The sequence below is a fragment of the Choloepus didactylus genome, chromosome 2, assembly GCF_015220235.1.
Source record: "Choloepus didactylus isolate mChoDid1 chromosome 2, mChoDid1.pri, whole genome shotgun sequence".
Classification (NCBI taxonomy): domain Eukaryota; kingdom Metazoa; phylum Chordata; class Mammalia; order Pilosa; family Megalonychidae; genus Choloepus; species Choloepus didactylus.
The window spans coordinates 208,833,422-208,904,741 of record NC_051308.1 but is presented as its reverse complement, the minus strand read 5'-3'; the positions used below and the strand labels follow the sequence as shown (position 1 = coordinate 208,904,741).

At 48.0% G+C, this 71,320-nt stretch overlaps 1 protein-coding gene across 2 annotated transcripts; it reads right to left on the bottom strand.

The window, feature by feature from the left end:
* Window positions 1-24,835: 24,835 nt before the first annotated feature.
* Window positions 24,836-67,103, bottom strand: RIMS3 (regulating synaptic membrane exocytosis 3). 2 transcript variants are annotated; one of them, XM_037827563.1, is made up of 10 exons: window positions 66,941-67,103; window positions 66,172-66,293; window positions 47,499-47,678; window positions 42,835-43,082; window positions 37,070-37,211; window positions 35,141-35,253; window positions 32,862-32,963; window positions 32,391-32,530; window positions 30,631-30,872; window positions 24,836-26,744 (listed from the first exon to the last, which is right to left on the bottom strand). In XM_037827563.1, exons 4-9 carry the CDS (start codon window positions 43,049-43,051, stop codon window positions 30,660-30,662), a joined length of 927 nt encoding a protein of 308 aa, XP_037683491.1. In that variant the 5' UTR covers window positions 43,052-43,082; window positions 47,499-47,678; window positions 66,172-66,293; window positions 66,941-67,103; the 3' UTR covers window positions 24,836-26,744; window positions 30,631-30,659. The 2 variants fall into 2 exon arrangements, with proteins under 2 accessions (XP_037683491.1, XP_037683490.1); XM_037827562.1 differs by lacking the exons at window positions 24,836-26,744; window positions 66,172-66,293 and having other exon boundaries at window positions 29,069-30,872.
* Window positions 67,104-71,320: the final 4,217 nt, after the last annotated feature.

Below are 71,320 nucleotides of genomic sequence, written 5' to 3'. Positions count from 1 at the left end.
CATTAACTCTTAAAATTGATTTCCTTTAGCTTAAATACAGCAAAATGAACAATACAGCTTATGTCATATGATAAGGGGATAAAACAGAGAAGAAAGTAAAGATATTTGCTTTACAGACAAATACAAACATATTCATAACAAAACAAGGAGGAAATATTCATGCCATCATAGTCCTTGTTGCTGTAACTGTTCATGTGGCTGTAGTTCATATTTATCACTACCTTCTTCCACTACCTATTCCATGTTCCCTTTACCCTCAGCAAGCACTTCAGCTGGCCATGGTTCTTTGCCTGGTGGGGTGACCCAAACCTTCATTTCTGAACTTTCTTGGCCATCAGTAGTCCTGCCTGGATTGAGTTGTTGCAGTTTTCCATTGACTTTAATCACAGGGCATGGTAGTACTAAGAGACGCCCTAGGGGATCTCCTGTATTCCAGGAAAACTCTTCTTTACTTCCATTGTGTAGTTGCAGTGCTATTTCCCCTTGATAGTCAGGATCAATCACCCCAGCCAGTACAGTAATCCCCTTCTTTGCCTGTTGATTCAGAGGCATAAGAAGCCCAAAGTGTCCAGGAGGCAATCTTAACTTCCAGTTCAATGGGATTATTGTTGTGTTTCCTCTTTTTGGAACAAAGACCGTAGGCCAGCAGAGCTTAAGCTTGCAGGGACAGGAAGCAAAAATTTACCTAGTGGATCACTGGGAGTGATAGTGAGTGGTGCCCTCCTGTTTCTACCCCTTGATTCCTGGACCCATGAATCCTGGCTATCGGAGAAACAGCACCATAGAGTGCATGCTGATTCAGAGCATATACAGCCTCCTGGGGAACACTGCCCCGGCCCTGCAAGGTATTGCCACCTAGTTGGTGCTGTAATTGAGTCTTCAACAGTCCATCCCACCATTCTATCAACCCAGTTGCCTGATCATGTCATTTTGGGGTCCAGGGGGTGGAATGTGCCAGTTTAGATGTATTATGTCCCCCCAAAATGCCATTATTTTTGATGTGTCTTGTGTGGGCAGGAAACTTATTAGTGTTGATTAGATTATAATTCTTTGATTGAGTGTTTCCATGGAGATGTGACCCTAACTGTAGGTGATAACTCTGATTGGATAATTTCCATGGAGGTGTGGCCCCGCCCATTCAGCTTGGGCCTTGATTAGTTTACTAGAGCAACATATAAGCTCAGACAGAAGAAGTGAGCTTGCTACAGCCAAGAGGGACACTTTGAAGAGTGCACAGGAGCTGAGAGAGGAACTGCAGCTTACAGAGACATTTTGGAAATGGCCTTTGAATACAGACTTTTCTCCGGAGAAGCTAAGAGAGGACAAACGCCCCAAGAGCAAATGAGAATGATATTTTGAAGAGGAGCTGTGGCCTAAGAACATCTAGGGTAATCAACTCCTCCAGTGTGCCTGCAACATTCCTAGATTTAGCGTTGGAAAGTCACACATTCAGGGGACCCTAGTCCCAGGTAAAACAGGACAGTTGGTGTTCTAGTTTGCTAATGCTGCTGGAATGCAAAACACCGGAGAGGGATTTGCCTTTAAAAAATGGGGGGTTATTTGGTTACACAGTTACAGTCGTAAGGCCATAAAGTGTCCAAGGTAACACATCAGCAATTGGGTGACTTCATTGGAGGATGGCCAACGGTATCCGGAAAACCGCTGTTAATTGGGAAGACACGTGGCTAGCATCTGCTCCAGAGTTCTAGCTTCAGAATGGCTTTCTCCCAGGATGTTCCTCTCTGTGCTTCAGTTCCTCAAAAATGTCACTCTTAGTTGCTCCTGGGGTATTTGTCCTCTCTTAGCTTCTCCGGAGCAAGAGTCTGCTTTCAACGGCCGTCTTCAAACTGTCTCTCACCTGCAGTTACTCTTTCTTTCAGCTTCTGTGCACTCTTCAAAGTGCCCCTCTTGGCTGTAGCAAGCTCGCTCCTTCTGTCTGAGTTTATATAGTGCTCCAGTAAACTAATCAAGGCCCATGCTGAATGCACGGAGCCACACTTCCATGGAAATAATCCAATGAAAGATCTCACCCACAGTTGAGTGATCACATCTCCATGGAAACATCCAATCAGAAGTCTCCAACCCAATCAACACCAATACATTTCCTGCCCACACAAGACTGCATCAAAGATAATGGCATTTTGGGGGAAATAATACATCCAAACCAGCACAATTGGTCACCCTAAGAATACTACTCACTCCTTCCACAGCATTGCTAGTGAAAACAAGGCTTTTCTAGAGCATAAGGCTATCTTTACGGGCATCAATCCTAAAAATTTTTAGTAATGCCTAGTTCCTCCACGATTTCTATATAAAAGGCCAGAACTCCAGAAGTATAAGGGTGTCAATTTTAAGAACACTTGGGAGTACTCAAGCAAACCAATGAGCAACATATAAAAGTTCACCCTCAACATCTGTTTTCAGACAAATCCTCTGAAGTGGAAGTGGTATGATAATTTAACCAGAGGTTCTTCTGGTTTTGTCCAGTCATTTAGTATTTTACTTTACCTTTGAGATTTTCAGAGCTAAATGAATAGTCCAGTTTTGTATGCCTTTTCACATTCTTTTTTTTTTCGGTGAAAATACTATATGCCAACTGCTTCCCATATCCTTGCTTCATATTGAAAAGATCGCCAACTGGAGATATTTCCCTCAGATTATAAAAGCTCAGAATTATGTAAATTTTAACTGTGCTCCATGAGAAAGTCTGGCCTTGAGAAAAGATGGCAAAATGAATATTCTGATATGAACATTTTATATTGTCTACAATGCTGTGATCTAGTTCGACAACTGCAAAACTGCTTCCATCTCTAGCTTTTCTTTTTCTCACCCTTTTGTATAAAATAATATTATAGCTTCACTGTCAAAAATAAAAAGATACAAATATTTTTGCCTTAAAAGTTAGGGTAAAAAAGCAAAAATAAAACCTGAGGTAAAGTTGGTTATTTTGAGTTCTGCATTTTGCCAAAATTCATGAATGTTACCTATTTGATCCAAATGATAATTAGTTCTCCTGATTTAAATGGCTCTATATATTATTTACATAAATCAACAAACGACTACATTATTAATGTAGGTACATAGATATACTGGAAAGGAGCATATTCTTTCTCACCAAAACTTTTTTCAGTTTGAACAATCCAAGAATATGAATAATGAGTGGCAAACATATTTTCTTAGGGACTTATTGAGGCAAAAAGTCTTTTTGGGAGAAAGAACAGAGACTATAGTAAGACTTCTGTTCCTACAGACAAATGCTCAGAATCAACTTTATGCTACAGCATCATAAAAAAAACTTAATATAGAACCAGAAATATGGGAAGTTACCTAGTGTCCCAGTTTGCTAATGCTGCCGGGATGCAGAACACCAGAAATGGATTGGCTTTTATAAAGGGGATTTATTTTGGTAACACAGTTACAGTCTTAAGGCCATAAAGTGTCCAAGGTAAGGGGGTACCTTCATTGAAGGATGGCCAATGGCACCGGAAAACCTCTGTTAGCTGGGAAGGCACATGGCAGGCATCTGCTCTGGAGTTCTGGTTTCAAAATGGCTTTCTCCTGGGACACTCCTCTCTAGGCTTCAGCTTCTTTCCAAAATGTTACTCTCAGTTGTTCCTGGGGCATTTGTCCTCTCTTAGCTTCTCTGGAGCAAAAGTCTGCTTTCAAAGGCCATCTCCAAATGTGTCTGTAAGCTGCAGCTCCTCTCTCAGCTTCCGTGCATTCTTCAAAGTGTCCTTCTTGGCTGTAACATGCTCCCTCCTTCTGTCTGAGCGTTTTTAGGGCTCCAGTGAACTAATCAAGGCCCATGCTGAATGGGCAGCACCACCCCTCCATGGAAATGATCTAATCAGAGTTGTCACCTACAGTTGGGTGGGTCACATCTCCATGGAAACATCCAATCAAAAGGCTCCAACCCAATCAACACCAATACGTTTCCTGCCCACACAAGACTGCATCAAAGATAATGGCATTTTGGCAGACATCATACATCCAAACCAGCACACCTAGTGACTATCACTGTAAAAGAGCCAAAAACCTTGAAGCCACAGGGGGAAAGGAAAGCAGTTGAGTATGAATCAGAAAATAAATAACAGTTAAGTATTTTTATAATTTTAAAACTTCATTTTTGTCCTTAAATCAATATATTATGGATTTTGTTTGTTCAATAAATTATCTTCATTAATTTAAAATAGGAAGTACACCCCCATCTCCCACCCCAAAGAGCAAACTGCAAATTTTGGAGAAACTAAGAATTCTTTTTTTTTGGGGGGGAAGGGTAGGAGAATGTCATTTTTTGGAGAAAAATTAAAAGTCCTTTGTGTGGACTCCCATAGCAGCAGCATTATTCTTCCAAGAGCTCTTTACATCTCAACCCATGGTGAAATTCTGTATCTGTTGTGGTTCTCAAGGCAGCAAACACAGTGCATTGACGTTACCTTAGGCCAATACATTCTGGCTAGATGCTTGCTCTGTGAGTCAGGGATGGCCCAAAGAACCTTGGAAAGTCCATTTCTGTTAACCACTGCTAAGAAAGTCAGGTGTGACTCACCTTCAAGCTATCCTTACGTAAAGAGAACTTGACTTGGTAGTGGTATTTCCCAGGGTATCTTAAAGCAGCAATTTTGCACTAGGGGGAGAAGCAAGTCGGGGAGCAATCTAGCATTATATATATATAAAAAAGTTAACCCCAAGTTAGTACCTTCCAGGGACTGCTGGATATATAATTTAGTGGAGGGGTATATGGCAGAGGTTTTTTTCATGTTAACAGATTCCAGGTGTCAAGCTGCCTAAAAATGGCATACTAACAAAGCTGCCATATTAGCACTCTGGCAGAATTACAAAAGAAAAAAAATTACTCTGATAAATTTCTGTCCATGAAAGGAAAATGTCTGCAAACAAATTAAGAACATTTTACTGAGATCTGAGATTGAAACAACTGACTGATTCAGCATTCCTAAATGACCCCTACTGATAGTTCTTCTAAGTGTATACATATATGTAAATTCATACACACATTATATATTTTATTTCCTACTAAAAAGATTTGAGGCAGTTCTATATATATAAAGTTAGCTATAATATCCAAGGTAAAACAATTCTGACTCAAGTAATTATGTGAACACATTAGACAAGTTCTTATCATAAAGGCTATCACAAGGCTATCTAGAACAGCTCACATTTCCTGGCTGAGATGGTCATAAAATAGGAATTTCACTCCAAGAGTTTGCCCCTCATTCTCTACACATAACAGGTAGTATGAACAAACAACACAAACATGAAAACCTGAAAAGGAAGATATAGAAAGAACTGAATAGCAGTTGCTGACTACCTCTGGAGAAACACTCTGACATCATTCTTTTGATTACAATTCAATATGCCCCAAGACAGAAATAGAGCTAGTATAATAGGGAAATCACTGACTGCAATTGCCAGAGAAGTTCATAATTCTAACCATAATTTAAATAGAACCTGATGATTTATGCCATTTGCCAGTTACAGAGACATTCCACTGGATAGAATTTCTGAGACCAATATGAAAAACATCAGTCCTCGTGGGGAAGAAATTAGGACTCTGGGCAGAAAAAGCACCCTCCTTTTTGCTCATTAGGAAAGTTCAGAGAGAAACATTCTGATGTATGTAGATAAAACAGTTTGCAGGGGACAGGTCTTTGATTTTAGCTCCTTCTTCCTTCTTAATGTAGGCATTTAGGGTATAAATTTGTCTCTCAGAACTGCCTTAGCTGTATCCCCCTAAGTTTTGACACATTATGTTCTTCTTTCCATTTGTCTCAAGATATTTACTGATTTCTCTTGCAATTTCTTCTTTGACCCCTGATTGTTTAAGAGTGTGTTCTTTAATCTCCATAAATTTGTGAATTTTCCAGTCCTCTGCCTGTTATTAATTTTCAACCTCATTCCATTATGATCAGAGAAAGTGCTTTGTATAATTTCAGTCTTTTAAAATTTATTGAGACCTGTGTTGTCACCACCATGTGGTCTATCCTGGAAAATGACCAATGACCACTTGATAAAAATATATGTCCTTCTGTTTTGTGGTGCAATGTTCTGTATATGTATGTTAGTTCTAGTTCATTTATCATATTCAAGTTCTGTTTCCTTATTTGTCCTCTGTCTAGATGTTCTATCCATTGATGAGAATGGTGTATTGAAGTCTCCAGTTATTATTGTAGAGATGACTATTACTCTCTTCAGTTTTGCCAGTGTTTGCCTCATTAATTTTGGGCACCCTGGTTAGGTACATAAATATTTATGATTGTTATTTCTTCTTGGTGGATTGCCCCTTCTATTAATATATAATGTTCCTCTCTGTCTCTTATAAAATTTTTACATTTAATGTCTATTTTGTCCGATATTAGCATAGCTACCTCTGTTCTTTTTTTAGTTACTATTTGCATGAAATATCTTTTTTCCAGACTTTCACTTTCAACTTATTTGTATATTGGGTCTTAGGTGAGTCTCTTGTAGACAGCATATAGATGGATCATTTTTTTTTATCCATTCTGTCAATCTCTCTTTTGATTGAGGAGTTTAATCCATTAACTTTCAGTGTTATTACTGTAAAGGCACTACTTACTTCAACCATCTTTATCCTCTGTCTTCTATATTTCATATCTTGTTTTTGTCTCTCTTTTAACCCTTTTAGTTACCCTTATTGATAATCTTCCTTTCTTCACTCTCCTCCAAGTCTTTCTCTTCTCTCTTCTTTTCAGCATGTAGTACTCTCTTTAGCATTTCTTGCAGGGCAGGTCTCTTGTTAATGAACTCTCTCAGCTTCTCAGTTTATAAGTGAATATTTTAAATTCTCCCTTGTTTTTGAAGGACAGTTTTGCCCAATAAAGCATCTTGACTGATAGTTTTTCTCTTTTGGTATCTTACATGTATCATACCACTGCCTTCTCAACTCCATAGTTTCAGATGAGAAATCAACGCTTCATCTCATTGAGCATCCCTTGTATGTGATGGATCACTTTTCTCTTGCTGCTTTTCAGAATTCTCTCTTTATCTCTACCAGTTGACCATCTGATTAGTGTGTGTCGTGGAGTAGGTCAATTCAGAGTTATTCTGTTTGGAGTAGGTGTACTTATGTCTTTCTTAAGATTTAGGAAATTTTTGGACATTATTTCCTCAAATATTCTTTCTGCCCCCTTTCCCTTCTTTTTTCCTTCTGGAATATCCATGATATGTATGTCTGTGTACTTCATGCTAGCATTCAATTCCCTGATCCCCTGATCAATTGTTTCCATTCTTTTCTCTGATCTTTTGTCTGTTCAATTTGAGATGTCTTATCTTCTAGCTTCTGATCCTTTCTTCTGCCTGTTCAAATCTGCTGTTGTATCCTCTGGCATAGTTTAATTTCATCTCTTATGCTTTCATTCCCGTAAGTTCTGCTATTTTTATTTGCATACTTTCAAATTCTTCTTCATGCTCACCTACAGAGTGATCTTTAGCCATATTTTCCTTTATCTTCTTGAGTTGATTTAGAAGATTTGTTTGAACATCTTTGATTATTTTTTCCAAATTCTGTATTTCCTCTGACTTTTTGTTTCTTTGTCTGGGCCATAACTTCCTGTTTCTTGATATGGCTTGTAATTTTTTGCTGATATCTGGGTGTCAGATTATCTTGATGAGATTATTCTGATGGTTGGTTTCTCTCTCTTGTCTAGGATTTTGTTGTTGATTGGGTTTATGTTCAGGCTCATCTTTGACACTTGGTTTGTCAGTATTTCCCAGCCAAAACTGGACCAAAGACCTATGCTGAGGGCACAGACCAGTTCCAAAGGGCTCTGGAGAGAGGGTCAGGAAAAATGCCCAAAAGACTTTTCTTCAGCTCCCCAAGGCTGTGCTTTTCTGGCCTGCCCAGTAGATGGCACTATTCAGCAGCCTATTCCTTGCAGCCCTAGGAAGGCAGGGTATTTTTAGTCCTCTGGTGGCTCTGCCTCTGATGCTGGTTAAAACAGTTGTGCAGCAGCACCTGTCCAGGACAGGCTAAAGCAGCTGGACTCAGTGTTCTAAATTTGCCAGCCAATAGGTTGGATCAGTACTGGGCCATGTTCCCATCTCTTCTTGGGGAGCGGGACTTCTGTGGCCCTCCCAGTCCACAGCAGCCCATCAGGCAGGGACTTGCCTCACAGGCAGACGATAGACACCAAGAGCCACAGTTGAGTGAGCTACATTTTTTTCACCATGGTTTCTCAGTCTCTTCATCCTACTTTTCCCTGGATGCTGTGCAGTACTCCCTGGTCTCCAGAGCCACAGAACAGTTGTGTTGGACAGTTTCTGTCTGTCCACTAGCTGTTTTAGATGAGGATTGAACCCTGCAACTCCCTATTTCTCCACCTTCCTGGAAGTCCCTCCACAGCACTCTGTTTTTAAGATTTAAATATGTGTGTATATATATTCTCTGCTTTTAATTTCTGCACTGTACCCCTTAGGATGTGCTACATCACAGGCCTCCATTTTCCCAGTGATGAACTCCTAGATTGCCACTAACTTGCCACCACAACAGACAATTCTGAAATGACCATCCTTTTATATGACTACTTTTGATGCCATCTGAAACTTCTCTGGGATAAGTACCTAGGTCTGGGACCACTGGGTTAAAGGGTTACTACATTCTAATCTTGCATCACCCAAGTATGAGTGTTCTTTTGGGATGAGAAATCGTTCATCATATATATTGAGAAAACCAGTTCAGTAAGATCCCTCTGGGCCATTGATAGGCCCAAGACCTAGAAAGTGAATAATTTTATCAAACCACATGAGAGCTTTTGGTTTTATTGAAATGAAGACTTATAACCAGCTTATATTTTACAGATTTTCTTGGATTTCAGTAATTCTTTTTATAAATGTGCTGGTTTGTATATATTATGTCCCCCAGAAAAAGCCATATTCTTTGGTGCAATCTTGTGGGGGCGGAGGTATTAGTGTGGATTAGGTTGGAACCTATTGGTTCAGTGTTTCCATGGAGATGTGACCCACCCAACTGTAGGTGATAACTGATTGGATAATTTTCACGGAGGTGTGGCCCTGCCCATTCAGCATGGGCCTTGATTGGTTCACTGGAGATCTTTAAAAGTTCAGACAGAAGAAGCTCACAAGCCAGCTGTAGCTGAGACAGACATTTTGAAGATGGCTGTTGGAAGCTGTGCCAGTTTGGGTGTGTTGTGTCCCCCAAATGCCATTATCTTTGTGGTCTTGTGTGGGGCAGAGGTTTTGGTGCTGGTTAGATTTGTTGGAATGTGCCCCACTCAGCTGTGGGAGATGATTCTGATGCGATGTTCCCATGGAGGCGTGGCCCCGCCCATTCGGGGTGGGCCTTGATCAGTGGAGCTATATAAACGAGCTGACTCAGAGAGAGGGAACTCAGTGAGTGCAGCTGGGAGTGATGTTTTGAAGAGAAGCAAGCTTGCTAGAAAGGAACATCCTGGGAGAAAGCCGTTTTGAGGCCGGAGCTTTGGAGCAGACGCCAGCTGCCTTCCTAGCTAACAGAGGTTTTCCGGACACCACTGGCGGTCCTCCGGTGAAGGTACCCGATTGCTGAGGTGTTACCTTGGATGCTTTGTGGCCTTAAGACTGTAACTGTGTAGTGAAATATACCCCCGTTCGATAAAAGCCTGTCCATCTCTGGTGTTTTGCATTCTGCAGCATTAGCAAACTAAAACAGAAGCTGATGCAGACATTTTGGAGAATGCAACCTGGGAGCAAGCAGACACCAGCCACATGCCTTCCCAGCTAAAGGAGGTTTTCTGGATGCCAATGGCCTTTCTTGAGTGAAGCCACCCTATTGCTGATGCATTACCTTAGACACTTTATGGCCTTAAGACTGTAACTGTGTAACCAAATAAACCTCCTTTTATAAAAGCCAATCCATTTCTGGTGTTTTGCATTCCAGCAGTGTTAGCAAACTGGAACAATCAATCAATGGAGTTTTGAGGCAAATACACTCATATATAAATCAAGACTGTAGGCTCTCCATTCCATCAACCAGCAAACATTAGCCAATGAGTAAATGCCCATAGTTCAGCTTAATTTATAAAGGAACTATTTCCTTGAGAGGCTTATTCTGCAACCTCTTTACAACTTGTTCTTTTGGTGCTTTTGTTAATATTTCTATTATAGTAGTTGTGTTATATGTCAGTTCACAGTGCTCACACTTTCAGAAGTTGGTAGGATCTTTAGCAAGTTCCTTTTCTCCTTCCCTTTTCCCCTGCCTTGTTGGTTGGCCAGTCTTTAAGGGCATCTCCCTTTGTAATTGTCCCTTCACACCTGGGCTTCTGGCCAGGGTTTATGGCCAAACCATGGAAGATGCAGGGCCAGTGATGGCTAGAGAAGAATACAGGGGCCTATGCTCAGAGAAACCATGACTCAAGTTTCCTGAGTTACTTCCTGCCAGGCCCACTACTCATCTGTATCCAAGAAGTCCAGAATAATCTTCTACTTCACCACCACAACTTTCCCACTCTGAGAATCCACCTCCTTCAGGAATGGAGAAGGTTTCTAATCATTCCCATAAAAGTGGTGACCTTCCCAAATGGCCCTTGTCCTGGAATTTGCAAGGTAGCAAGGTTTGGCAGGTAATGGTGGTCTACAGCCTACACAATATAAGCATCTGATTTACAGATGATATTTTAAAATAGACATTACTGAGTAATAACTTACATAAAGTCAAATGCACCTATTTTAAGAGTAGAGTTTTATGCATTTTGATAAATGTATATACTCATGTAATCACAACTGCAATCAAGATACAGAATATTTCTATCATCCTCCCAAATTCCTTTGTGACCCTTGTTGCAATCAATCTCCCTATCCACCACCATTTTGATTGGCTTTTTTTCCCTTATAATCTTGCCTGTTTTATAATTTCATATAACAGTATTTACTTTTTTGCGTCTGGTTTATTTCATTCAGCACATATTTTTTTGCAAATCATCTATATTGTTCCATATATCAGTATTCATTCTTTTTAGTGCTGAGTAGTATCCCATTCCATTAATATACCACAAGTTGTTTTTCCATTGCACCTGTTGCTAGATATAATGGTTATCAATTTGTTGCCTCTCAACTCCAAATATACCCTTCATAACCTGCTCTGCAATAATGGGAAAGACCCTTTAAGCATTTTTCCTTTTCAGTGAACACAGTAGTGAGCTTTGCCAGTAGATAGCGCTGGAGGGACTTTGCAGGAGGAATAAGCTTCTTTTCCTGGCTCCAGTGAGCTTCTGGTTTGCTTCTCTTTCTCCTACTGCAAGGCTGCCAGAGGCAAATGCATAGGGACATCCAATAGGTTCTGCCCTGGCTGTACATTCAGAGCACATAGTGCCCCAGCCCTAGTCCAGAGCCCACCTCACTGAAGTCCACCCATTGTAGATACTGCACACCTCATGCCTTGCACCACCCTGCCAGTGAGTGGGCACTTGATGCCCCACTCCCTCTGTGTGCCAGCCTGTCTGCCTTGGCCCACCATCACCCTAGAGGGTTCTCTCCAGTGGCCCTCCAGACATGGACACTGCACCCCGGCAAGCAGGCTCCCAACCCTAGGGCTCACTTTGTGCATATGCCTGCCAGTCTTGGCCCACCCGCTCTCCAGAGCCATGTTTCCTACTTACCTGGAGACTGTGGACAGTCTGAGCATGGTCCACTTCTTCACCATCCATGGGGCTTAATAATTTTATGTATTAAAATTTCCTTGTTCAAATTACTGAGTAGTTTCTGTATTCTGATTGAACCCTCACCTGATACCTTAGACATTTGTATTGTTTCCAGTTTGGGGCTGTTAAAAATAAAACTTCTATAAACATCCTTGTCCAGGTTTGAGTGGACATATGTTTTCATTTTTCCTGATAAACCTGCAAGAGTGTAATTGCTGAGTTGTGTGGTAAGTCTATGTTTACCTTTATAAGAAATTGCCAAATTATTTTCCAAAGTGGTTGTACCATTTTATATTTCCACCAATAATCCTGTGCCACATCTCCATCAACACTAGTGGGAGTCCCTGTTCTTAATACTTTGCATTAGTGTGGCACCTTTGTTACAGTTGATGAGATAATATTATTATAACTATACTATTAACAATTTACATTAGGGTTCACTGTGTTGTATAGTCCTATGGTTTTTTAAAAGAATTTTTATTCTAGTAACTTACATGCTACCTAAAATTTCCCCCTTTTAAACATATTCAAATATATAATTCATTGGTGTTAATTATATTCACAATGTGATCCTACCATTACTACCATCCATTACCAAAACTTTTCCATCACCCCAAACAGAAATTCTGTACCAATTAAGCATTAACTCCTATTTTCCACAGTGGCTGCACCATTTTAAATCCCCACCTCCAATGAACGAGCGTTCCTATTTCTTCACCTCCTCTCCAACACTTGTTATTTTCCATTTTTTAAACACTAGCCATTCTAGTGGGTGTAAAATGGTATCTCGTGGTTTTGATTTGCATTTCCCTAATCACTAGTGATGTTCAGCATCTTTTCATATGCTTTTTGGCCGTTTGTATATCTTCTTCAGAGAAATATCTATTCAAGTCTTTTGTCCATTTTTTAATTGAAGTTGTCTTTGTTGCTCATTTTTAATTGGGTTTTCTTATTAAGTTATTTTCTTATTATTGGGTCTTAATGTCTTTCAGAGAGAAGAAATTTTAATTTTGATGAAATCCAATTTATCTTTTCAAAAATTTTTAAGATTGGTTGGGTTTTTTTTTTTTTATGTTCTAAGAAATCATTGCCTGTAATGAAGTTCTGAAGATTTTTTCCCTATGTTTTCTCCTAGAAGTTTTATAATTTTAACTTTTGTGTTTAGGTCTATGACCCATTTTGAATTAATTTTTGTGTGTAGTGTGAAGTAAGGATCAAGGTTCATACTTTTCCATTCAGATATCCAGTTGTTGCATTACCATTTGTTGAAAAGATTATTGAATTAATTTGGCACCTTTGTCAAAAATAATTTGACTATGTAAAAGTCTATTTCTGCACTCCGCATTCCGTTCCATTGTTCTGTATGTCCACCCTTGTGTCAATACTACTTTGTTTTATAATAATTCTTGCAATCAGGTAGCATAAGACTTTCAACTTGGTTCTTCTTTTTCAAAATTGCTTTGGCTGTTCAAAGTCCCTTGAATTTCCAAATAAATTTTAGAAGCAACATATCAATTTCTATGAAAATCCTGCTGGGATTGTTATTGGGAGTGCACTGAATCTAGAGGTCAACTTGGAGAGAACTGACATCCTAATAATACTGTGCCTTCTAATTCATGAATATACATTACTCTCCATATATTGCTTTATTGATTAGGACTGACTCTACAATGTTCAATAGAAATAGTGAGATCAGACATTTTTTACTCAAGGACAGTGGCAAGGGGAAATCCTCCCAGTCAGCGGACCTTTGAGCAATGCACCTGGTTGTTCATTATCCTTGGAAGCAGAACTGGTCAGAGGTGCATTTGTATACTGATTCATGCACTGTTGTTAAAGGTTTGGCTGGATGGACAGGGATTTGGCAGCAGCATGATTGGAAAATTGGTGACAAAGAGGTCTGGGGAAGAGGTATGTAGATAGACCTTTCTGAGTGGGCAAAAACATGAAGATATTTTTGTTCCATGTGAATGGTCACCAGAGGGTGATTTCAGCAGAGGAAGGTTTTGATAAGCAAGTGGATAAGATGACCCATTCTGCAGATACCAGTCAGCCCCTTTCCCCAGCCACTCCTGTCATTGCCCATTGGGCTCATGAACAAGGTTGTCATGGTGGTAGGGATGGAGGTCATGCATGGGCTCAGCAATATGGACTCCCACTTACCAAGGCTGAACTGGCTACAGCCACTGCCGAGTGCCCAATCTGTCCATAGCAGAGACCCACACTCAGTCCCTGTGCCAGTTTGAATGTATTATGTCCCCCCAAATGCCATTATCTTTGATGTAATCTTGTGTAGGCAGATGATTAGATTGTAATTCTTTGATTGAATGTTTCCTTGGAGACGTGACCCACCCAACTGTAGGTGATAACTCTGATTAGATCATTTCCATGGAAGCGTGGCCCCGCCCATTCAGTGTGGGCCTTGATTAGTTCACTGGAGCCTTATAAAAGCTCAGACAGAAGGACCTAGCTTGCCACAGCCAAGAGAGACTCTGAAGAATGCACAGAAGCTGAGAGAGTAGCTGCAGATGAGAGACAGTTTGAAAATGGCCAATGAAAGCAGACTCTTGCTCCAGAGAAGCTAAGAGAGGACAAACACCCCAAGAGCAACTAAGAGTGACATTTTTGAGGAACTGCAGCCTAGAGAGGAATGTCCTGGAAGAAAGCCATTTTGAAACCAGAACTCTGGAGCAGACACCAGCCATGTGCCTTCCCAGCTAACAGAGGTTCTCCAGATGCCATTGGCCATCCTCCAGTGAAGGTACCCGATTGTTGATGCATTACCTTGGACACTTTATGGCCTTAAGACTGTAACTGTGTAACCAAATGAACCCCCTTTTATAAAAGCCAATCCATTTCTGGTGTTTTGCATTCTGGCAGCATTGGCAAACTAGAACAATGACCATGGGGAAAATAATAGCACTTACCTCATGAAATTACTGTAATGCTTAAAAATTTTAATATATGTGAAGCACTTAAAATAGGCCTGGTATTTGGTAAGTGCTGTAGAAGTGTTACTAGTATTATCTCCAAGCCACATTGGCTAGAGCAAGACAGGTGCAGGCCTCAGGTGGTAAAGGCTTTTCTTATCACCTATGGGCCTGTGATAGGGAGGTTTGGCCTGAGGTGCTGTCCTTCCCACCTCTGATGTATTAGAAAGAGTGTGGACTCAACAGGCTTAGGCTTTTAGCTTAGCTTTACTACACTGATTGTATAGCTTTGGGAGAGTTACTTAAATTCTCTGAATTTAACTCTTTAGTGTTAAGGAGGAGATAATAGTACCCATTTCTATGGTTTTCAGAGTTTAATAATAGATGAAAATCCCCCAGTCCCCAGTAGGAACAAACACATGTGTAGTCTCTGATCACCTCCTTAAGAACCCTCCCCATTCCCAATATCTCCACCTCCTGCAGTATCCTTGGGATCTTCCCCTTGGCTGTCCCATGTGCACCAGACCTCTTATAAAATAGATGTCCTTCCTTGACATACCAGGATACTGAACACTGATGTCATCACTAAACACTATGATCAACATTTTGTGATTGAAAAGTTAAACATCCCAGTCTGAGGATGACAAGCTGGATGGAGAGACAGATGGTAGAAGGAATGACAAAGCAGAGGTGATGATGTTTGATCTGAGTTTTGCAGGAACAGAGACTGAGGAAGGTGGGATTGTGGGGACCAGGGGACATGGTAAGTTGATAAAGCTTGGTGCAACAGGGCAACCAATATTGATTGAATCAGGTGTCTTGTTGATGAATTGTTTTATAGATGGAAGTCTCATCTTCTCTATCAATCCTCTGTTCATGTGGTGATTGCATAATTCAGATTTATTAAGTAGGGATGAATTTTTCCCTTTTCAAGCTTGTGCACTTGACTTTTGTTTTAATTTTGAAGTCTAATTTGTCTAATGTCAATATAGCTACTCCCACTTCTTTCTGGTTGCTGTTTGCATGAAATATCTTTTTCCAGCCTTTCACTTTCAGCCTAATTTTGTCCTTGTGTCTAAAGTGAGTTTCTTGTAGGCAGCATATAGATGGGTCTGCCAGTCTGTGTCTTTTTATTGGGGAGTTTAATCCATTAACATTTAGTGTTATTAATACTGTAAGGGCAGTACTTTCTTCTACCATTTTGTCTTTTGGATTTTATATGTCATGTCTAATTTTTTCCTCTCTCTCCTTTTACCCTTCCTGATAATCTTCATTTCTACAGTCCTCTCTGAACTTGTCTCTACTGTCTTTTCCTGTCAGCCTGTAGCACTCCATTTAGTATTTCTCATAGTGCCAGTCTCTTATTCACAAACTCTCTCAGTGTCTGTTTATCTGAAAATATTTTAATCTTCCCTTCATTTTTGAAGAACAGTTTTGCTGAATATAGAGTTCTTGGTTGGCAGTTCTTCTCTTTCAGTATCTTAAATATATCATACCACTGTCTTCTCACCTCCCTGGTTTCTGCAGAGAAATCTGTACATAGTCTTATTGAGCTTCCCTTTTATGTGACAGATTGCTTTTCTCTTGTTGCTTTCAGAATTCTCTCTTTGTCTTTGATATTGGGCAATCTGATCAATAAGTGTCTTGGCGTAGGTCTGTTGGGATCTTTTCTGTTTGGGGTATGCTGTACTTTTTAAAAAAAAATAAATTCAAAGTTACAGGAACAGTTGCAAAAACAATACTAACCCCATACACAGAATTCCATGATACCCTGATCCCCCTCCCCCGATAGCCCAATCCACCAACTTTAACATGCTGTCACATCGCTATTTCCTTCCCTCCCTCCCTATCTATCATCCATCTATTGCACTGTCTTCTGAACATATGAGAGCTAGCTGCACACATCCTTGAACATACACTGTAATTCACGTATACACTTCCCATGAACAAGAACATTCTTTTATGCAATCCCATTAAGCACAGCTAAGAAGTACAAGAGATTTAACAATCATACAAAGCTTACATTCTATATTTCCTTTTCCTTATGTCTCAACTGTGTCCCTTTGAGCCTCCTGTCCTCCATTCTCCAATCCCATTCAAGTTCATCCTTGGCATTCAATTGTCATCTATTTAGACTGTCTTTTTTTTTTTCAATTGTGGAAACATATATACAGCCTAAATCTTCCCATTCCACCCCCTCCCTAGCCTTCCATTAGTGAGATTAATCACATTTAGAATGTTGTAATGCTCTTTCCCACCATCCGTTACTAGAAATTTCCCTTCACCTCAAACAGCAACCCTACACTCATTTCTTAACTCCCCATTTCCCCTTCCCCCATTTCTCTTTACCCATACTCTACTTTTCATCTCTATGATTATATTCTCTGGTAATTTCTTTGTGTTTACTGTGGGGCTTAAAATTAACCTCTTAAATCCATAACAATCTTGTTTTTCTTTGATACCACCTTCACTTCAATAGGACACATAAACTGTGTTCCTGTACTCCTCCATTTCCCCACTTTTATATAGTTGTCTAAAATCACATATTTTACATTGAGTTCAAAACCACTGATTTGTCATTAGAGTTTGTGTATTTTATATCATGTAGGAAGTAAATAGTGGAGTTTCAGTTCAAAAATTATTGACTTCTATTTGTATTCCATTGTGGTTGGAGAATGTGCTTTGAGTATACTCAATTTTTTTTTTAATTTCTTGAGGCTTGTTTTATGTCCCAGCTTATGGTCCCTTCTGGAGAAAGATCTGTGATCCCTACAGAAAAATGAGTGTCCTGGTGATTTGGGATGTAAGGTACCATATATGTCTGTTAAAATTCTCTATATCTCTTTCTCCTTTCTTTGTTTCTCTGTTGGTATGGCTCCCTTTAGTATCTGAAGTAGGGCAGGTCTTTTATTGGCAAACTCTCTCAGCATTTGTTTGTCTGTGAAAAATTTAAGCTCTCCCTCAAATTTGAAGGAGAGTTTTTCTGGATAAAGTATACTAGGTTGGAAATTTTTCTCTTTCAGAATTTTAAATATGTCATGCCACTTCCTTCTTGCCTCCACGGTGGCCACTGAGTAGTCACAACTTAGTCTTAAGTTGTTTCCTTTGTATATGGTGGATTGCTTTTCTCTTGCTGCTTTCAGAACTTGCTCCTTCTCTTCAGTATTTTACAGTCTGATCAGAATATGTCTCAGAGTGGGTTTATTTGGATTTATTCTATTTGGAGTTTGCTGAGCATTTATGCTTTGTGTATTTATATTGTGTAGAAGGTTTGGGAAGTTTTCCCCAACAATTTCTTTGAATACTCTTTCTAGACCTTTACTCTTCTCTTCCCCTTCTGGGACACCAATGAGTCTTAAGTTTGGATGTTTTATTTTATCTATCATATCCCTGAGATCCGTTTTGATTTTTTCCATTTTTTTCTCCATTCTTTCTTTTGTTCTTTCATTTTCTGTTCTGTGGACTTCTAGGACACTGAGACTTTGTTCAGCTTCCTCTAATCTTGTATTGTGAATAGCCAGAATCTTTTTAATTTGGCCAACAGTTTCTTTTATTTCCATAAGATCTTCTATTTTTTTATTTACTCTTGCAATGTCTTCTTTATGCTCTTCTAGGGTTTTCTTTATGTCACTTATATCCTGGGCCATGGTCTTCTTGATGTCTTTAAATCCTTTGCCATGTTTTTGTTCCTTGATTGTAGTTCTTTGATTAATTGTGCCAGGTACTGTGTCTCTTCCAAAATCTTGATTTGTGTGTTTGGAGTTGGATTCTCCATATCAACTGGTTTTATCATATGCATTAAGATTTTCTGTTGTTTTTGGCCTCTTGGTATTTGCTTAGCTTGATAGGGTTTTTTCAAGTTGTAAAAAAAAGATACCAATCTAATTTTTCAGAAACACAGTTTGGTGGCATACACTTTCTCTAACTAATCAGCACATGGGGTCTGTGAGTCACTTATACCCCTCCAGTCAGTTCTCCACCTTGTCCCTGTGGTGTGTGGGGAAATGATTCTTGTGGGGTTCAGTTGGAGAACTCAGCTGAGTGTGTTGCTGGAGCCATCCACCCTGAATGTGGGGCATGTGTACAGGTGGCCAGGAAGGAAGGGCAGCTTTAATATTCAAATCCCCCAAGTTCCCAGAAATTCAAGGCCGCCGCAAGAGTCTAAGCCTTCATTTCATTTCAGCCCCAGACCCTCTCTCTCGCTGTCCCACAAACCACCAGACTTGGTGTAGTGTCCCTGGGTTCTCTAAGCGGGTCCCCCCACCCAGCCGTGATCCTCCAGAACCTCTGCCAAGGGAATGCCATGCTACATCACCAGTGTGTGCCATCCCTCAAGGGAAGCCCCGAGCCACTGGGCCATGCAGGGGCACTCCCAGCCTGATGCAAAGATGGCCAAACGGGGTGTCTCTACACCCCCCTCCTCGCACAGTTCCTTCTTCCCAGCTCCGGGACAACTGGCGGGGCTCTGGGCTCTGGGCATGGCCCCGGGCAGGAGTTTATCCAGCCCTCTGGGGAGCCAGCTGCTAGCCGCAGGGTTTCTTTCTGTTTCTGGCTCTCCCCTCCATTTCCCCAGCCCTGAGGGTATCTGCAGCAGGCTATCTTCCAGGCCAGACACCGAGAGGCCGGCGCAGCCCCCTCTTGCTGTGTTTTACTGCGTGGTTCCCACTATCACAACTGCAGCCACTCCTGGGTTTTTCCCCCTTTTTTTTTTTTTAAAAAAAGAGCCAGTTGGTCTCCAAATGCCAAGCCCTGGCTTCCCCAGACCGCTACATGGCTGCGGGTCTTCCAGCCAGCTTACTCACTTGTTTCAGAATGCAGACTCCCAGTTTCACCAAGTATACAGCTGCTGTGGAACTAGCAGACCTCGTCCAGCTGGTGCATTGCTGTAACTGGTATTCTGGGTCACTTTCTGGTTTTTATCTAGTGTTTTTCATGGAGGTGTTTTTTTGCCCTGTCTCACCTAGCTGCCGTCTTAGTTTCTCCTGCTGTACTTCTTGAATCTGTAATTTTCTGTCTTTCATAAGAGTTGGGAAATTTTCAGTGAATATTTCTTCTATTATTCTTTCTGCCCCTTTTCCACTCTTCTCCCTCTGGGACACCCATAACATGTATATTTGTGCAGTTAATGTTGTCACTCAGATCCCTAAGACCCTCTTCATATTTTTCCATTCTTTTCACCATCTGTTCTTTTGTGTGTATGAATTCAAATGTCTTGTCTTCCAATTCACTGATTCTTTCTTCTGCCTGTTCAAATCTATTGTTGCATCCTTTCTGTTCCAGTTTGCTAATGCTGCCTTTTTGCAAAACACCAGAACTAGATTGGCTTTTATAAAGGGAGTTTATTTGGTTATAAACTTACAGTCTTAAGGCCATAAAGTGTCCAAGATAAGTCATCAACAATTGGGTACCTTCACTGGAGGATGGCCAATGGTGTCCAGAAAACCTCTGTTAGCTGAGAAGGCATGTGGCTGGTGTCTGCTCCAGAGTTCTGGTTTCAAAATGGCTTTCTCCAAGGACATTCCTCTCTAGGCTGCAGCTCCTCAAAAACATCACTCTTATTTGCTCTTGGGGCATTTGTCCTCTCTTAGCTTCTCTGGAGCAAAAGTCTGCTTTGAAAGACCATCTCCAAAATGTTGCTCTGTAAGCTGCAGCTACTCTCTCAGTTCCTGTGCATTCTTTAAAGGGTCCCTCATGACTGTAGCAAGCTTGCTCCTTCTGTCTGAGCTTATATAATACTCTAGTAAACTAATCAAGGTCCACACTGAATGGGCATGGCCACACCTCAATGGAAATACTGAACCAATAGGTTCCAACCTAATCCACACTAATACATCTGCGCCCACAAGATTGCATTAAAGAATATGGCTTTTTCTGGGGGACATAATATATACAAACCAGCACACCTTCATTGTCTTTTTCATCTCCTCCATTATGCCCTTAATTCCCATAAGTTCTGCCATTTGTTTTTTCAAGTTTATGAATTCTTCTTTATGATCATCCAGTGTCTTCCTTACATCCTTCATCTCTTTTGCTATATCTTTCCTCAGAGGATTTGTTCGACCATCTTTCATTAGTTCGTCCCTCAGTTCATTGAATTGATTTTTCATTAGTTGCCTCAACTCCTGTATCTCAGTTGAACTATTAGTTTGTTCCTTTGGCTGGTTCATATCTTCATGTTTCCTAGTATGGCTCATTATCTTAAGTTGTCTAGGCATCTGACTTTCTTGAATAGTTTATTCTGGAGCTCATTTTTACTCTTGTACATAGGGTTTTCTTGTTGGTTGGCTTTGTTCTCTAACCTTTGGTGTTCCATTCAGATTATTCTAGACCTCTAACTTAGGTTCTGTTTAGTTGATCAGAGTGTTTCACCTCTTATTTTTCTGTTTCTTGCCCTGCCTCTTTGTAGCCTTTTTGTGTGAGTGTCTCCTCAGATATGGTCAACCCCAGTCAGGTTTTCCCAGTCCAGAGAGGCAGTCTCAGGAGGAGGGTATGGCGTTTCCTTGAGAATGAGACCCTCTTGTGATGCCTTTAGATTCTGTGCTTTTCCTTTCCTGTCCATCAGATGGCACTTGCCAGCCTGCAGCTCCCCCACCGGTGTAAGGAGGCTTGGAGCTTTTAGTTCTCATGATGACCCTGACCCTCTTGTGGGCATGGCTGACTGAAGTTGGTTTCTGAATTCCAGCCCCTGGGGTCTGAGTTCCCTGAAGGAGGGCTGCCACTGGTGCTGGACCATGCCCCTCTTTTCTTAGGGAAGTTATGCCCTTTAGAGAATTGTCTCCCCCTCTAGACTTATTGCTTTGTCTCTCAGAGTTATCTTAGCTCTGTTCTTGCCTGGGCCCAAATTGCAAATCTTTGAGGCTTTCTGTAATGGGCTACTGGGATTAGTTATTAAAAAGAGAGAGAGAGAGAGAGAGAGAGAGAGAGAGAGAGAAAGAAAGATAAAAAAAGAAAAAAGAAAAAGAAAGGCCCAGTATAGACTATTTAAAGAAAAGTGCTTTAATTCTGTCCTTGCAATTCTGATGGGCTACTGAAATGAAAAAAGACAAGGAGTTGGAGAGCAATTAAGGAACAAACAAGAAACAAGAAAAACTGGCTTTTCAGGGAAGGGTGCTGGCCTCCTGTGTTTGCTTATGTGCCTGATTGTATTTGAGGCCTGCCCTTCTCCATATTATGCTTACCCCCAACTCCAAAAGTCTCTATTTTTATTTGTTTGTTTTTTGCTGTTTTTGCTAGCCCTATCTCCTCTCTGTCGGACTGACTGCTCCCAGATTCTCCAGTGTCTGGTCTCAGTTTATCTATGGTTGGAGCTTTTGTTTAGCAGCCTGAATTTGTTAATCAGTTCTGCAACTGGAGCCAGGTTAAGCCCCCCTCTTGGTTCCCAGCACTAATGGCCCCACCTGCCTTAGGAAACCAGTCACAAAACAATGTGTTGTGTCTGGCAGGGAGGGGCACAGGCCCCCTGGTCGCAAGAACTTACAGATTTCGCTGATCTCAGCTGTTCCACATGCTCAAGACTGTTGTATGACGTGTCCAAATTCAGATTTCCCTGAAGTGTCCATTCCACACAGTTACTGGCTATCTGCCAGCTCTCCCAGAGGAGTAACTAAAACCCATACCTCACCACTTCACCATCTTGCCCTGCCTCTCTGCAATCCATCCATTTTTGAAGTGCGGTTTGTGCTTTTGAAATATTAAAAGTCCTTCCTTGCCCTTAGTTCATGATGATATTTCTTCTACATTTTCTGATAATAACTTTACATTTTATGTTCAGTGTAAAGTTGGGTCTATTAAACCATCTAGGCTTCATTTTTGCTCTTGGTTTATGTAAGGGTACTTTTTTTTTGTCTAGATAATGAATTAGTTTTTCTAACACACATTTTAAACAATCCATTTTCCCCCCATTGTTTTGTGGTTCTCTCTTTGTCATATATTAGTTTCTCAGTCTTTTGAGTTCTCTCATCTTTAAACAGGTTGATTTAGCCATTCATGGACTTGTATCCATGCATGTAAATTGTAATTTTAGTTCTTAAAATACCAACTGAAATTGTTATTTAGATTACATTGAATTTATAGATTAATTTGGGTAGAGTTAATATCTTTATAATGTAAACTATCTCATCCAAGGATAGGGAATTTCTTTCCATTTATGCAAATCACCAACTCTTTATTCAAATTTGAAAGTTCTCTCCATTCAGGTCTTATATATTTTAAGTAATTCCTAGATACTTAATTTTTATTGCTATTGTGGGTAACATCTCATATATTTTTATTGGTTATCCCTATTATAGGAAAATGCAATTAACTTCTGTCAGTTGATCAATGTCGCTGAGTGTTAAAAAATTGATTCCATTTTTTAAAAATTAGGTAGTTACCAAATTATCTATAAATGATAGCTTTATCTCTTCTTCAATCCTTACACCTTTTTTATAGCATTGTCCAGGGCTTTCAGAACTATGGTAAATGGTAGCAATGAGAGTGGTCCTCCTTGTGTTGATCTTAAATCTTAAAGGGAGTGTGTCCTAAAGTTTTTTTGTTAATATGTTTGCTATAGGTTTTTGGCATATAGCATCCATCAAGTTAAGAAGTTCCCTTCTATTTGCTAAGAGTTTTTTTATCATAAACGGGATTAAATCTTATAAGATGCTTTTTCTACATTAGGATAATTATATGATTTTTCTCCATTGGTCTATTAATATAATGAATTACACTGATAATTTTTTCTGATATCAAAACATCCTTGCATTGCTGGGACAAACATTACTTGATGATGATGAATTATTTTGTAATACACTGTTGAATTTCATAGTTTGCATTTAGGGTTTTTTAATCTACTAGATCCTATTTCTATTCTCTTAGTGTTGACTCTATAGAAATTTTAGAATGGATACTTAAGGAAGACAGGATATTCAATATGTTTAATCTCCTTGAGAACATTCCAAGCACCAACTTATGTGCTATTGCTATCCAATATTTTAGTTCATGCTTATCTTTTTAAAATTTTACAAATTAAGCATTAGTATAGTTTTTTAATCTGTGTTTATATTTATTCATATATTTCTTATCTATTTAATTGTTCACTTTCCTTCTTACAACTCAGCCCTTCCATCTAGGGTTGTTTTCCCTAATAATAGGAAACATACCATTTACTATGTGCCAGATACTGTTCTGAGCAGTTAAACATATTACCTCATGTTAATCCCCCAATAGCCCTATGAAGTACATACTGTGCTCCTTCTGTCTGAAGACCAACCTTTAGAATTTTTCTCTGCATCTGTTTTTGTTGTCTGACCTTTTGTCCTTTTTTCTTTTTTAAGAATTTTGCTGGGAAGGAGCATAAACAGTCTTAAATTCATGAGAGTGTATGCAATGTCTCAAGGAGTGAGTGGAAGTGAAAAAGAAGTAAAAGACAGAACCCTGCGGCAGGGGCAGTGGGGGGCATCAGAGCTCATATATTGGTCTCATGAACCCGCCATAAAGAGATGATGCCCACTGGAACTGCAAGTCCAAGGACCAGATCCAGAGCCAAGACAGTGGAGGTCACCCTGGAGGGCTCTTGGGATGGAAGATGCCAGCCTTTCCCCAAGCAAGCACATGCTCAGACATAGCTATGGTTCTCTTATCTATCTTCTGCAATCCTTACTCCAAAACCTAGCCCAAGAAGGACAATGGCTTTGCTTAGAACTAAATGCTAACATACCTTTCTGCCCCTCTGTGCTGTAGGAGTCATGATTCCTGTAGTTCATAACACTGGGGACTAACTGCTGTTTTTACTGCTTGTATCAGTTGTGTCTAAAGTAAGCAAGACTTGACTCAGTCATAGGCCTGCGCAGAAGCTGCTGGCTCAAGAGCTCAGAAAGAAATGAACAGTGTGCTGAAAGCAGTGGCCTTAGCTCCATCTTATCTTCCCCTCTATTGGCTGTGGGCATCCCCCATGAGAGTCTATGAGAATAGAAAGCTTTGAGGGACTGTAAACAAGGACCCTGAGAGCCAGAGCTGGGTAACTAACTAGACCAGTCAGAGCCCGTGGCACAGGGACATCCCTAATGGCAGTGGAGTTTCACCAAATAGAAGTGACAGGTCTGGGTCATGTCTTTCATGCCTTGTTCTGAGACGTGCTGCCATCTCCTGCCTCTCAGCCAATGGATCCTTTTCCTCCTAGTGTAAGACCAAGTCACCTGGAACCCTGTTTTCTCTCTTCTAGAAGAATCATCTACAGAAAGCAACACAAGAAGCCACTTTCAAACTGACTTTAATCATTTTTTGCTGCCCAAATACTGTACATGCAGAAGCCGTGTGAAGAGTTGTCTCCTCAAGGGAATTGGCAAGAATGTACACAACAGCCGGCAGTCCTTCCCAGCTGTCCACCTGCCACCCAGGAATCACAACAAGTTTGGAAAATGCTGCACATATAAAATGTATAGAGCACAGATACAAAAGGCTATTTGCTTCTTATCTAAACAGTGTGCTTGTCAGGCCCTAGCAGCTCTCTCTTTCTTTACAGGATGCATTTGGAAATTCTAAAAAGGGGGTTCCTGCCTCCTGTGGATTTACATTCTAAAGGAGGTTGACAGATCAGGCCAATTTTCCAAAGCAGCAGCCACTCTGTCTACGAGGTGACGTCCATCAAAAGGACATTCTGGAGAGAGGAGAGTGTTCTTACAAAGCAAAACATTTTGAAGGGAAATAAGTTTCCTCTCTCATCCCATTAGAGAGCATTTCCTTTAAAATTCTCAGGTCTTCAACTTTTCCACTGATGTCATTCTAGAAGCAGAAATGAGGAATGGCCCAGCCTCATCGCTGGGGGTGGGGGTGGGGGTGGGGATGCAGATAATGACCTACTCAGGATGCAGCTGAGGTTGTGACATCATATCAGCAACCTGAACATTGTCCATTTGTAGACAACCCTAGTCATTTCTCATCACTACATAAGAATAAAAGGGAGCACAAACGACAAAGAGGTGAAAGCAGAGTCAGTTAGGATTCCCAGAGTTCTGGTTGGAAGCAGCATCTGGGCATGGACTGGATGAGGTCTGGCACCCAGTTTGGGCACAAGGGTTGAAAGAAACCAGCCCACGGAACCAAGTGCCAGGTACACCAGCCTCACAACCATCATCTCCAGATCAGAGAATTTCAAAAGCTGGAGGGAACCATGGAGCAACCAGGTAATGTTCTGATTTTGCAGATGAAGAAGCTGAGGCCCAGAACAGTGAAGAGTCTTGCCCAAGGTCACAGTTCCTGGCAAAACTGTATATAACAGCCTTGGATTCCCACAGCCAGCTGCTCAGGTCATCGACCAATGGGTGGATGCTCTATTGCCCTGGAATTCCAGGGCCCATTTCTGTTAGCCAAGCTGCCTGGAACACAGTGCAGCTCTCCCAGCCTCAGGGAAACTGGCCAAGTTTCCAGCTAAGGCCATGGAAGGTTTTCCCCAATGCAGTAATGCTCAGGTTTTTCAACGATCACTCGCCCCAAGCCAGTCCAGGCCTCTGAGAGAACACAGGTTTCTCTCGCTGGTGTGGCTTCCCTTGCAGGCACAGCCATGCTGGGCCCCAAAAGCCCAAGCTCAGGGTTGGGGGGAGAGGGAGTTGCTTTGCTACATGGAAAGATTAAGCCCTTTGTCAGAGAACAAGGCCCCATTGTCACACATGCCAGCATATGAGCTACACTGTCCAGCTCAACCGGAAGAGTGGGTGCCCACAGAGGCCGAGTTGCTCTCTTTGGCATCACTGACATTGCTCTGAGATGCTCAGGCACTCTTTCAAAATAACCCTTTCCCAGTCAGACCAGGCCACTCCTGCCCCCATCCAGGCCTCACCTACCCTTTCATCATGATTGTTTTGTTTTGCCCCAGTCTTTTCTGGCCGGAGGGACAAGGCAGGGAAGCACTCAACATTCTCTTCTCCTCCCTGGTCCTTCAATGAAAGACAAGCAAGTGCAGAAAGCAGCATTTTAAAGAACCTTTTATGTACCAGGATATTGGAGAAGAAAACTGAGGAGGTGGAAGTGAAAGACAGGCAGGGGTAGGCAGGGAGGCAGGCCTTTTCTCTTCCATCTCCCTGCAGCCACTGCAGAAATGCTACTGGACAACCTCCTAGCTCCAAATGCGTGCCATCTCTCTCCATCCAGGTGGAGGACAGCTCATCTACAATGTCAAGCAAAGGCAGCAATTTCTTGCACAGGGTTTGCACAGTACTGGAAGCAATCAGAGAAATTCAAAAGAGCAGACTTACTAAAGTCCTGCTGCTTTCTAGGCTGAGGAAGATGTGGGATATGAGGTATTAGGAGCTCTAGGACCCCAGGGGAAGAGGAGCTCAGCATCTCTTGGGCATTGGGGCAGGGGGTAAGAAACCCAGCTGCATGTCAGGGCTCCTGGTAGCACAGTATAAGATTGTGCTACATTTCATTTCCAAAGAAGTACCTTTGAAAGTCTTTATTGTCTTTGAAAAGGGGATCAGGGTGGGAGTAGTTTCTGCTGTCCTCAAAGCTGGCAGTAAAGGGGAGCTCAGTCATTCTTCCCCCGGTAGTTGCCATTCCCCTGGCAAAACCAGCTTGAACTCAGGGCTCTAACTGGCAGTGATTCCAGGGGGGATGAGCTATTGGAGTGCCCCCTCTCTGGAGCACCTACATTCTACCTTAGCCCCCATGAAATGCTGGCATTGCCTGGGACTTACTGGATACCGAGGCTCCCCAAGTGTTCCTCTCCTAGTGGAACTGGGGTTGGAAGAGACTGGATGGGGAGTGGTTTGGGAGCTGGGTCTTCTCTGAAGGATCAAATCCTTCTTGTCAAACCAAGACTTGGTCCCATTGACTGGAGACTGATTGATACCAAAGTCCCATCACAGACTTCCCTGTAGGGAGGGAAGGAGGCTCTGCAGGGAGCAGCACAGACGAACAGAGCAGAAACCTGAAGACAGATGCTCTGAATCATCCCCATCCATGCCCACAGCAGAGCCACTCCTGTCTCTGTCACATCCTCTCTCCCATAGGAGACAAATCCTGCCTGAGCAGAGGAAGAGGGAAAGCCCTCATTCTAGACTGGCACCGGCTTTCACCTTGGCTGAGGAGGCAATTGGAGCCAGGACACTCTACCTGGCAGGGAGCTGACCCCAGTGTAGGGAGAACTCTGGGGGAATCATGTTTCTTCCTTCCTCACCGTCTCCTCCTCAAAGGGCAGATGCTCCCTCACCCCAGGAAGGCAGGGCTTACAGCTCGACTCTCTCCTCTCCTGGGACAGGCTAGCTCCTGAGCAGCTTCTCAGTCAAGCCCATGCTTCCAGGATGCAGAGAGAGAGACTTTATCCTGCCACTCGCCATCAGGCATACACCACAGCCCCACACAACTTCACCCTCATGGGGGAAATCCAGGTGAGGATTAGGAATTTATTTGGTGCCACAGATTAAAAAGAATAATTCCCCAAGGTCAACTTGGGGAGAGCTGCCTCCCATTAGAGAGGTGGAATGGTAAAGCAGCCCACTCCTGGGCAGTTTTGGGAGCCGGGGATGGCAGGCAGATGAGCCCAGGTTATCTATGCATCAGGCCCTGCTTTGGCTAGAACTGTGTTAACCCGTCCTCAGCGGCAAGGGGCACCGTGGCCTACAGCTGCCCAGTGGCAGCTTCCCTGCCTTCTTCCTCTATCTTCCCAGGCCCCTAGAGGAAAGAGGGTATTGCTGTTCCCCCATTCCCTGGGGGCGAAGGCTTGCCTGGGTGTAGACACTCCAGGCTGCATGAGCAACTGTCTACACTGGCCTCTGGATCACTAATGAACCTACCACTTCATGGTCTTGGCTGTTTCCACACCTTCTTGAGGGTGACTGCTCTAGAGGTGAATACATCACAGTCGGGGGACAAACATGCCCTTCTGCGAGAGGGTCTTCTCCCCCTCCCCCCACTAAGGTCAAACAGTACAAAGACCTTTGCCCCAATTTTAGGAACATGAGAAATGCCTGCATTACCCAGTCCCAAGCAATGGGATTGGGAAGAAAATTTCTTCCTAAAGAGAAAACTCAACCCAGCTGCCCCCTCACCATCCTGCATCACACACGATGCCTCTCTTCTCTACTAAGAGAAGGGTGGAGGCTCAGGTGGGAGCCAAGCACCCAGGAGCTAATTGTTTACTGCCTCCCTGCCTCTACCCATTCTTTGTCTGCAGGCAGGACCCAGGAGTCCCGACTTCTTCCCCGAAGTTAGAGGGCTCAGGTTTCAGCCTGATGCAGATGCTGCCATCTGGACTGAGGGGGGCCCTCCCTAGAACCCACCTTCATCCCATCCAGCTGTGATGAGGACTGGAGCCCAAGCACTCAGGCCAAGAGACCTCTCCACTGTCACCCTGGAAGCTCTCCCTCTGCCTCTGGTACCTGGGCCGGAATCATTTCCGCACTTGGGACTGATGTCTGGGGAAGAGGCAGAAAGAGGGCCTCCCCATGCCTTGACCCCCCCACCCCCTTTGCTACCTCCTTCCTCCCCACCAGAAAAGGACCCAAGGGCAGCTCTGTCCACCACCTGGGCCATGTCTCACCTTTTACTCTCACTCTAGAACCGAGGGGGGAGAAGGACAGGTTCGAGCATTCCTGAGCCAGACTTCAGGATTCCCAGCAAGCATCTCACAAGGTCCAGTCCAGGAATCAGTCCCTACCAGCAGGGTCAAGTCAGGGTTTGAGGAGCTCTGAGAAGCTCCAACCAGACAAGGGTGGTGGGAAAGAAAGCAAAGAGCAGGGAAGGTGCCTGGAGGTCAGGCCACTTTCCAGAGGGCAGCGACGGAGGGCAGAAAGGCAGGGAGTCTGTATTGCTTGTACAGAGCTGGTGGCTGGGGGAGTCCAGAGTCCAGGGCCAGGCTGCCATGGACCCAGGAGGCTGGAGCCCAAGTGATCCTGAGCTCCCAGACAGGGACTGGTGTAGAAATGGGCAAAACATAGAGCGCCAAATGAGCATCTTCATGCAGCCAATCCCCAAAGGTCAGGGTTCTCAACAGTGGCTTAGAACAAGCCAGCCTCAGCCCTTCTCACTAAAGCAAACACTTCTACCCTCCGAACTTCCTCCCCAAGCCATGCCCCAACAGGGATGAGCCCGGGGTGGGGGGGCAGGGCCCCCCTCAGGGCCTGGAGAGGACACTGCTATCTCCAGGGACTATCTGCTTTGGCAGATAATATCTCCTCTGAGGCTGGCCTCCTGGATGTCAAGACCCTCCTGCCCAAGCCTCCTGGGGCCCACTGGAAGAGCTCCTTTCGCATGTTGGAGCTGAGAAGGCTTGCAGGGAGGGAGGAGGTGAGGAACAAATGCTAAGGGAGGCATCTGGCACCTCCCTCTAAGGTATGTGGCCAGCTCCCCTGGGAACCAAGACCTTGTGTTTTGCATGTGGGAAACAGGCACCCTCAGCCCAAGGGAGAAAGCACTCAAAGTCCTCACCTCCCAGGGCATCTTCTGATTCCCCTGGGGCCCTGGCCAGGGCACTAGATGAGCATGCTACATGCTGCAGAATGCATGTAATGGGAAGAGCAGCCAGAACAGCTCGAGTGGGGAGAAGGGGTGTCGGGGTGAGGTGAGCTTCCCAGAGGGGCCTCAGTGCGGCCAGCTGCAGTGGATGCTACATTCCTCAAAAAAGAGCAGCAGTGCTGGGGAGAGGCAGAGGGTGGAACAAAGAACGAGAACACCAAGAAGAGGCACAGGTGGGAACACACAGGCTGTGCCCCAGCCACAGGACCGGGCAGGATCGACCGTCGGCCGCATCCCCTGCTTCCATCCCTGGAGACGCCTTTGGGTTTCTTTTCGAGATACAGAGAGACAGAGATTTCAGCTCATGTAGTCACCGGGACTGACTATACCCAGACAAATGAACATATATAAACGCGGTCACATAGACTATACATACACACACAAACACGCACACACACACACACACACGCTACAGTCTCCACTGCCAGCTGGGGCGAGTCCAGTAGCCAACAGGCATGCAGCAGGGCAAGGGGTCCAGAAAGACACGAAGACTATGTACAGGGAGGGGGTGGGGGATCAGCTGGCACCCCTTCCCACACCGCCATCCTGGCCTCTCTTCCTGAGGTCCTTAGGAGCATGAGGGGCTGGTGGCACTCTCCAGGGAGGACTGGGAAAGGCGCCTGGTGAGGGAGCCGAGTGTGGAGTCTGCCACTGAGGAAGTGGGGAAGAGTTTGTACCAGCCGGTGACCGTGGCACTCAGGTCCAGCTCGTCCAGCATGATCTGGGCCATGCCCATGAAGCACTTGTGGTCCATGCGGCCGTAGTCTCCCCAGACAATCACCTGCAGGTAGAGGGGAAGGGTGGGAGGGGCTGAGCCGCCTCCCCACTCCAGGGCTAGGCAGTAGGCCCAGGAAACTGCAAGTTTCTCCAGGGCTCAGATGGGGCAGAGGGCACCAGAACTGACTGTGGACATCAACTTCCTGAGCACTTACAATGTGCCAGACCTGCTCCTAAGGCCTTGCCATGCATCAGCTCCCTCATCACAGTGTGCCAGTGGGGTAGGGGTACCGTATATTGTGTCCATTAAGCAAAACTGCAGCTAGAAAGGTTAATTAACTGGCCCAAAGATAACAGTAATTCGTAACAGAGCTGGGACTGTGTCTGACTCCAGAGCCTCTCAGCACCCCAGATGAGAGCCTTCCCTAGGAAGGAGCCGACTGGAGCCCTGGGTCAGAGCCCAGCTCTGCCATAGGCTCACCCTCACTGGCCTCAGTGTTCCCATCTGTAAAAAGGGGATAGATTAGCTCAGTGATTTTAAAACTTGTGCTTTTATCAGAGAACCCTTTTTTTCAAAATGGAATCCCAACACATATAGAAACAGATTAAAAGAGTTTGACCTGGTTGAAGTTGTGGGGCTGGGGGGGTGGGGAGGAGCTACTCAGCCTCTCCCTTTCCCTCCAAGATTGCCCTCCACAGAACCCTAGAGTTCTGCAGTTCTTGCTGTTTGCACCTCCAAAGGCCCATGCAGATAGCCATGGAAGCACCTCAGCCCAAAGGCACAGCCTTAGACGAGAGTTGGACAGCCCCAGAACCCAGAGGTTCTAGCCCCTCCTCAAGCACCACCATGAATACTGAGAGAGCAGCTGTCCATGTGCCAGGCACGATGTTCTGTCCTTTGCATGCAATCTCATTTAATCGTCCCAACACACCACCCACAGCCAGTAAGGAGCTGAGCTGGAATTGGACCTCAGGACTGAGTGCAGAGACTAATTCACCACCGTGCTGGTGCACCTCAGTCTCTTCATCTACAAAACAGGCATGGTAACCCCTCCCTCCCAGGGCTGCGGCAAGGGGCAAACAGCAGAAGGTGTGCAGAAGGGCTGTGCTGCCCTAAAGCCGTCGGGATGAGAGCTGACTTGCACCCCACTAGCTGAAACCTCAACCAGTCACTTCATCTCTCTGAGACTGTTTCCTCTTTGTCAAATGGGACAATCATTTCTCCTGCACAGGAGCATTGTGGCGACTAAATGGATTCACATTTGGACAGCACCCAACACAATCCTGGCACTGAGCAGATGTTCAATAAATATTGGCAATTGTCAGGTGCAGGAGAAGGCAGTGGCCAAGCAAATCCTGGGCCCATCTACTAGCTGTGTAACCTGACCAATCCTTTGTAGACTTTGGTTTTCTTACAAATTAACTGGGGGCAATGATACTTCACTGGGGTCTGAAAAGAAATGAGTAATGAATATTAATGCACCTGTACAGTGCCAGGCACAGGACAAATCATAAAATGAAAAGTCTTTAAATTACAACTTCCAGCCTCTGAGGGTCTCCCCCACCCACCCCTAACACTCACCTGCAGCACCTTGCCCTGGGGCCCCTCGTCAAAGAGCAGAGCTTGCTGGTACAGGGGGTCACAGGTCTTCTTGGCCACCTTTGTCTTCTTCTTGGCCAAGCAGGCCCCATTCTCAAGCAGATAAACCTTGATATAGGTGGCTGAGGGATGGGAGAGAGCATGGGGAGGGGGTCCCAGAGAGGCTGCTATGACCTGCCCCACTGCCTAACCTCCAGGTGATCCCGGAGGTGAGCAGGTTGACTAGGGTGAGCTGACCGGTGGACAGCATGGAAGAGGCTGACTCAAACACTGACTCATCCATCCTCCCCAGCTCCTCACACCCCTCTTCACTGGTCTTTGAGGCAAGCCACAACTCCAGTGCCGAGAATATGGATTCAGGCCAATGGGATTTGCTAGACCCAGAGCTCAGCTGCATGCCCCTCCCTGCCAGGCCCCCATTTCCAAAATCCCTCCCCAGCTGCTCAGCCTCACCTGGGAGGGATTTGGAGCCTGGTTTGGGGGTCAGACCCCGAGCTTCAATCACTTCCACCTCCAGCTGGCCGCTCCGGTCCATGATGGCAATGTGCACATCCCCTGCAAGGGAGGAGAGGGACAGTCCAGGCAGAGGACAGTCTAGACTGGCATGCCAGCCTGCAGAGGATGCTACATCATCAGAAAGGAAACAAGGTGGAGAAAACAGCGTGTGCCAGAACTCCTCTTGGGAGACCACTTTAAGCTGGGAAATACTTTGATAGGTCACTTGGGGTTACATGCTTGGGTAACAGCAAATGGCTGCTAAACTTCCATCTTGGTCAGCTAAGCTGGGAACTTCTGTTTTACTGAGCAAACTAGGCTAGTTTGGGAGCAGAAATGAACTGCTCCAGAAGACAGATGGGAGGCTGCAGGCTCAGTGGCTCTCCTCCCACTTTCCCTACACAGCAATCCTCACTGTTTCCCTAAATATACGTTGGACAAATATTTAAAGAACATCGCTTTGAAGAGATACCAAGCCCTGAGCCTGCCCAGGGCATGAGGCCTTATCTGGGAATGAGGGCCTGGTTCTTACTACGTAGGCACCTTTGCCAAAGGAGGGAGAGAAGGCCGGCAGACTTCCTGGGTACAGAGGCCTCCCCACCACGCTCCCAGGAGATGGACTTTCCAGCTGGGGAAGGGTTGTGTGTGTGGAGTCATGTGAGTTACCTGATTTCTGGGAACTCTCAGCTTTGTTTAACAGGGGTCAGAAGAATTTGAAATTTTGTATTGTTCACTTGGGACATCCTTCAAGAGGGTCAAAAATCATAAGCCTGATCCAGACAAATTAAAATAGGCCAGATTTTGGGTTTGGCCACCTGTTTTAGATTCTGTGAGCCATCATGCAATTGTTTGCATTTGCATGCTTGGGACAGAGTTCACCTCCCACCTACCAGCTAATCCTGACCTCCCCATGGGGCAGGAGGCCGAGTCTCAGAAATTAATCTCCTTCATGTCTGCCATTCCTAACAAGGTAAGTGAATGCAAACCTGTCCTTCCCATTTTGGGGCACGAGGGGGCACCACACACAAACGATCTTGGCTGTAGTGGCTCACTGACCAGAAGAGTGGTTGACTCTTCTCTGCCTCCACACCATGGCTGGACCCAGAGCATGGGGTGGGGGAGGTGGGGGGAAGGCTCCCCAGGCCCTTATGAGCTGGGAGCAAGAGCTGGGAATCAGCCAGACCCAACTCAAGAGTCAGATGGGAGCGGACCTTCACCCTCTGAGAGTCCCTGTGGGCCCTCTTCCAGCAGACAGGGCTTCCCATGTGATCACTTTTCAGACAGGGAAGGACAACAGACAGAGTCCAGGCCTGGAATGGAACCCCAGCTCCACAGCGTGACACTGCAGGGCCCTGTCTGCCCCTCGGCTTCCTCATCTGCTATGAGGGTGAAAGATCAAGCACTGTCCAGAGGAGGGCAAAGGAGTCCTCTGAGTGGGGACATCTTGGCCAGACCCTGCTCAGGTCAGACTGATGGGAAAGGAGGTAGAAGAAAGGAGGCATCTCTGGGAAACCAGGCCTGGGGAGGAGCTGCTTGAAGCCAACAGGCCAATATGGGGAGGAGGGGGGGAATGGGAATGGAGGAGGGAGGCAGGGAATGCGCTGATCTGAGAGCTCACGAAATGAATCAGAACTGCAGCTAAGATGACCAAGCTTAGATTTAGGAAGTACTTCCTAGCTGCAGGGAAGAAGGATGGGAAAATTACTAGAAGGCTTCTAGGTTCTTGGCACTGTGCTGCGAGTAACAAGTCAAATAAGACACAGTTCCTAGGAGTTAAACACTCATGCAAGGCATCTAATAGGAATTCAATAAATAGCCATTATTTTGCAGAACCAAGGTGGGTGTTATTCCCATTTTACAGATGAGGAAACTGAGGCTCCAAGAAGGGAAATGACTTGCCCGAGGTCACATGGAGAATGAGTGATGGAATAAACTCCATGAAAGCAGATGCTGTGACTTTTTGCTCACCATCGTGTGCCCACCCCTAAGCAATGCCCGGCCCTCAGTAAGCAGTAGAGAGTGGGTGAGTGAGTGGGGAGGAGAGGCAGGCATGGGCTGTAAGACTGCAAGGTAGCCGCTGAGAACAGCTGGAACCCCTCTCCTTTGTCAGGGGGAATGACGACGGCTGTGCTGACTCCTTTTTGCTGGCACAAAAACCCAAGTGAGGGCTCCTTTTTGCTGCTCCCATCGCATCAGGGGCCCTGCTGAGCTCCTACGTGGCGCCCACGAGGACTCACCCATCGGCGGTGTTGCCAGCGTCTGTCGCCCCACGATCTGGGCTGGCCCTAGCCCATCCAGGAAATCGCTGAACTGGCTCTCGGCCCCCAGCCGGGTGGTGGGGAAGATGAACCTAGAGAAGGAAGAGGGAGGGGTGTGTGAGGGTGTCTGGGCAGCCTTGAGGTGGGGGGGCGGGGAGGGAGGGGGCAGCAGGATGCAGTTGTTCTACCCCCTGGGCACTGAGCTCGCCCCTTTGTGCCTCAGTTTCTCCTCTGCATAATGCAAGTGAACCATTCTAGTGGGGGACAAAAAGAACTGTTCATTTCTGCACATAAAAAAAAATACTTTGGTAGTAAACTTGGGTATTCTGGTTAAAAAATGAGAGATGTTAATTATAGTATTATTTTTCCCTTCACTTCCAAATATCATGAGAGAAATGAGAAGATTGAAGAAGAAACCAGATTAAAAAATGGTTTAAAATATATTTTTCCATGTACATAGATTGTGTAATGAGTCAATCAAGACAATGAGGATAAAGAGACAAGGGAGACAAAGGAACAAAGTCCTTAAAAAGAAATAAAGAAGCCAGAGAAGAATCAACAGTGCAAGTCCAGGGATTAGTCCTAGCCAGGAGGTGGGATGTAAAGATATGGAGACATCTTAAGGTGGAAGAGAGAGAATTTGAAGGTACTTTAATGGAACATTATTTATACTTTCAATAAACACAGTAAAACTTCAAAAAAAAAATACTTTGAAAACATTAGACTCAGTGAAAGGATGAATAACTATTGTTAGATTACACATATATGAATTATCTAGAATATGCAAATTCATAGAGACAGCAAGTAGATTAGAGGTTACAGTGGCGGGACGGGGGGAATGGAGAATTACTGCAGAAAAGGAGTTTCTGTTTGGGTTGATGGAAAAGTTATGGTAGTAGATGGTGATGATGGCAGCCCAGAAACGTGAATGTAATTAACGCCACTGAACCGTACACTTGAAAAAGGTTCAAATGGCAAATTTTAGGTTAGAAGCGTAAACAAAAATTACTTACAGGTCACTTCAGAAAGACGCTAATAAGAATAACATCATGAAGGTATTTAATCCTGAAGGACCAGGGATTTCTTAGGTGGTCCTTAAAATGCAGGGCTTGATAGATACCTGTGTCCTCACTGGGGGGTGTTAATGGCAAGAACCAGAGACACGGGTCAGAAGCCCCTATGCCTGGAAGAAGTTCCAAGCTGAAATTTGAGCTGACTTTAAGTCTGATATTCGAGTCAATAATGTGAGGTGGTGCCCAAAACAGCAACTGAGACCGAAATAACGTAATTATAGGGTTGAGATCAATGGCAGTGACCATGGGCGGTCCATGACTGGGGGGCGTGTGTATGCTACAAATAACGCCACGAACTGATAGTGATGGAAAAGCTAACCAGGTGCCCATTCTACACAAAGTGTGAAGGGCATTTTATATCATTTAATCCTTTCGGCCACTCTGTGTGGTAGGAGCTATTACCCAATTTTACAGATGAGAACACTGAGGCTCCAAAAGGTGAGAGACTTGCCTTACCTGCGAGAAGGACTTGATGCCCAATTAACAGGGTTATGATGAGGAGGAGGGGAGCTGGGGCCTGGAAAGTTCCCGACCCACAGGAAACAATAAAGGGCGTTATTGTCGCTGCTGTCATTATCATCAAGTGATACAGAAGGAAATAACCGTTCCTGGACCACCCAAGTATTCAGATGGGAAAGAGCAGCCTGGAGCTACAGGAAGACAGAGGGCCCAGGTACCTGATCGCTAGGAGAGGGGGATGGAGAGAGGCAGAGAGACCACAGCAACCCAAGACTTCTCAGCTCCAAACCAAACCGGGTGACTACAGGAACAAGGAGGCAGGGAGGAAGGCGGGGGCCGTGGGAAAGGGATGCGCGGCTGCGGGGGCTGCACGCACGTGCCCTCAGAGCTGTTGCTGTTGGTGCTCCCGTCGGTGGACTCCCGGCTGCCCTGGCGCGTGACCCGGCTTCGCAGCTCCACCGCAATGCCGGTCTCTGTGCTCCGCCGGATATTGCTGCGCAGTTTCTTGGTGGTCCCTTCTGTGACCCTCCCGCCCCAAGCAGAGAGAGGGAAGAAGGTCAGGTCACAAACCAGTCTTCTCGGAAAAGGCTGCCAAAGTCACCTTCTTGGAAAGGGCAGGGTGAGGGGCAGCTCTGACCGGAGGCAGGGGCATGGCTGAAGTGACCTCTAGGGCTGGTCTGCAGCCTGAGACACCTGGCTCTGCTCAGGGCAGGGACACAGATGAAGCAGACTAGAGAGATGGCTGGAGGCAGAGCCAGGATGGTGGGTGTGGGAACCACTTGGCAGATTCCCAGCCCTGCAGCCCTCCTCTTGTCAGACTCCCCTGACACCCATCTCCCACTCCCTTTCAGTCCTTGCCCCAAAGGATTAAGTGTTCCACCCTCTCTAGTCTGGAAAGTTTGCCTTCTATGGGAATCCCAGATTTACTTTCCCTCTTCCAGGTACCCTCACAGACCCTATCACCCTCAGACCCTATGACCCAGCTCTCCAACACCTTCACAGACTATCAAAAACCCATGTGAAGCCCAGCCCCTCTCAAACTCAATCCCTTCTCAAGGCCGGTCTGACCATGAAGAGATGGAGAGCCCATTAGGAAGCAAGAGCAAGAGAGGGACTGCTCAGTTGACCTGAACTGACTCTGGCTGTGAGAGCGAGGTCTTCAGAGGAGCCCCCGAAGTGTGCAGCAAGAGCCCACCCTGTGTCTGCGCACCTCCGGTTCAGAGGGCTCTCCACCAGACGCCAGCTCCCCTCCTCAACCTTGCAGAGAACATGGAGCACTTTCCTCCCCTATCAGCGCGCCATCCTGCCTGGGTTTCCATGGCAACTTCCTCAGCATTGCAGTGTGGTCCCTCTAGACGCCCTCTCCTCATGGGGGGGGGGGGGTGGGGGGAAGCTGACTGGCAGAGGGTGTGCCGGGACTTCCCCTGCTGAAACTTGGCTGCCTGAGGCATTTGATGGGGAGGGAAGTGGCACTCAGATGGAGACTGTACCAAAGGAGCCATTTGCTGTCACTGGTTGGAGGCCCAGGCAAAGTAAGACTGGAATTGCCTGCAGGGATGGGGAGAGGTGGGTGGGGGGTGGGGCAGATAGCGTCACCCCGTAGATAGCAGTGGAGAAGGGGGAGCTGCTTACCCCAACAGCCCTCTCTCCCACCCACATCCAATAGTGGATCAGGGAGGGGACGTTTAAGGCCCCAGCCTGAGAAAAGAAGGACTTTATTCTACCTGCTTGACTTGACTTATCTTTTAGGAAGTCCCCACTCAGGGAGGGAAAGCTGAGAGGGCTGGCATCGCTAGTGGATTGGACAGGGGTGGCTGGGCTCAGGGCAGTAGGTGAGGAGGAATGTCTTCTCGGAAATCACCCCAGCTTCTGGGATATTGAAATAGCTAGCATATCCAGGAATCAATCAGTCCATCAATATCTCTCTCTCTCTCTCTCTCTCTCTCTCTCTCTCTCATACACACACACACACACAGACTCACATTAGCTCATAACTGTTTCACACAGCTAGGCATACACAGACACACACAAGTGCCTTCTACATACCAGGTCTCATGTATATTTATACAACAGTCACACAGCCCACACCTTGTCCCACCACGTCTTAGCCACACATACACACAATGTCCTCTGTCACATAAAGTCAAGTCACATACAAGTGACCTTCATACCACAGCACTCAGAGCTGAACCCATCCACTTAGTCACCAACATAGATGAAAACCCACAAAGGGTGTGTGAACCACCACTCAGAGGACCGGATAATAACGTGGGTCTGGGGGACTCTCCCTGTCCCTGGTTCCTAATTCTCACATCCCTTCTAACCCAGTTAGAAGACAGACGGATTGGGGGGTGGGGTGGGACTGTAAGTCATTTTTCCTTCCCGTCACAAACCCCCCCACCCCCAACACACACCCTGAGCTGAAGCCAGAGCCTTATGACCTCTTGACCCCCATCCTCCCTCTTTTAGACCTCAGGAAAGCTTTGACCCATCTGGGAGCAAATTTACCTTCCTTGATTAGACTTGCCCAACCCAATGTGAACTCTTGGGTGCGGGAGTCATGGAATCCTGAAATGTTACAGATACTTTATTGAGCCTTCTCCCCATTTCATAAATAGGGGGGCCTTGGGCCCAGGTGCTGACAGAACTGGAGCTAGACCCCCGGCCTGCAGATTCCCAGACTAAGGGTCTCCACTATGATATGCTACTTCTCACTGCACTGCACTAAGTCCCCTCTCCCCCATTTATTTCAGCTGTGATTTGGCAGAGATTAAGTTCCATATGCTCTGAGTGGGGAGAAGCATCTTGCAACCTCAGAGAAGATTCCTCTACAGGATCTTACCTGTCTAGCTTCCGATCCCCTGTCGATCTGAGGAATAATTTTATATAGCCTTTCTCTCTAGAAAACAGGGCCAAGTTGCTTGCAATAATTCTGTGATCCCTGGAGATGACAGACTCCAGGAACCATCCCATCTGTCCTGCTGTATCATGACAAGGGAGGGGCAGTTCCAGCCTCCTGCAGCACTCTCAATGGCATTTCCTGGAATGGTCTTGAGCCGTCCCCCAACCCAGAGTCCAGAGCCTAAGCGGTAAGAGTCACTGTCCCTGGTACTGAAAAGAGAAGCTCCATTTGTTCAGGGGCCGGGACAGCCCAGGAAGGCCCATGTGGACTCAGCCTGTGCTAGGCCAGAATCCACCCTTGTCTTGGGACCCCAAAGCTCTGATTCCACCCTCCTCACTGCCCCCCACAGCCTAGAGATTGTTAGACCTGTAAGGAAACTTGGAGAGAGTATTTTTAGCTTTATTTTACAGAAGGGGAAACTGAGGCCAGTGGGAAAGTAACTTTCTCAAGGTCCCATGGGGAGTTATAGAGCCAGAACTAGTCCTGTAAAGTTTTGGGATGAGGTTTCTGAAGGCCACTCTAGGGTACTATGAGGAATAAACAGGAAGGGGGGAGGCAGAAGGCAGGGGAAATAGAAAGAGCCTGATACAATAGTCTGGGCCAGAGATTATGGAACTTGAACTAGGACAAAGGCTTTGAAACAGAGAGGGGGGATGGGTGGGGCTCAGTGGTAGGATACGGATAACCTGGGAGAAGGGAGGCCTCTGGGAAGGGCAGGCACCCCACATCCCCAAAGCCTGACTAGATCTAGGAGGGGAGTTCCTCCCCACTTCCCTTGGCCCAGCCCTGCAGGGAACTGAGCTATCCCATCCAAGGGCAGCAGGGGACATCCTTCTAGGATCTTTTCCCAGAATGGAATCTCTAGGACCAACACATCCCTCTGGGGACAGACTCTCCCACTCAGGATGGGACTCCCACTGCCAGAGAAGAACCTGAAGGATAGGGACAGGCCCAGACCAAGCCCCACTTGAGGCACCCAAAGCTGGGACAATGGCAACCTCAAGGTCTGGGAGAAAAAAATGGGGAGATAGAATTATGGATGGGAGAGGAGTATGCTGCAGGGAAGGGGCAGGGAATTCACTTGTTTCTTGGTCCTACTGTGTGACCATGGGTAACAACAATAGTATTGCCCATTGGCTGAGTGTCTACTAAGTGCCAAGCATGAGGCTGGGCACCATTGCACATGCTATCTCAGCTAATCCCCTGGACAACTCTGCAAGGCATGCAATATTGTCCTTGTTCTGCAAACAAGGAAGCAGGCTCAAGTCACCCAGCTAGGTGTGGCTCTGAAGGCTGACTGCAGGCCCAGGATGCCTCATCAGTAAAATGACTACATAGAGAACTAGATGATCTCAAGGGGAGGGAAGTGGCTATTAGATGATTCACAGAGAACTTCAGTTAGAAGGGCATCTGGGCACTCCCCCTGGCTCCAGCCCCAGGACCTCAGCTGTGCCCTCAAATACCACAGAGACAAGTGATCCAGAAGCCCATGATGGTTTATCTCTGCTCAAGGCTAGCAGGTCTCCTGGGTGTCTGCTCTAATCCCTGCCTGCTGACTGAAGAATCTGGATAGGTGGACAGTTGCAGGCAGATCACTGGAAGGTCTCCCAGTGCCTCAAGCCCTTGCCTTGGCCTTGAAAAACTGTCCCTCCAAATCCCTTTGGGCACAAAAAGGCCTTTGGGCCTGAAGCTGAATAAGTTGGATTCCTGGGCTTGGTCTCTGGGAGCTAGACTCCTGGGGCCCAACACTTCCACGGTGTCTAGTCTTCATCCCCTATTCTTAATCCCACCCTTCAGTCCTATCCCAGCCCTTCCTATCCCAGCCCTACTCCTGGGTCCCCAAATCCCCATCTCTCCATTTCCCTGACTCCCTGGTGCCAGGCCTACACTGCATCTTCAGAGGCCACACCCACCCTGGGGGCACTGATAACCTAAACCCCCTCCCTCCCTAATAGGCCCCTGAGCCAGAAACCACATCCTAGCTTGATTTCTGGAAAAGACCATCCCACGTGCTCCTGTAGAGGACTTTGTAAAAATCTATTTTAAGGCCTGGAAAAGTCCCCCACCCCCAGCCCCAACTGGGAGTCTTGATGAGCATTCTCTCTGGATCCCCCGGCACCCCCGCCCCCTTACCACCCCCATCCAGCTGCCTATTTGAAGGTTTCTTGGGGGAAGTTGCTACTCTGAGCGAAATAAGCAGGAAGAGATTTTAAAACAAAACCAGCTGGCGTCTGGGCTGGTGCTGCAAAGTGAGGGAAGCAGGGTCTTGGAGGGGAAAGCAGGCTCCTCTGTACTGTGGGGTCCATGTGTGACTCCATGTGACCAGGTGGGTCACCCAGAGGTCTGAGCATAACTGGGATTCCATAACTAGGTGCCTGGGAAAGTAGAATGTACTTATCAGGATGTAGCTGTTAAGGGGTACATGGATGTGGCTTTGGGAGGCATGTGTGTATGCATGAGTGACATCTTTCCGTGACCATGGGCACGTCCAGTTTATGTGCACACGTGTGACTGTGCTTCTGTGATCTGGGGCCATGCATCTGTGCCCAGAGGACTGTGTGCGTGTGATTTGCATGATTGGTTTCATTTGTGACCATGTGCAGTGTGACCAACCATAGTGTGCTTCCTGGACAATATGGGTGGCACTATATTTATGTGACCATGCAAGGCAGGTACATATGTGTGGGTATGTCTCTCTTGTGATGCCGTAACATATATATGACTGTGACTATATTTGTGTGGCTGTTTGGACTTAAGTAATGTGGCAGTGACAGGTGAGACTGAATCTTGTAAATGTGTGTCTAAGACTGTGGTGTGACTGAGCATGGTGCCAGGAATACAGTGGTTGCTCAAGAAATCATTACTGATTGATGTGCATCTGTGTGTGGGAGGCAGTGGGGTGTAGAGGTCAAGAGCCCAACTGCCCAGAGTTTGAATCCAGGTTCCACTGCTTTCTAGCTGTGTGGTTTGGAGCATCTTACTTCCCTTCTCTGTGCTTCAAGGCTCTGCATCTTTAGTGCCCGCCTCACAGAGTTATATGAGGATTAAAAGGGTCAGTAACATGTACAAGTCTTGGAACAGTGCCTGGTGGGTGCTAACTGCTATATAAGCATTTGTGGGTGTAGACAGGTGGACACAGGGTCTGCACAGGTCAGGCTGGTCCCGGGGTATCCTGTCCACACAAAGTGCCCCCCACCTACCCACACCTCCTATCCCCTCGGAATCCCGTGCCTCCTCACCAGGCTGGGGGAGCTGGAGTGTGCTCTTGCTCCACTGTGTCAGGCCCACGATGGCCACCATCTTGGCGCCGAGGCTGCTGCGCCGCTTCTTGGCGGTGGTGACGCCGGCCCCGCCCCCAGCCTGCTGGGCGCCGCAGATTTCTCCGCTGATACTGCAACTCCGCACCACATTTCTGGAGGCCGAGGCCGAGGCCGGACCCGGCTCCCCGTTAAACATGGTCCTGGGGGCGGCAGGGCCTCAGGGAGCTCTGTGGCGGGGGAGACAAAAGGGTCCTGCATCAGGCCCCGATTGCACTCGTCTGCAGCCTCACCACTTCTTAGCTGGGTGACCTTGGGCAAGTCCGGCAGCCTCCCTGAGGCTGTGGGGAGTAAATGAACACATATATGTAAGTCTCAATAACTGGGACTATACTTCCTCTTCTTAGAGCACGGCTGGGAGGAAACTGGCGCTTGACCTGGTTTGGAGGTGAAGACTGAGGCCATGGAGCCAGATTGCCTGGTTAGAATTCCAAAGGCCTCAACACACTAGCCGTGTGACCCTGTAACCCAACATCTTTGTGTGCCCGTGCACTAAAAGCACTTACCTCATAGAACTGTTGTAAGAATTCATTTCGATAGTGCATATAAAGTGCCTAGGACATAGGGAAGATATTCATCAAGTATCAGCGATTTTCACTTTCATAGCAAATCATAAGAGCAGGGGAAATAAAATTGGTTCCGGCATGTATGGACTCTGGAAAGGGTCATCTTGCTTGAAGGTGATGGCACAGAAAAATATACAGAAGCAGGCAAAAATCACCCTCAATTGCACTTCTGAGAGGCAGCCATAGAAGCATTTTCACCTATTTCCCTCAGTCTCTGTTCTGTGCATTTTTCAAAGTAATTGCACTCAGGCTGCAAATACCATTTTATATCCTGAGATTTTTCATATAATGTTATAACATAAGCATTTCCCAATGTCATTAACACTTTGTTTAAACATTTTAACACCACCCCAATAATCCATTGTATAGAGATAGCATAATTTACTTAAACATTTTAGCAGTTACCGGGCAGATCAGGTCTTTCTCCCCTCTCCCTCTCTCTTTTCTCTATTTTAAATAACATTGCAGCAACGTCTTTCTACACTAATTTTGTCAGCTTATTTCCTTAGGACAAATTCCCAGAAATAGAGTTCCTGAGAGTGTGGACTCTGCTGGTACCTCCCCAGCATCCATGCCCCCTTCCTGCTTCCTGACAGGGTGCTGGTTTTGTCCGGGTACCACCTCCTCCCTTGTTTTAGAGGTGGATCCTGATTAGTTTAGCCAATCAGGAAATGACAGCAACTGGTCCAAGAGTGGATATGACTAAGTTGGCCCAGTCAGACTTAAGGGGAAGATTTGGATTCCAGGCTTACAAGAGAGGTGGGTGTCTGTCCCACCCACCCACCCCCATAGCCCCTCCGCCTGGAGAGGGCCCAGCCCTAGGATGTAGACAGTGCTCCTGAGACCAGCAGAGCACAGAGACAGAAAGGTCCTCAGGCCAGGCCTGCAGCCTGACTTTCTCTGATCTTCTCCTTAGCTGACATAGGATATCTTCTATTGCTCAGGTCAGCATGAAACCAGGTTCTCTGTTACAGCCCAAAGCATCCTACCTGATATCGAGAGCATACCGTTTTGTGGACTCTTGGAATATATTGCCAAGTTTCTTTCCAAAGTGTACACATTTATGCTTTCCATAGCTGCATTCAACAAATATTTGAGCCCTTAAAATGCCAAGGCCTATGCTGAATGCCAATTATACAGCAGTGAACCAGGATGACTTGGTCCTGCTCTCCCAAAGCCTCTAGTCTAGGAGGAGAGACAAATAGTAAATAACTAATCATGCAGTTAAATATTTAATGATGGTTATGATAAGTGCTAGGGAAGAGGAAGGCAGAAGACTCTGAGAACCACTCTGGGGAAGCAGGGGCAGCAGGTGTCTGGTGGCTCTGCTTTGTACAGAGGTGGCATGTCCAGCTGTCAGTCTCTACTACTTTGCTGCAGAGCCTGATGCTGTGGTCTATCTCCTTTGCTCGGGCAGAATATAGGAAAGGCAGCTGTTCTGGCAGGTTCTGCATCCAGCACCTTCCTGGCCTGGCTCTGGACCATGGTGCTTTTCCTGAAGCACCTGCCCATCTCAGGATTCAGGGCACTCTGCTTGACCCCAGAGGGAGTCAGTCTCTTCAAAAGGACACAGAAAGGGGAGGGCCAGTGGGAGTGGGAGAAAGGAGGCACCATCCAGCGGATGAGGAAGACAGCCCTGGAGAGCTAAGAATGGCTGCCTGGTCACCCAGTCAGTGTGGCTCCTGCCAGCCTGGTGAATCAAAGCTGACAGTGGGGATGGGCGAAAGTCTTGTTTTGCCTTCTTTTTGGCTCCCTGGGCTGCTTTTGTGCACCCTGTGCCATGTCCAGAGTCCCGGATTATATTTCTCCATCCATCGCCCATCAACACTGCAGCGAATGGAAAGTCCCCCTGGACTTTGGCCTATGATGATCTCTTCTCTTTAAGTTTCCAATTCTAGTGCCAGTTTGTATGTTTCAGGGTATCTGCACGTTTTGCAGTGGAAGGTGGGAGAGGGCTTATCTGATACTGTACATCTGCCACCATGTACATCTAATTTACTCTTTATAGGATTTCGGTGAGGCGTGAAGTTACCTCCATATCACAGATGAGAAAACTGGGTCTCGGAGATATCACGGCCTTGCCAATCCTACTGAGCTAGGAACTGGCAAGGCCTGGACTCAAACCCAGGCCTCCTGTTTCCACAAAGAGGCAGCCACACTCAGCAGCCCCTGTTCCTTCAACCCAGGGCTCAGCCACAGCTGAGAGCTCATCACCCCAGTTCAGGACTTTGCCTCAGGACTCTGGGCTCTTTGGGAAGACTGCAAGGAAAGGTATCTGTTATGAGAAAAGAACCCTGTGGCCCAGGTTCCCACTGCAGGGGAGAACATCTGAGGGGTAGCAGAAGCCCCACCCGAACTGTAGCTGGAGAAGCAAGCAGCTCCCAGGTGCCACTTCCATGAAGCTTGAGAGCCACCATCCCTTGCCCCTCCCCCCTCCTCCCCGCCTCCCACCCCTCCCACCCCAGAGTGAGAAGGGAAGGGGGGAAGGGACAAAATTCCTGACCCTGCCAACCCAGGAGCTCATGTTTCCTCATGAATAATGAATAGTACTGACAAGCAGATGGCTTGACATTCAGGATTCTGCACTATCCAGAGCTGCTTTCTCATCTTTAACCACCCAGGCATCTCCCACAGGGCCTGGAGAGCTGTCAAATGGCCTGGGAGGGCCTAGTCTGGCACGCTGCTCCCCACGGGAACCAGGAACCCAGGTTCAAAGCACTGGACCCAAGGCCTTGGGCCTGACTCCCTGGTCCAGGAGTCCTGTCTCGGGCAGCCTGGGAGGGTTAAGAGTCAGGAGATGGGATTGCAATGTATCAAAGTCCCAGTGCAACCTTCTCTGGGCCTTGGTTCCCTGGTTTCCTCATCTGTGTGTAAAATGAAAGAGCTGGATTAGGTGATCTCTAAAGTTCCTTCCAACTGGGAGAGCCAGAGTCTGTGAACACGTACTGTGGTAGCGAGCTCGGAATCGGGGCTCTAGTTCACTTTCTGGCAGTAAGTCAGCTCAGGAAGGACAAGACAGAAAGCCAGGGTCACCCAGCCCCCGTGAGGAGGGAAGTCCTGCTGCACAGCCACCCCTGAGCCATCAGACCCAGGGATGGAAAGGAGCAGCAGGAGACCACGGGGGCAGGACACAGAATACAAACTCTCACATACTGGCAGTGCTAAAGGATTGCTGAATGAACCACATCCTTCCCACCTTCCTCTGAGCAGGAATGTCCTTTTCCCAACCCAGTCCATGTCACCCCAAGGAAGGAAACCTTCCCACATCTCCCTGGGTCATGGAGACCTCACACTGAAGTCCTCCTTTTTACTACTACATGAGCAGCAGAACTTTGCCATGATTTATCCTTCAGGGAGGACTATCCACCCCCCCTGCCTCCCATCCCAAATCCTGCCCAAACTCAGTGCCAGCAGATACCTTTCAAGCCTCCCAGGAAGTAAGCTTAGTGTTTTCTTTCCAACCCTCATGTCCCGCCTCTACCCTGGGGTCTCAGTATCCCAAACCCTCTCCCGAATCCTAACAACAGCCAGTCTCAGGCTCCTGAAACCCTCAGTTCCTTTGAGCCTTTTTTGAGAATCAGTGAGGCCACTCAAAAGCCTATGATGAACCTAGCCACCCACCCTTGCAACAGGAAAGGCCAAAGAATCTGTGATAGCCTGATGGACTGTTAGGTCGGAAGGGATAGCAAATCAGACTCTTACCACTCCTCCCAATCGTCCACCCCAGCAGACATCGCTAATCCATCACTCTTTCCCATCGAGGCCAGATTTAACCTCAGAAGCCCTCTCAACACAGAACCCCAACACAATTGACCAGAAACAACATCTCATGAGAAAAACTATTTGTCATCCCTATTCCAGCCTGAGCCTTTCATCTTCATAGTAGGAAATCAAGGTCCAGATAGGGGAAGGGACTCGCCCAGGGTCACAAAGAAATTTAGTGGCAAAACAAGAGCTCCAACTCAAGTCCCCTGACTCCCAGGTTCCCCATCACCTTCCTCTAAGAAAACTCAAACTCACCAAACTGATGAATCCCAGCGTGGTGCTCTGCATCACCGGGGGCTGTGCCCCTCCCGCCAGCACACTCCTAGGGCATTTGCATAAGGCTTCAGTTAACTTCTGCCTGGATACCAATTTTCGAGAAATGAGGTGAAGGCAATCAGGGCAGGCTCCCAAGAGGAGGTGATGTAAGAAAAGGGGCTGTAAGGGAAGAGGGGAGTTTAGAGGAAGGACTAGGTTAGACGTCTGCCCTCAAGGACTTCCAGTAGCTTGTGGAAGTAAAAAGACAAGACTTTGGAGCTAGCTGTGTGATATTGGGAAAATCATTAAAATTCTCTGATTCTCTGTTTCCTTCTTTGTGAAACTCAAGTCAAGAGTCCCCTAATCAGGTGCTTCAATCTCAAACTGCTGTGAAGCCTCACCCACAGCTTGAAGACTTAACGCACCAGGAACTCATCCAGGGCCTACAGGTGAGGTGCTCTGTCCTTCTCCCCTCCTTCCTCCCACTAATATGTCCCTCCCCAGACACTCTGTGATATGTCCAGCAGTCAGCAATAGGGGTGGAGGGAGGCAGGGGGCACTCCTGGCTCTACCACCAGCCGTGTGACTCTGAGCAACTCCTCTTCTATACAGTGGTTCTAATTACCACCTGGACCCTGCCTGAGTTCCCAGGCTGGACTGGGGATCAGATGAGATATTGAAGGGCAGGAAGGCATAGTGATTAAAAACATGGGCTTTGGAAGCCTACAGACTTAGGTTCAAAACTTAGATCTGCCACTTACATGTCATATAACACAGGAGAACTTCCTTAACTAACCCTGTGAGCCAACTACTCCTCATCTCTAAACTGGGGCTAATAACATCTGCCTTAGGATTATTCATAAAATTTTTAAAAATAACAATTAGTACAGGTGGGCAATTATATTCTTAGTAATAGTGGCATTGTAATAGGTAAAGGACTATGCAGGTGTTAATTCCTAGTGATCTGGATCTCACACCAGGTGCAACCACTTTGGGAGAAGGCCCAGAGACTAACAGGATCACTTCCCATCCAGACTCTAGAATAAGGGTGGGGGTCAGGGTCCCTGCTCGTCTTGGTTCAGGCAGGAGCTGGCATGTGAGGCTGTGCTCTTCTCTGCCAGCATCTCAGCTCCTGGCCTCTTGCTGGCATTCGAGACCCCTGCCCAACCTTAATCCAGCACCAGGACTACACCCCATATCACATGTGCACATCTGTGCCCATGCCAGGGCAAGGCCTGCCTCCACACTCTCACAAGAGAGCGTTCCTTGGCTGTAGCCTTTCCCTAGTCAGGAAGAGACAATGGCTGATGGTTAGTGTGTGATGGGGGAGGCATACTGAGCCTCTGTGGGGAGCACCCTGTGCCAGCTCCTCTCCTCTGTCTCCCCAAACCAGGCTCAGATCACACGTGCACACACACAGAGTGACAGGGCACAGAATGTCAAATATGCGATCACACACCATACAGACCTGCAAGACACACTTAAAAACACAGTCATATGAGTACACTGATATGCGCATGCACACACACCCCCACCAAGATGCTCAGCCACACAAAGGCATACAGAAGCATCCACACTGACAGCCATAGGTATTCCCGGACTCACATGTGTGTACACACTTGCACACACCCATGCATACACCCTTTCCTCGGCACCTACCCTGCCCAGAGAGGCAGGAAGGGCCATCCCTTCAGCGGGCAGGGAAGTGGAAAGTGTCTTACCCCTACCTGTGAGCTCCCTTGGCTGAGACATGTGCACCAGCTCTGAGCTTGTGCGAGCTCGAACACACACTCACACACACTTCAGGGCCCAACCTCACCCTCTTGGTCCCCATCCCTGCCAGACTGGACAAAGGAGTTCATCGGTGAGGAGCTCATGTGGTGAGATGAGAAGGCTGGCAGGGAGCAGCTGCTGTCTCCATGGCTACCAAGCTGACCCACTTCTCCTCTACCCTGCCTGGCCCACCCAGTCCAGGCAAGGGGGAACAAGCAGCTTTGGGCAGGGTGGGCCTTCTCCCATCACCCCCAGTGGGGTGGCCCTCTAGGGTCTTGTACAGGAAGGCAAAATAGACAGACTCCAGACATCCTGTGAGGGGAGCAAGTTGAGGACACAGCCCCTGCAGACCCCAGCCCCAGCGCCTCTCCCAGCATGGGGCCTCTGGCCTCAGGGGCCCATGTGGGTCATGTGCCTGGCCCTGGACACATTCTCAGCCACAGTCCTCAAGGGAATGCAGGGGGTTGGATGGCCTGGCCCAAAACTGTGTCCCCCAGGCTCCAAGGTCTCAGGACACCCAGGTTGAGGCAGACCCAGAGCTGGGTGAGTCAGGCTTACCCTCTCCCGTCCAGCCCCAGGGGCTGCTAGGGCATGGCCATGCTGCCCTCCTCAGACAGGGTTGCCATGTGTCTTCTTTCAGCCCGGGGGCTCCTGCGACACGGCCGTGTGTCCTCCCTTAGAACCGGGAACACAGGAACAACACAGCCCTCAGGGAGCTTGTGAGCAGCCACATTCCGGATTAGGCCTAGTAGACAAGCTGCAGCCTGCCCTTGAGTTCCCCCCGCCCATCGAGTGGTGCAAAGATGGCGCCCACATCCTGCTTCCGCTTTGTGATGTATGTGACAACCCTCTGTATTCACCAATCATGCTTGTATGCGTGGCGTTTGCCCATTGGATATACGTAAGGTTTATAAGAAAGTTCCCGGGCAGAGCTCGGAGAGACAGCCCACAAGGAGCCGCGCCTGACGGCCGCATCGAGGTTGTTCTCCCCCGAGGCGTCTTGCCCCGGGCGGAACCTGTAAAGAGGATGATTGCCTAGTTCCATTAAAAGCCTACATGCTTCACTGCTGCGAGTCCAGAGTGATCACGAGTGCGTCGGGTAAGACATTGTCCGCACCCTCTCTCCCCTTATCTCTCTGGTCCCCATCGCCGGCCGACCGAGGACTCGAGGCGGGGCGGAGAAAGCGCCGGACAAGTGGTGGCCCGTACGGGGAACCTCATTCGCGTTCCCCTCGCCCCGACGGAGACGTGCTCCCGGGATCCGTGGCTTGACTTCCGCGACTGATCACCGCGAGAAGGTAAGCACCCCTTTTTTTTCGTGCGAGGACTAGGGCCCGTGGGCGTTCAGGTAGCCCCGGGGACTCGGAAGAGCTCTCCGAGTGATTAAGAGATAGTGCCGACTGCAAGCATGGGGCAGTCTGAAAGCTTACCCCTATTAACCCCCTTAAAGACCCTTTTGAAACAGTGGGGTATCTCAGTTAAGAGAAGCTCTCTCCAGCGATTTTTTGATGATGTGGCCACTTTTGCCCCCTGGTTTCCTTGTTCCGGCAGCCTTAATCTGCCCTCGTGGATGAAACTTGGTCATGATATAGACTGAGCGCGCCAAACGGGTGTTTGTTTGGACCCGATTCTAGTCCTTATATGGGAGACTGTTCGTGCAGTACTTGAGTTAGAATCAGCCACTGGCCTAACTACGCCCACTGCCTTGTTGCAGGCGTGACATGCACTCCAAGAGGCTCAGTCTGTTTCGTCTGCGGAGGGCTCCCATAAGGGCAAGCCGCCGGAGTCGGATGCTAGTTCTGATAATTCTGACTCAGGATCTGAGAGTGAGGCAGACGAAGGGCCGGAAGCGCCTCCGCTGATTGATCTAGAGGGACCTCCTGTTTCACCCACGCAGCCCTCCGCCCCACCACCAACGGCTGCTGCGCCCCTGAGGATGCACCTGCATCCGGTGGACGGTTTCAGTGGTTCCGTAAAGGGCCCGTATAGAGAGCTCCCTCTAGCGGTCATGCCGAGTAGATACCCTGGCCCTCCCGTGCAATGCCCAGAATCCCCACCCGATTACGCGGATCCTCCGCACCCTTCACCCAATAGGAGGCATTTTTGGAGGTGGAGCCTTTTCACCACATTCAGACCTTTTGGCGTTCTGGGCGGCTACCGACCGCTGCTCAATGAACCCGAACCAGCCTCCGAGATGTTCCCAGTCATTATCAATCAGCAAGCTCGTAATCATGAACCCTATGATTGCAAGCTCTTGAAGGAGCTGAGGCAAGCCGTCCATCAGTACGGCCCTAACGCCCCTTACACCCTGAATATGGTTGAAAACCTCTCCGCCCTAAATCATACACCTGCAGATATCCTTCAGCTGGCTCGCTCTTGCTTGCCTCCTGGCAGGTTTATCGATTGGAAGGCGTGGTTTGAGGAGTTAGCTGAGGAACAAGCCGCAAGAAACGCTGTGGCAAGGCACGGCGGGTGGAATGCGGATATGCTTTTAGGGAAAGGTGCTCACGCCCAGAATCAGACAGGATACCCCCAGGAGGTTTATGCCCAAATTTTTCGCTGTTTCATAGGGGCTTGGAAAAAATTGACAGGGGAAGGAGAGGCGCAGGCTTCGCTTAGCGGCATACACCAGGGTCCCACAGAACCTTTTGTAGATTTTGTAGCGAAAATGCAGACTGCGGCTGAGAGGATTTTCTCAGATCCAATGGTTGCAGAAACTGTGGTTAAGCAGATGATTTTTGAGCAATGCAATAAGGAGTGCAAGGTTATCCTGGCACAGAATAAGGGAAAGAGCTTGACAGAGTGGGTTCGGCTTTGCAGGGACGCTGGCAGCCCGTTAACTAATGCGGGGCTGGCTGCTATGTTAGCCAGCTCCTTACAAGTAAACACAAAGGACCCCAGAGCTTTAGAGGTAAAGCCAAAAAGATGCTATGGCTGTGGCCAGCCCGGTCATTTTAAGAGAGACTGCCCCAATAAAGATCAACCGCCTGCCGTTCAGCACCTCCGCGGGCCACGTGCAGTCACTAGGCTGTGTGGCCGCTGCCACAAGGGGCCTCACCGCGCCGAGGACTGTAAGTCAGTCTTCAATGCGCAAGGAGTACGCCTTTCTGGTCGTCCTGAGCAAGATTCAAAAAACGGGCAGGGGGGGTCCACCCTTGCGGTGGGCCCCCAAACACACCAGCGGGCGATGCGGCTCCCATCCAGACCCGCGCATCTATCAGCAGGATTGGACCTCCGTGCCACCTCCGGGCTCGTACTAACTCCAGCTATGGGAGTCCAATTGGTGGGGACCTCTTTCAGGGGGCCCCTTCCAGTAGGAACCGTGGGGCTTATATTAGGGAGAGCATCCATAGCGTTAAGAGGATTAACAATTGTGCCAGGTGTTGTAGACTCAGATTTCACGGGTAATGTCCAGGTTATGGTACAGTCTCTGCAGGGTACTCTGGTCATTGCAGAGGGTGATAAGTTAGCACAGCTTCTGCTCTTGCCCAGCCTGCATTCAGTCTTTCCAAGCAAGCCAGGACAGAGGGGGAATAAAGGATTTGGATCCTCCGGAGAGGTTTTTGAGGGTCTTCAAATGTCCCTGGAGTCTCGACCCATGCTGACTCTTAAAGTGCAAGGCCGAGCCTTCCTAGGTCTGTTAGATACCGGAGCAGATAGGTCGATTATAAGACAGCAAGATTGGCCCCCCGCTTGGCCAACGAACCAAGCGGAAGACACTCTCAGAGGGATCGGCCAAATCTCAACGCCCATGATGAGTGCCGTTACCCTCCACTGGGCGGATGAGGAAGGACACCAAGGCAGTTTCCAGCCTTATGTGCTGGCCCTGCCTGTTTCATTATGGGGAAGAGATATTCTAGCTCAGATGGACGTAACATGGAAAGTTAAGGCTCCAGTCTGGGTACCTCAGTGGCCCTTACCTCAGGAAAAACTTTCAGCATTGCATGCTTTGGTGTCAGATCAGTTGGAGAGGGGGCACATCGTCCCTTCCACGTCACCCTGGAACACCCCTGGAGGGATGTTCTGTCGGGGCAATGGAAAGGTCCTGACCCAGTGCTCAGCTGGGCCAGAGGCTCTGTTTGTGTCTTTCCCCAGGAACCAGGACGCCAACCAGTGTGGGTACCGGAGAGATTGGTGAGAACCGTGCAGTCGCCTGAGAACACCAAAGAACTGCAGCCTGACGGGTCGTTAAACCCCCAACGTGACCTGTTGGATCCAGTCCTCAACTCGCGTGATGAGCGGTCAAATGATGTCGACGGTGTCGACCACTCCCCAGCAGACCGGGAAGAGGGCCAGGAATATTGACCTTTTTTCCCTCCTGGTTCTCTTGGCCTAATCTGACCAACTGGGTTCTTCTTGCTGTGGGGTTATTAGTAGGTTTGATCATTGTTAAGAGTTTGCTGGAGCGTTTGTTTCAAAGACAACAGCAATTACGTGTTACCGCCATGATGGCCATGTCCTCTGCCTGTAACCCTCCTGATGACTATAGTCCCTCTGCCCAGCACCCATCCCAACCACTCGAAGCGGGGCATTTGGGGGCAAGGTTCGCAGCTAAGTATTTGGCAAAATCCCGGATATAAATAATCGGCACCAGTGGTCCTATTTTTGTCTCAGGTAGATCTCTTGGGCAGAGTCCTAGTTGTGGCCAGACGGGACCCCTGCCATTGCACAGAGACACCTAGTGACGCCCTCGACACTGGCTACCGTTCTCCTAACCCTCTTGTCCCCCAGTTGCGAGACTGAGTACTGCAAGGAGAGCCACATGGTTTCCAGCTCATGGGCTCTCCGGTCTCTATATGAAGTGAGCATTCTGGTCGGTGCCAGAGGCCCCGCCGCAGTATGGCCGGGACCTAGTCCAGACTCCCCAAAGCACCAAAACATACGTTGTGGGCCATCTAGGTCCACGGGAGCACATTCATCACTGGAGACACTGGGGCATCAAAATAAAAACAAAAAGGGGGAGATGTGAGCAGCCACATTCCGGATTAGGCCTAGTAGACAAGCTGCAGCCTGCCCTTGAGTTCCCCCCGCCCATCGAGTGGTGCAAAGATGGCGCCCACATCCTGCTTCCGCTTTGTGATGTATGTGACAACCCTCTGTATTCACCAATCATGCTTGTATGCGTGGCGTTTGCCCATTGGATATACGTAAGGTTTATAAGAAAGTTCCCGGGCAGAGCTCGGAGAGACAGCCCACAAGGAGCCGCGCCTGACGGCCGCATCGAGGTTGTTCTCCCCCGAGGCGTCTTGCCCCGGGCGGAACCTGTAAAGAGGATGATTGCCTAGTTCCATTAAAAGCCTACATGCTTCACTGCTGCGAGTCCAGAGTGATCACGAGTGCGTCGGGTAAGACATTGTCCGCACCCTCTCTCCCCTTATCTCTCTGGTCCCCATCGCCGGCCGACCGAGGACTCGAGGCGGGGCGGAGAAAGCGCCGGACAGGAGCTCAGTCTTGTGAGGATACAGCCTACAAAGCAGAACAAATCACTCCTGCTTGGCACCTCCCATAGCTTCCCACATCGTTCAGGATAAAGTAAAAACCCCTTACCAAGGCCCACAGGCCCCCATGAACTGGCCCCTGCCTACCTCTCCTATCTCCCAGCTCACCCATGCCTCTTGCCCCTACTCTGTATTCCAACCACACTTTCTTTCTTTTCATTCCTTAAAATTGCCACTGGCTCTCCTGTCTGCCTGGAATGCTCCTCTCCAGCCTGCCTCTGCCCCCATGCTCTGGGGACCCCGTACTTGTCTGCCACAACTCCTTTGCCCAGCTAATCCCTACTTATCACTCAGTACCAACTGGAATATCTTTTCCTCAGAGAGTCTTCTCAGATGGGATCAGCCCCCTAACATGCTCCCCAGAAGTCTGTACTGTCCCCACTGTTCCTAACTTGTTCAGTGCCAGTCTCCTGCCCCCCACCCACCTGACTGTGAGCTGCTTAAAAGCAGGAACCATGTCATCTTTGCCACCCCAAATTCCTAGCGCCTGACACAGGCCTGGCATATAGTAGGGGTCTGTAAATATTTGTTGAGTGAATGGATAGCAATCTAAAATAAACATTAAATTAACAGTATTTATTGTTGGATAGTAGAGTTATGAGTCATTTTTAGTTTCTTCATGTGACATATTGTGTTTTCTAAAGTTACTCCTTTGGAAACTGTATTAATGTTATAATAAAGAAAAAACAAATATTTTTTTTTTCTTTTTAAAACCTACATTAAACTAACAGACATTTCTACCAGTGTGTGTTTTGTGAAGAGGGAAAAGTTCTGTGATATGCTTGATAACTGCTTTTTTATTGATTCACTGATTTCTTCTCGTATCATTCGAGTGTTTTCCAGAGTCACATTTACCAACTGTGAGCCATGAAGTCTTGTGGGGCAAAGACTCCAGGTAGGAACGGTCCAGGCAAGGCATGCATCCCTCTCACCTCCACCCACTCCCACCCATAGTCCACGGGATCTGGCACCCATCTCCTGACAGGGGCTACTAGACTTGGCACAGGAGAACACCACCTACCCAGGCTGACAGCCGCCTCCAGACCGAGGCAGGATCTTACCCTCACTGGACATTTACAACCTGGGGATCTTGTTGAAATGCATATTCTGATTCCATGGGTCTCATGTAGGGCCTGAGATTCTGCATTTCTAACAAGCTCCAAGGTGATGCTCATGACTTGATCCACAGACCACCCAAGATGCAGACAGTTAAAGAGGAAATGCACCTGTTGTTCTGCAGAAGGAAAAGACACTTCAAGATGAGGGAGACCAGAGAAGGCATCAAGAGGAAGTGCATTGCAAAACTCCTCAAAAGACTGCTGGGATTTGATGAGGCAGAGGTGACAGAAAAGAGGTGGGAGCTACCTGGAAAAGTCCAGATAGAAAACCATTATGCTCAGAGGGTGGTGAATAAAGCAGGGTGGTTGAAGCAGGAGATGGGTTTGGTTGTAGAAGAGAGGCTGGAAAAGTGGTCTGGGAATGGCTTATGAAGGGCTTTGAATGCTGGACTAAGAGGTTTGGCTTTAGTCCTATAGGTAGTGAAATCTGACATGACTTAAAGAAGATGTTTTACAGAGTTCAGTGTGACCCTGAGTGCAGAATCAGAGGAAAGCCTGGTAGCAGGAAGAGTGGTCAGGAAGCCTCTCTACCTGTGCAGGTAAGAAGGGTCACACTGCTGCAAATAGCTCAGGTGAGAAGAGGAAAGGAGTGAGCAGAAACAAGGGTGGGAGAGGATGCCTAAAGGTAATGAAGAGGAAAAGTAGAAGAGGGGGGAAATGGAATCCAAAGTGACTTACAGGAAGGGTGGGGGCTGAGAGTACCATCAGCAGAGCTTGAAGTGCCAGAGGAAAACTCTGGGTGAAGGGGAAAATCAGTCCTCATTTTGGACATGATGAGTCTGAGGTAATACTGCAAATCCCAGTGGAGGCACTGGGTAGGTAAGTGTATTCACAGCTGTTGCTCAGCAGAGCAATGTGAGTGGGCAGCCTTTGGGTGTTCCTCAGGAAGGTGGAAACTGGGGTGTGGAAAAGAAGGAGAATGCCCAGAACAGAGTGCAGAGTGAGGAAAGGGCAGGAGGAAATATCTACAGAGAGGTCTGGGGTGGGATGGGCTCCACTGAAGGAGGATTGGTGATTGGGAGTAAGAGGTCTCAGAGAAGATGCTGTGACATGCGTGTGGCCAATCTGGAGTCCTGGCCAGCCCAGGATGAAGGAGGAAGGCCACCAAGATGTAAGGTGGGAGGGGAGGGGCGCCCTGATTCCCACCCAGGAAAAAGAAATCCATGAAGGGGACCAGGTCTCCTGGGAAGGGTCTGGGCTGCAGCAGGGTTCCAAGCACTTATTCCAACTCAGCTCTGAAACAAGAAAGGCAATCCCCACACACACTTGTGTGTGCACATGCACTTGCACACTCACGTGGCTACAAAACCCCCAGGACAGAGCAGAGAGGGGGAAGAGGTCTCTAGGTCAAAACCTCGTTGCCGGTGATAATATAATTTATTATCAAGTCAGGCCCCTTTTGGGAGTGAGCAGGGACGCTATTAACAATCGCACCTGGACTGCCGATATAAATGAGGACTGTCCCAGGTAAACCCAGCCGTATCTAGTATCCTCCAGAAGATGCCCATTTGGTCCCTCTGCTCCCCCTTACTAGATAGAGTGTGGGAACTGACAGGCGGCAGGGGTAGGCAAAGCTCATCCTGAGAGGCAGGGCCCCTGCTGACAATATTTGTGGATAGGAAAACGCTCCCCTCCCAGACCCGCCCTAGTCTGAGCAACGATGGCCCCAACCGGGAGAGACGCAGCAGCACCACGGACAGCGGCGGCGGCTCGCGCCCCGCGCACGGCCCTCCCCTCGCCGGGCGCCCGGGTGGGGCGCGAGCCAGGGCCGCCGGCTCGGCGGGATCAATATTTCATGGGGGGGAAGGGGCTCTGGTTACCAGCCCCGCGCCGAGCCGGAAGGCGCCGCCCGCGCCCGCTGCCTGCCCTGGAGACCGTCGTCGGAGCCCAGCATACCCCCGGCCCCAGCCCAGACAGACCTGCCCCTCATTCCCGGCACACATGCCGCATCCTCAGCCCCTTTCCAGGGCGCAGACCCGCGTGCATGCCACACGCCTTCACATGGCCGCTCCGACACACCACTTGGCTGGACACACTGTACAAAGAGGACTCACAACACGCACACACCACACCCTGCATGCAAGCCGCCTAGACAGGGCACTCAGACATACTGCGCGTGCTGCGCCCGCAGGCACACACACACAAACACCATATGCGTCACAGATACACATTACATGGAGATGCGTCCACCACAAACCCACATGCACACCACACAGACACATGAGACACTCCACCTCACTCACAAGCTGCACAAAACTCACTCACAGAGACCCTCAGACATATGGCTTGGAGCTACATTCACCACCAACACACATGCACATCATACACACATGCGCAGACACAAACTTAAATGCTACAGGGAGACTCTCTCCTCTCTCTCTTACACACACACACACACATCACATACTATACCTTCATAGAAATCCTCAGGCACTTATCACGGACACACAAGCACACATCCTACCTTCTATCCAGAGTCCCTTCTGGTGCCCAGGCTGGCCCTCCCACTGTGGACATGGGATGGGGAAGGACACAAGCAGGAACTTCCCTCCTCCCCATCTGCCTTCTCATCTTTGGCCCTAGGCTTGGGACCCATCAAAAATCATGTGTGTCCTCTGGAGCCTTCTAGAGTCTACTTCCCAGTCCCAAGGGGCAGGTAGCCAGAGAGGCACAAAGAGGTGGGTAAGAAGCAAAGAGCAGAGGAGAGAGGACCCTTGAGACTCCAAGGCCTCCTGACTTAGTCCCTGGGCCCAAGCTCTGGGGCATGAGGCTCCATGGACTGCCTCACCCTCCTCTGTGGCTCCCACAGCCTGAGGGCTCCCTGGGACTCAAGGCCGCTGGGAGGGCCTGAGGCCCTGAGGCCTGTGCTCTGCATGGGACCAGGAGAACTGTGGAGTCTGAAGTTCCTTTGCCCCCCAGGAGCTCCTGAGTCCTGGCTTCAGATAAAAGGTGGCAGCCTGCCCCACCCAGATACCCCAACTCCAAGAGCTCCCCTCTCAAGCAGGCTGTGGGTGGCAATGAATACAAATCCCCCTGTCTGCAGGAAAATCATGACAGGATTTTCCAACAGAAACCTAAGCCAGGGCACGAGGTGCAAGGAGGGATCAGGCTGGCACAGCAGAGAGACATCCCCAAATTTTCCAGGTGGGAAGAAAGGACTTCCAAGATTATCTAGGCCAACAGTCCACGTCTCTGACAGCCCATACCACTTCCCAATTCTACTGTATACCACCTAAACAATTTCTGAGAAATGCACATATTCCTATATTACTCATTCTTTTCTTTAAATTGACACTTTTAACTTAAATACATTTATTTTAAATAAACTTTTTTTATGACTATAAATATAAAGCCAATGTCACTAATAAAACCAATATAGTAAAAGCAAAGCTATATTATGAGATTTTAACCATGTGGAGTTGCCAGTCAAGACTTTGAGCCCAGCCTGTGATCTCTCTGTTGAAAAGGGAGAGCAGCAACTGTCTGAAAGGTGTTAAAAATAGACTAACAATAAACTGACACCTTTTTCCTGGGAAAATCTTGGCCTTGACAGAGTTAAAGAGAACCAACTTTCTTACTATGTGAGTCAAAGCAATGCAATGGCAGGTTCGTGAGCCATTGAGGGTCATCTGGGGTCTCACTGAAGGCACCTCCCCATGTCTTAGGCTGCTCAAGGCTTTCCCACCCCCTGCAGGAGCTCGGGCACAGTGGCCAGCTGGCGTCCTGTTTGTTGCCACAGCCCTTTCTGACAACAAAACCCTTTAGAAATTGCTCAGCTTCCCACTTACAAATTATCATCACACCCACTACCTCTATCAGCCTCAAAGCAGGGGTTACCATCCCCATTTTTGAATATGAAAACTGAGGCTCAGAAAGGTTAAGAGACTTTCCCAGAGTCACACAGCTAGCACAGGGTGCATCCACAAGTAGCAGGAGATCTCTCAACATTCACCAAATGTGTTTCTACTCTATCCACATCCATCTGTCCCACAGACAGGAGCCCTTGCTCCAGGTTGGTCCCGCACCGGGCAGTGAGGAAAGAAGGGGGGTGGAAACCTGGGATCTGCCTGGGAGGCCCTCACAATCCCAGAGGGCAGACAGGCAATTGGCAAGCAGCTGAGGTAAGAGCAGTTAAGCTCTTTTACTCTGGAGTCATGCTGTGTGACTTAGCCTGTTAATGCCACCTCCCTGTGCCTCAGTTTCCTTGTCTGTGAAATGGGGATAATAATAGTGCCCATTTTATGGGGTATGATGATTAAGTGAAATAATGCATGAGCATCGGGTCTGGCAGAGATGCAAAAAATGTTTATCATTAGGGAAATACAAAGAATAGAATCAATACATGTAAACAGTGACTGGGAAGGGGAGCTGGTGTGGTCCTTCATAGAAGAAAGGAAACGAGTTAAGTCTTAGAGGATGAATAGGATTTTGGCAAGGTGACGTGTCCTGACTGCTCATGCCTTCTTCCCCTGTACCCACCCTGGCACTGTCAGGATTCCAACAGATGCCTTTTGAGGTACTTGCCCAGCTAATAAACATCCTCTTTCTCTGAGGTGGTCACCAATAGCCATGTTTGCATGTCTGACTTTGTGACCCCTCCTAGCTGGCTGCATTTAATTGGACCAGGGTGGGCACCTGATGTACTCAGAGCCAATCAGATCAGTCTGGAATTGGATCTGCCAAGCCCTGAGTTCTGAATGTGGCTAGAAACAGGGGTCACAATACAGGAGCTGCAGGTGGCTCGGTGCCTGCAAAAGGAGAAAAAACCCAGTGTGTAGAGACAGGAAGGTGAAGACAAACCAGCTGGGAGAAACACAGACATGAGAAGATGCAGAGAATGGCTGCTTCAATTTCTTCTGGCCTGCCAGGTTCCACCGTGCCTGGTGCTATGATTTTTCTACCCCTCCACTGCCAGGCATCCCTTGTGTCCTGGTAATTTAAATGCTTCTTTATTACTGACACTAGCTTTACTTAGTTTCTGTGTACAAACAAAGATCTAATTAAGACAGGGGAGAAGCTGAGAGCTGGAGATACAAATAAGAACAACCCTGAAGAAAAATAAGCACTGTGCCTGAGCTGGAGAAGCTGTTTAGTGGGAGACAATGAGAGAGATATAGACTCTGTATTCATGTGGCCAAGGAAGAGGGGCGCTAACTCTGTCCAAGGAGGAGGAGAGGCTTCACAGTGAAGGTGGCAGCTGAGCTGGTTTGGAGAACGAAAGATGTTCTCCAGGGAGACAGAGTGGGGGGTGGGGTGCATTACAAGCAGAGGGAACAGCAAGTGCAAATGCACCGAACTACAGAACAGCTTGGCGTGTCAGAGGAAGTATCAGGAGTTCAAAGGCTGGTGGGAAAGCAGGAAGGATGACGCTGGAGAGGCAGTCAGGCCCAGATCATAAAGGGCTTGGAATATCATGATAACAAGCTGAGGCCTTTTCCTGTCAGCAATGGGGAGTTATTGAAGTATTTTAAGTAGCAGGGGGTGGCAGGGTCAGTTCTGTGTTTTAGAAAGATTGCTTTGGGGCTGCACAGGGAAAGGATTGGAGGAGGCACGCCTGGAGGCAGGGAGATGCTGTAGGAATGCTTCATTTATTCCTTTCATTCATTGAACAGTTCCTTGCTGTGTACCTACTGTGTGCTCACCAAAAACAGGACTCCTAACCCCACTGAGTTCACCATCTAGCAAGAATGAAAGACAATGAAAAAGTAGTTCAGTTATCATAAGTGTCATGAAGAAATACCAGGTTCCATGGAGGGGGCGGCATTTGTTTACAGGTTTTAGGCTTCCCTCAGGAAAGGTATCTGAAGGATAAGTAGGAGTTACTTGGACATGGGGTGTGTGTGTGTGTGTGTGTGTGTGTGTGTGATGCATTCCAGGATGAAGGAATGGCATGTGTGAAGGTCCTGCAGCTTGTGGGAGAGGGAGAATGGTACAAGACAGTATACAAAAGGCAGGCAAGGACCAGATCACACAAGGCCTTCCTTGTAGGCTACATCAGTGAGTCTCGCTTTCACGCCAAGGAAATAAGAAGTCTTGGAAGGGTTTTAAGTAGGGAAATTACATGATCAGACATTTATCTTTATAAGATCACTCTGGATACAGTGTGAAAAATGAAATGGAGTTGGGGCAAGAACAATTTGAAGGCTGTCACAGTGGCCTAGGTGAGAGCTGATGGGAGTCTGGAGGGGGTGGGTGGGAGAGGGCTGACAGACTAGAGATTTCCAGGCGAACTAACAAAACTCGCTGAGGACTGGGTGTGGGATGTGGGGGTGAGGGAGAGGGAGAGGGAGGTGTCCAGGAGAACTTCCAGCTTTCCCGTTTGAGCGAGTGGGTGGATGGTGGTGCCAGAGATGAGCTAGGGACACCGGAGGCGGAATTGGTTTGGGCAGGTGGTGCTGGGGAGCTGGGTTTGGACCTGAGACTGATTATCTATGACCCATCTAAGTGTAGTCCAGCAAGCAGTTAGACATGCAGGTCTTGAGCCAGAAGAGATCATTAAAGTCAAGAGAGTAAATGAAATTACCTGGGGGTGGAGGGGTGGGGAGTAAACAGTGAGAAGAGGACCCGGGACAACTCTAAGGAACCATGACAGCCGGCCTGGGGGTGGTGTGACCAGAAGCTCTGAGCTTGGAAAATCAGAAGCACTGAAATCCAAAAATTACCTTCTCCCAGCCCCAAGAGGCATCTGGCTTTGGCTTCTCTTCTCCTGGCCCAGCATCACACTGTTGGCACATGGACTCCTCAGCTGAGAGTCTTCCCTTCCTGGCTAATTCTTCCTTCTGGACAAATTCCTTTTCACCCTTTAGACCCAGCCCCTCCTACGTGAAGACTTCCCTGGTCAAGGCATGCACCTGGCAGTCTGACAATCTGGGTTTGAATCCCAGCTCTAGCCCCTCAACAGCTGTGTGACTCTGGCCAAGGAACTTGCCCTCAGTTTCCTCATCCGTACAACAGGGATAACAGCAGGACTAACCTGTTTGCAGAGGAGGATGTGACATGCTTATAGGGTGCCTAGCAGTGGTAAGCACTAAATAAGCATCATTATTATTGACATCCACACACCCCAGCACAGTTATGCCCTCTGCCTTCTGCCTCTTCCTCCTGGGACCTCCTGGGAGGTCTGTGTCTCCCCTACTTCTTCCTATACCTGCCCCTATCCAATTTGCAGGACCCAGTGCAAAATAAAAAAGTGGGTCCCCTTATTCAAAATTATCAAGAATTTTAAGCGGTGACAGTAGAACGTTTAAACCAAGCATGGAGGCTTGAGTGACCAGAGTCATGACGCCAGCCTTGCCCCCATCCCTAGGGCCAGCCCCAACTAGGTGTCATCCTCTCTGCAATGGAATAAAAATGCCAACTGACATTGAGATAGGGCTTTATGATTCCCACCTAGAATTTCACTTTATCCTCCCCATAGAAATAACATCAAGCCCATTTTAGCATTGAGGAAACAGAGGTTCAGAGACAGGGAGTGCCTTGCCAGAGGCCACCCGGCAGTTGAACTCATAGCTGGGATGTGAACACAAGCCAGCCTGGTGCCAAAGCCCTGCCCCTCGTCCTCTAACTGCCAGGGAAGCTCGGGGGAGCTTGGCCCCAAGGGCTGAGCTTGGAGCTTCATCAACAAGGCTGAGAGGCACCTCAGCCCAGAGAGAGGGAGCAGCTGGGACTGGGACTGGGCCCCTCCCTCCTGGGGCAAGTCACATAAACAACTGGCTCCCTGGGCACCAGGCTGTGCACAGGGAATGAGCTAAGAGAGGTCAAAAGGTCACCTGAGAAGGCTCTGTCTGCAGGTCCTAACCCCAGCCCACACCCTCTGGAACTCTGACCCAGCCTCCTCTGCTTAAAACCCTTCAGGGGAAGCCACTGGCCTCGGGATAAATTCCCAGATCTTTAGTGTTCTGGCTGTGCTGAGGCCTACCCCACTCTCTGCCCTCTCTCCATCTCCATCCTCCCTCTATCCCGAGGGCCTCCCTTCACTAGGGCCGTAGCACATACTCTTCTCCTTCCTCAACCCTTCATCTTTGCCTCAGCTCCCTTTCATCTTTCATACCTCAGCCATCCCTTCCTCCGGGAAGTGTTCCTAAGGCAGGAACAGCACCCCCAGGGACAGATTCCCGAGGCTCCCTGAATCCCTCCTTTTAACACACACCACCTGCACGATGACTGGCTCTGGCTCATCTCCTCCCTAGAAGGGAGGCTCATGACGGAGGGGCTGCCTGCTCTACAGAGCATGGCACATCAGAGGCGTGCAGAGGGCCACCTGCATCTTCCTGAAATGGAGGCAAGAGGCCCCTGCGTTCTTTCTCCTCTTCTCTCCACTCCTCCCCAATCTTCTTTTTTCTTGCCCGAACATCTTGAGCTCAAGGTGTCAGGAGCCCAGACTAGCAAAGGAAAGAGAACTACCTTACAGTATGCGCCCTCTCCCTGCCAGCCCTGGGCTGGGTGCTGCACGTCCAGTGGGGTGGGAGCTGGATGAGTATAAAGCGTTTTTGTTTTCCAGAGGAGACAAGCCTCAAGTGGTAACAAAGCCTGGGAGTGGAAGATACAGGACTTGAACTCAGGTCTGGCTAATGCCCAAGTACCTGGCTTCCTCTCTGCCCCAGACCATGCAACCCCCGTGACTCACCATTTCCAGCCAGTGCACCCACAACCAGAGAGTTGTTGTTTCTAACCTGCAGCCTCACTTCATAAACACCCCAGCCAGCAAAGCTCCTCTGTCAGATCAGCAAAATCCCCCGTGTAGGAGACAGGCCCACTGTCAGTGAGAAGACAGTTCAGAAGTCACCCTCTCCCCCGACGCAACAAAATGCCAGCATGGGAGAAACATCTCCCCATGTCAGCCAAATGCTAGCGGGGCAGTCACCCCATTGTCAGCAAAATGCCAGCCCAGGAGGCACATCCTGCACCCATGTCAGCAGAATGCCAGTAGCAGAGACACTTCCCTGCACCCCGCATCTGCCTGGGCCTGTGACATGGGTTGGGGGTGCACAAAGAGAATCCTCCAAGGTGTTGCTACTAGGGTGGGGGAGACTCTAGGGCCAGAGCTGCTGCTGCCTGGGGGGAGGAGGCTGCAACTAGGGAGTGGGGCAGACTAGGGTGAGAGTTCTCACATGGCACTAATGAAATCAACCACCAGCCTGCTCCCCCCTCCCCAGGGACCCTCCAGGCTCCAGCTGATGCAATGCCCAGGCCGGATAATTGTTTTCTTCCCTCCTTAAAGGGCCAGCTGCTGTTGTGGCTGCAGACATCAATCAGACCCCTGAAAGACCCCTTAGAGTGTAGCATCTGGGCAAGGAGAAGGAGAAGCACAGAGAATACCAGCTTTAGGTCTGGGCTCTGCAGAGAAAAATCCAATTAATGTTCAAAGACCAGAGGGTAGGCAAGCAAAGGGGTTTAGAGTGATAATAGTTGACTGTGACAGTGTCCCAGCAACCCAAACACACACACACGCACATACACACACACAGCCCTGGGAAAGGACCACACCTGCCTTGTCCCTGCTGGATCCTTAGCACCTGGTTCCTGCAAGCCTGCCCCCGGTGAGTCCTTGGCACAGGACTTGCTTGTGTGGTCAGCAGTTATCTACTGAGCTCCCCTGAGTGCCAGGCACTGTGCTAAGCAGTTCAAATCACCATGTCATTTACTCCTCCCAACAGACCTAGAAAGTGAGTCTGTTTTACAGAAGGAGGCTCAGAGAGGGGAAGTGATTTCCTCAACATCACACAGCTAGAAAGTGGCAGAGCCTGTATTTGAAGCCAGGTTTGCCCAACTTTAGGTTCCATATTCTGCAAAGGGTTGGGTAGGTATGGAACCCCAGAGTTGGAGACCTCTAAGCCAGGCAGCCTGCAGACCCCTCCCCACCACCCTCAACCAGGGACTGTCCATTAAACTGCCCATATGCCCCCAGGGACAGTTGGCAGCTGCCTGATTACAGACTAATAGGTGGATGGCAGCAAATGTGGCGGCTGGCTAGTTAACCCCTTGGTGACCAGACCCAGCCCAGAAATACCCTCCCTCTACCACTTCATGCCCCAGAGACTCCAGACTTAAGAATCATCATCATGGGCAGAGGACAGGGATAAAGGGACAGGAGACTTCCTCCCCACACCCAGACACCACCTCCAGGGTTGGGGTGGTATGTTGACAGCCACCCAGGTTCCCCAGCCCTGAAGGGCCACATCCAAACAGCCTGCAGGTGGCAGTGCCAGCCAGGGCCCCTTGTTCTCTGGCCTTGGGCACAGCAATGCCCACCCCAATCTAGAACCACAGATGCAATGGGCCCACCTGGATTTCGATACGTAGGACACTTGGAAGAAACCCTCTCTTCAGTACTGGGCTGTCCAGAGAAGGTGATGGGGGGTGGGGTCCAGGCAGCCAGGAGGTCAGCCAGGGAGGATACCCTCCCCCTGAATGAGAAGATGCCCAGGTTGCTCACTGAGGGTCTTACGAAGCCTCCCTGCACTTAGGCTCCCCACTGTGAAACTGACCAACTGCCTTTCCCAGATTCCCAGAAGCCCCCTTTTCCCACCCTAGGGCTGGGGTGAGCACCACTCCTTCATCTGGCAGGGGTCCTCTGGGCACCGTAATGGTGTCACATCGGAAGAGAAGAGTGACTGCTTCCCAACCAGAGCACTGGGCAGCAGGGAGAAAGGCAGGCTGCCTCCCAGCTCCCTTTCCAGGAGTGATTTTAAACACTTTCCATAAATGCCATTCAAGGCAATGCTGTTTAGGATCAGGGCCCCAGGTGCTCTGAGGATCAGCAAAGAACTCAAGGCTCTGAGGCCCCCACCCCATTTTTCAGGCTTCCCTCGAACACTCCATGGCCCCCTCTCACATCCTAGCCCCCACCCCACAACCATCCACACGCTGTGATCATCCCCACGGGCCTCCGCCCTCCCAGACTCTGCACTCATTTCCCTACGTTGCACCTCACCGCCAGAGCCCCCCCCCCCGCAACCTATGTTTTCCCCGTCACCTGGACCCTCGCTTACCCCCGACCACTGTAGCCCCCTCCCCACGTCCACTCCCGGGCGAGCAAGGCCTGCTGACTTACCCGAAGGTGTGACGGGGGTCCAGCCGGGGAGAGGGGCTCAGCAGGCCGAAGCGGCCCCACCAGGCGGGGCAGGTGCTGCCCCGGGACCCCGCCCCGCGGACCCGGCGGTGGGCGCGGCCCGGTCCCAGGCGGGCGGCGGACTGCGAGGGGGCAGGGACGCGGGGCGGGGAGGGGCGGCGAGGGAGGTTCACGGGGGCATCGCCCGCCACCGGGCTGGGCAGCTCTGCTCCGCCCGCCTGCGCTGCCGGCTCCGCAGCCGCCACGGTTCTCACCGCCGCGGGGTGCAAAGCCCAAGCTTTGGCTGGCGGGAGGTGAGGAGGGAGGCGGGGTCTGCTGGGGGCGGGGCCTCTGTCTGGTGGGCGGGGCCACCGGCTGGGCGGGACCCACGAGGGGCGGGGCCTAGGGGAATCCGGAGCGTCTAGGTTTGCCTAGTTGGGGGCGACCTATGCTAATAAGGTTTTGTGGGGGTGGGCCTCGAGGCGGCGGGATCTAAGGGGCGCCTCAAGCCCCTCCATGTCCCTGGGACGCTCCTGCCCCACGCCTGGCAGCCCTCTCCACCACCACCTCTACCTGTTCTTTCTCTTCCTTCGTTCCTTTCTTTCTCACCTCCTAGGACCTCACTGACATCGCGGTTTCCCCTGCCCCAGCCTGCAGCAGGACACCCTAGAAACAGCTTGGGCCCTGCAATCTGGCCGACCAGATCCAAGGATGTCAGATGGGGAGAGAAGAGGGAAAGAACTTACAAACATAAAGTCCATTTTATAGATGAAAACACTGAAGCCCAGCAAAGCGGAAAGACTTGCCTGAGTGCCTGCTATGAAGAAAAAGACTTTATAATGTCTCTCTCAGACACAGAGAAGGGAGTAGGGTGACCTGCCCTGAGACCACATTAACCTCCCCTCTTCTGTCCTCACTGTTTGTCCAAGGGCAGTGGTTTTGAACTCAGGTCGATTTTGTCCCCCAGGGGACATATTGCATTACTTGAAGACATTTTTGGCTCTCACAACTAGGGGGTGCTACTGGTGTCTAACGAGTAGAGGCCAGAGATGCTGCTAAACATCCTATAATGCACAGGACTCTCCCTCACACCAAAGAAATAATCAAAATGTCAATAGTGCTGAGAGTGAGAAACCCTGCTGTAGGGTCTGGCATCTGCCTTATTGAACTTGCAAGTCACCCTGGGACCTGAGGAGGATGCCGTAGAAAGTCTCTCCTAGGGACACGCCTGCCCAACTTGCTGTATTTAATCATGCTTAGGGCTGGTCAATTCCACTCTTGGGCTCCAGTGTTCTCAATTCCATTCATTTACAGAGGGGACAATATTATTAATATTTGCCTTCCTAATATTTTGCTAGAGGCAGACATAAAAGTAGAGGGGATGAATTAAAGTATGAATGGGGAGTGGAGGTGGGAAGAAATAGGAAAATTAGTGGGATGAAATGACCCTCCTGGGGATAGCTGGCTGTGTTTTCTCCATACCTCTTGCCCTGCCTCATCCCTTTTCTCCAGGTCTGTGAGAAGGATAAAATGAGGTCCAAGAATGTGGAGAGGCTGAAGCTGGGTCCCACAGCTGGTCAGAGATGGAGCAGGGATTTGTCCTTTTGTTCATTTATTAATTAAGCTTTTGTTATTGTTAAATCCACATCAGGCCTGGAGGTAGGGCATGTGTTGTGGAAAATGCTCTGGAGAAGGAAGAGGGATAGATTAAGGAAGGCAAGATGGAGGCCAGGGAAGTAGCTGGAGCAATTATGCAGGTGAAGGATCAGGGGGTGGGGGGAGTAGGGCCTGTGAGGAGTGGGATAGAAGGGAGGAGTCAAGTTGTCTCCATGTACCTCATCACAGGACATGTAAACGGGGGCTCCCTTTGCTGGTAAGAAAGAAACGTTGGACTTTCTCTCTGGAGAAATGTGCAAATGTACATTTTACATCCACTTTCAGGGACTACAAAGCTCCATTTTGGCTTCCAGAAGGATTGGGTTGCGGGTGTGATTAGATTCTTAAGCTTATGTAGAATAAACATCCAGGAATTACAAAAAAAAAAAAAAAAAAAACTATGAAAAAAGTAATGAAATCTAGGGAAAGTCGTGATTTGCCTTACCTGATATTATAAAGTCAGTGTATTTAAAGCTGTATGATATTGACAAATCAGTGGAACACAATGGAGTATAGAAATGGATCCAACCACACAAGGGAGTTCAATGTATTTTAAAGATAGTACTTCAAATAAGTGGAGGAAAATATAGGTCTTTCAATAAATGAGTGAAATAACAGGCAAGTCGTTTAGGGAATAAAAGAAAGCTACATCCTTACCCTAACCCGAAATAAATTCCAAGTGGAACAAATATTTAAATAATAAAACCACAAGTTACCAGAAGGAAACAAGTGAATATTTTAATAATCTTGGAAATGTAAAGCCTTTCCAAGCATGATGAAACCTAGAAGCCATAAAGGAAAACATCGATAAATTTGACTATAAAAATTTCTATAGGGAAGAAATGACCATAAACCAGTTTGAAAGACAAATGACAAACTGTAGAGCATAGATCCCAGGCGCCATCCACTCAAACCGCCCCTTGGGCCTGCCAGCCCCGCCCCCAAGTCAGGAAGATGCGGAGCAGGAGGGACAGCCGAGGCTGTGAGAGTCGGCGCCGAGCACTTGCAGAGGCTCCTCCCACGGCTCCCTGGCCCGCGCCCACCTGGTCAGGGGCCGGGAAGCCCTGGAAATCCCAGCCTGGCCATCTGGGTCCACAGCAGGTGTCTTCGCACAGCAGAGCCAGAGGCGGCCGGGAGGCTGCTCACCACCTCCCTCGTGTGCTCATCTTGGGAACTGCAACCCTCTGTTCTAGCCCCTGCAGCCTCCGGCATTAAGGCGGAAATTTTTTTTCTTAAAATAAATAGCTAATTTTTTGAGGGAGCTAATCATGCTCCAGTCATTGTCCCAAACACTTAACATAGTTATTGCATTTGACCCTCAAAACAACTCTTCGAGGTAGGCGCACTTTATTATTATCTCCATTTGGCAAGGCAGAGCCATGAGGCTTTGAGAGAAGTGACTAGTCCGATCTCTAAGTGATGACACAGGTTTTAACGTCTGATTCCTGTCCCCATCTTTTAATGTGAGAAAGTCACGTCCTTGGGGGACTTCAATAAAGCAAACGATTTTTGAGGCTTACCTTGATTCAGGCCTTGTACCAGATGCTGGGGTTACAGAATTGAGGAGAACCGCGGGAGACAGGCAGAGAAACATTTCTGATATAGTGAACTCTGGAAACACAGCAGAGGTACCCAGAGATGACCTTGAAAATAAGCCTTCTGGAGTTGTGGGAGGCATGAGGAGAAAGAGTGGGGTGTGGTGGAGGAGCAGGGGTCTATGTGACCTGAGTTTGGGGATTGGTTGGAGATGAGGCTGGACAATTACACCAGGACCAAGTGAAGGAGCTTGGATATAGAAGAGATTGGGCACAAAGGTTTTGAAATCTTTCGGTTTGACTTGGTGCAGGAGCTGCCTGCTCTGCCAACCCAGGTGACTGCTTTGTTTGAATCAACCAGGTCAAAGAGTCAAGGATGTGAGTAAGAGCCTGTGCAAAGGCCCTAAAGTTGGTTCTGTGAGTCTCAGTTTCCTCATCTGTATAATAGGGATATTCAGAGTTGTGGGGATTAAATAAGTTAATATGTGTAAAAGATCTTAGACCCGGGACTAGGGCACAGTAAGTTCTCCATGTTTCCATAAGTTAATTCAAAAACAGTGGGAAGCCACTGAAGGGTTATCAGCAAGGGAGTTAAATGAGAAAGTAGCATTTTGAAAATGTCACTCTGGCTGCAGAAAGGAGCATGGATTAGAATAAGGAAAGAGCAGATCCAGGGGAAACTAATGAAGAGACTTTCAGGGATCCACTGAGAACTGTAAGGCATTTGGACCAGGGGGGGAACAAAGAGAAAATGGAGAGATTTTGTAGTTTTGGTTGTAGACTTGGGGGCTCCTAGCTTTTGGCCCAAGCAGCAGGGTGGGTGGAAGCCTGGAGGAGGACCAGGCCTGGGAAAAATGCTGAGTCCAGTTCTGACCATGTTGAATTGGAGGTACTGTGGGCATTCCAGATAAGGTATGTGTGGGCAGCTGATTAGTCTGGAGTTCAGAGGGGAAATCAGAGCCAGAGACCTAAAATTGGGAAATGTTGGCAAATAAGTGGTAACTGAACCTCCATCATGCCCTATGTGAAATTATAAAAGATAATTTTTAAGATTTCTATGGACTCTACTATGTATAGGATTCCAAGTGTTGAGGTCAGTAGGACCCCAGAGACAGAAATATCATGTGACCTGAGAGATTTGGCAGAGGCTCTTTGAGGATATTTGCTATTCTTTCATCTAACTATCTTTTAC

What these genes read in the sequence shown, in the direction of transcription:
- RIMS3 (XM_037827563.1), bottom strand. Translation starts at nt 43,051, where the DNA reads ATGTTTAACGGGGAGCCGGGTCCGGCCTCGGCCTCGGCCTCCAGAAAT. An exon ending in ACTCCAGCTCCCCCAGCCTG is followed by an intron (nt 37,212 to 42,834) that starts GTGAGGAGGCAC and finishes GGAGGGTCACAG; the next exon opens with AAGGGACCACCAAGAAACTG. An exon ending in GCTGGCAACACCGCCGATGG is followed by an intron (nt 32,964 to 35,140) that starts GTGAGTCCTCGT and finishes CCTCCCTTGCAG; the next exon opens with GGGATGTGCACATTGCCATC.